The 72,089-nt window shown below is 41.3% G+C and overlaps 2 protein-coding genes across 2 annotated transcripts in view; both read right to left on the reverse strand.

The window, feature by feature from the left end:
- The window catches only part of LOC131196971 (extracellular calcium-sensing receptor-like), an 11,687-nt gene extending 5,881 nt beyond the window's left edge, over nt 1-5,806 (reverse strand). The window contains exons 1-3 of the mRNA XM_058180500.1: nt 5,565-5,806; nt 3,883-4,174; nt 868-1,707 (exon numbers count right to left, since the gene is read on the reverse strand). Coding sequence (XP_058036483.1) covers nt 868-1,707; nt 3,883-4,174; nt 5,565-5,806 — 1,374 coding nt within the window. The remainder of the gene's footprint in view (nt 1-867; nt 1,708-3,882; nt 4,175-5,564) is intronic.
- A 6,492-nt stretch (nt 5,807-12,298) lies between these two features.
- Nucleotides 12,299-27,210, reverse strand: LOC131196972 (vomeronasal type-2 receptor 26-like). The gene is made up of 5 exons (XM_058180501.1): nt 26,890-27,210; nt 22,909-23,769; nt 21,003-21,230; nt 17,813-17,939; nt 12,299-13,200 (listed from the first exon to the last, which is right to left on the reverse strand). The coding sequence occupies exons 1-5, from the start codon at nt 27,208-27,210 to the stop codon at nt 12,299-12,301; spliced, it is 2,439 nt and encodes an 812-aa protein (XP_058036484.1).
- Nucleotides 27,211-72,089: the final 44,879 nt, after the last annotated feature.

Genomic DNA, 72,089 nt, shown 5'->3' on the forward strand with positions numbered 1-72,089 from the left:
ATATATATATATATATATATATATATATATATCTATATATATATATATATATATATATATATATATATATATATATATATATATATATATATATTCTTTCAAACATAGAGTTGTTTCAAAGGGTTGAGGCCATAGATGAAAAGGACTGACATTTGGTTGATTCCTCTTGAACATTGATAGAGAAAGAATGCTCTGCATCCCAACTCTGAAAGGTTCATGATCCAAGGAGAAGTAGATCAGAGAACTGGTTGAGGATAAGTTTGGATAGCAACAGCACTTAGACTTATATACTACTTTACAGTGCTTTGCAACCACCTCTAAGTGGTTTACAGAGCCACCAACAATCTGGCTCCTCATTTTACCAACCACAGAAGGATGGAAGATGGAGTCAAACCTTGAGCCACTGGGCATCAAACTACCAAACTGCTGGCAACCGGCAGCCAGAACAAGTAGCCTGCAGTACTGCTTTCTAACCACTGCGCCACCATGGCTCTGGTGAAAATCAGAAAACTGTCTACATTTCAGACATTTTCTGGGGTGGGCACAAAAAGAAGAAAGACCACCTTCAGATAAAGTACAATTGAATTTTCCTTGGAACTAGGTTGGATAAATCCACACGATAGGCGAATTCAATGTGGAGGTGAAAAGTAGTTTATACAATGAAAATTGATGCATACAGTAAATCCCATTGACTATATTGAAATTAGTAAAGGCACAGTTTGTGTTTATCCTCTTATTTTATAAAACTAATAGCTTTGTTGCCTCATTGAGTTGTAGCCACAGACCAGGGAAAATAAGTTATATTAGATTGTGGATGATTGTGGATAATCATTGAAATACACAATAGGTTTGGCATGGAAAGATTACCTGCCAAGGAAGCAGATTTAGAAATTTAACCCTTTGAATCTCTCTTGGTTGGGATTTTGATCTCATGCAAGAATGTGCCACTGCATAAACAGCATTGTAGATGCTGTAGCTTTCGCCAGTCATCTGAAATTCAAAAACAGGTGCAGGCAGGTCCTCCAAATTCTCTTCGCCACTGCAAATTTCATTGATCGTGGAAGATAATTCAGTATCTGAAAATGAACAATCGAACAATTGCTCCCAAACATCTTGATGAAATTTGTCTTTGTGGGTTGAAGGTTTGATGACTTGAAGAAATTCTTTAAAGCCCTGAATGTCTCTTGAATGCGCAGAAAAGGAAAGAGCCCCATGGAACATGTGGAGATCCCAATTCCTTTGACCTCCCACTAGGATGAAATCAATCGGATTCATCAGGATCCAAACCTTCCTAAATGATCCACTCTCTTTATTTTCAGGATCACGTAGAAACATGACAGTTCTGAGCCACACCATTGAGAATGTTTCTCCATAGACAAGAAAAACATTTGCTTTCTGATCTAACAGTTTCTCATCAATAATTGAGAATGAATTAGACAATTTTGACACATCTTCCAAGTGGAGATGTTCTGGAATGTTTTGTGTGAAACCTAAACAGATCCCATTCTGTGAAAGCAACGGCTGCAGTTTCTGCAAAAAACGTTCTTCCTTATTTTCAGAAGCGAAGAGTCCAATCCATGTCCATCCAAAATGCAGAAGAAGTTGTATAAGCCCAGGGAACTGATGCTCCTCTTTTGGGACCATGCAATAAAGTGGAAATAACTCAGTAATCTGAAAGTCTTCTTGGGCAAAGGAACCATAAGTCAACTAAATAAATGAAAAAGAGAAATTTGTTATTCATGAAAATCATGGGAGAAATGTGAAGAAGACTGCTTGTTAGAAACTTAATGAAGGTCTTCTGAACATTGAACATTTGTCCAATTCTACATAGATTATGACAATTCTGATGAAAAAGAGAAGCAATTAAAATCCCATGAGGAAATAGTTTCTCATCTGAAATATAACTAGATTACAACCACTCAGTTCCCTAATATAGAGTTCCAGTATGTTCATTTTATTAGAATGAGTTTTATCTGAAAACTTGCTAACTAGCTGAGAGCTATTGTGAGCTCTTCTTAGCCTAAGGAAAACATTCTTAAGAGCTAGACTTACTGGATTACCTTCTTTCCTTATTTGTAGCAGATACAATAAAATACTTATACATGAAAGACTATTCCCATGAGATTCTGAAGGAATAGAAAGGATTAATCATGTCTTCCTTTACTACAATTATTATAGAGATATTCAAAAGAGTTCAGTTACAGGAATTGGATATGTCTAGTCTGATGAAAAGAAGTATTGACAGCAATATTGCAATATTGCAGTAGAAAGCTCTACAAAGAAGAGCTAAATTTACTGGACTACCTTCTTCCCTTATCTGTAGCAGATAAAATAAAATACTTATACATGAAAGACTCTGCCCATGAGATTCTGGGTGAATCATGCCTTCATTTACTACAATTATTTTAGAGATCTCCAAAAGTACCACATAGCCCCAATCCTTCAACAATTTCCAAGCAAATCAGTTGTGTTTTAAATTCGTTATTATTATAAGACCCAGTAGTGAAATCCAAATTTTTTTTACTACCAGTTCTGTGGGTGTGGCTTGGTGGGCGGGGCAGGGGAAGGATACTGCAAAATCTCCATTCCCATCCCATTCCAGGGCAAGGATACTGTAAAATCTCCATTCCCTCCCCACTCCTGGGGGAAGGATATTCCAAAATCTCCATTCCCACCCAACTCTGGGCCAGAGGTGGTACTTGCTGGTTCTCCAAACTATTCAAAATTTCCATTACCGGTTTTCCGAACTGCTCAAAGTTTCCGCTACCAGTTCTTCAGAACCTGCTGGATTTCACCCCTGTTCAGACCCAACCAAGACATACCAAAGAGAGTTGTGGCCTATTATCGGGTGGCTTGGTGGAATCTGGAGCTGAGTTTAGGGCAGCAGTGAAAATGCTGATAGCTTTGATTTCAGGAAGTGGCTGAAATGAGATCTTTCCTAAAACCAGGAGACACAGTAGCAGTGTTCCAATATTTGAGGGGCTCCTACAAAGACAAGGGTGTCAAACTGTCTTCCAAAGCACCAGAAGGCAAGATAAGAAACACTGGATGAAAATTACATCCTATAACATCTTGAGTCTCCAAAGACCTATGCAAGGTCTTTGTGAAAACAATTAACCAAATGGAACAACTTGCCTTCAGAAGTTGTGGTTGCTCCATCACCGGAGGCTTTCAAAAAGAGACTGGACAGTTATTTATATGAAATAGTATAGGATCTCCTACTCAAAGAGGGGGTTGGACTAGAATACCCCCAAGAAACCTTCCCGTTCTATTATTCTATGTTCTATGTTTTGTGTTAAACAGTCTTTTCTATCCTCCTCTTGACATAGCTCCAGATTTCAACACAGATAGTGGTCAAATCATCAGGTTATCCTCTCCAATAAAATAAATTTTGTACTGTAATTTGTGATTTAAATTTAAATTTGCTAATCTATGATTGTAATAAAAATTTAGATTTTCTTGACTGATTATTTTGAGCCAATATATTGAGTTGTGGGAACAATTGCAGAAGGGAGAGAAAAGAGAGCAAAAGTGAAGTCCTGTAGAAAGGCATGGCAAAATACTGACTAACCCTACAGCATCAAACCTTCAATAATTGCTAAGAAAAACAGTGGAGTTTTATACTAAACTACTTTTACTATACGCCAAGCATGATTAAGTAAGAAGAGTTGTAACTTATTGCTGGTTGGCTGTCAAAACACCTGTATTAATAAGATTTTGATTTAATTGGATTACCTTGAGCCAGTCTATTAAGTTGTGGGAAAAACAGATGAGGAGTGATAAAAGTGTATTTAATTGAATTCCTGGAGAAAGGTATAGAAAACAACCAGTATCTACTATCAATTACAAAATAATTTTCTTTCTTACTCCACCCCAAACTACCTGTGGAATTTTGTAGACATTTATAGTCTCTGCCATAAAGGATGATGTATCAGGACCTAACCCTCCAATGACGGCCATGAGATTCTTCTGGCTATCACATTTGTAGTTTGGGACAAATTCCTTGGATTTGAAAAGCAGGTCCAGTGTGGTACAATAGGTCATCCTTGGGTTGTTGTAACTGTCATAGAGGTGGAACCCAAGAGTGACGTTAGGTAAGATCTGGGAGTCCTCATTGATCTCCTTCACAGCAAAGGCCAAGGCGAGGGCATGTTGGTAGAATTTGGTTATTACACTGCAAATAGTTTAAACAAAATTGAAGAAAATAAGTTGACAATTCCTCTGGTGAAACCATTAATATATGAGTAATAACCACTTCTGTCTCTTTTATAAGGGAGAAGATTTGTAAAAACACTCAATAATTTGTATAGTTTCTATTAAAACCATTAATGTAAATCCGAAAGCAGCCAATTAGCATCCTTTCTTGAAGCGGTCGTGCAATCACACCAACCTGTCAAACTACATAAGAATAGCCCTGAAATCACAAAGATTATTCAATTCTTACAGTCTTCCTCTGCCTCCAAAAAATATTATTCCATACAGTTGCAAATCATAAATGACAGTACTACTTTAAAATTTCAAATTATAAAAAACAACTTTCTTCTTAAGAGTTATTCTGTAATTTATCACTTATTTAGAATTATACTCATGTAAGAATTTAAGCGATAACGTTAAGAATTAAGAAGCTAAATTTAAATAAAGGGACTAGATGTCATTTAAATTTTAATGGTATGGAATACAATATATATTAGAGACGTGTAAAAATTATTAATTTGAATGAAGAAGAAGGAAATACATTGTATGGAATATAACGAGGGATGAAATTTGAAATTGTTTTTTTTTTTAATTAATTTTTTTAACATTACGAACAAAAAAAAAAAGAAAATACATTTTCCACCCTTGTGCTATACATTAAAAAAAGGAAGAATCATCCGCATACAAATTTATCTTATAAGATAAATTTGAAATTGTTTTAAACATGTACCTGACCGACAATCTGTTCACAATGATGATTTTTACTATGTTTATAAAAAAATAAAAAATGTGTAAAAAAGAATAATAGTAATTTGTATAGTTTCAACTATCTACAGTGTTTCCATGATTTGCCACAAATAAGTATTGAATAAAGTCATGAATTTTTTCCCCCAAGCTATCACATTCATTTCGATCAGTCTGGCACAAAATAGAATGCAACCAGCAAGTATCCCTCTTTTAATACCTGTAAGTTATGCTAGGAGTGACTGCATAGACTAGATAATTTTAATTATCTTACACTCCCTAAATGTTCTCCAAAAGGCTTCTTGTTAGACTTAATACAGTGAAAAGAAAATGATTATTAATATATGTAAGTTATGCAAGGAGTGAGTGCATAGACTAGATAATTATACTCACTAAATATTCTCCAAAAGACTTCCTGCAGGAAAGGAATGCAGTGAAAAGAATAGTTTCATACATTTTATGAGTAAAATTTTAACACAATGAAAATGATTTGTTTTCCCACAAGTTTGAAGGACAAGTAAGCAAGAGTCTGTTTATATAAAAAAACCATGCATTTATTCTCAAAGAGCTATTAGTCATATAAACAATAAAATTAGAAAATGAATGGAAAGTTAAAAAATCCTTACAGTGGTAAATCATAAGGTATTAGAGAAGGATGTTCTTTAAATTCAATTTCAAAAAAGGAGTGAATTATCTGAGACACCATCCCACCCACAATGAGATCACCAGGCTGGTACCACTCATGGGGAATCGGGAAAGCATCACTCACAGGGCAGCTCAGAGTAACTGCTTTCTGCACCAAGAGCATCAGAAGGGATAAGATCTTCAGGCATTTGTCATAGTGAAAATATTTGTGTCTCCTGTCCATAAGGAAATTTGTATTTCAGTGGTTCATTCAATGATTCAGCCAAGCTTTATATCTGACAATGCACCTAATCAGCAATCCCATCATTTTCTATTTGAGGTTCCTTGTGTGTGCAAATTTGCATACTGACTATCACTAGGATTGAACAGATGTTCTGGAAAAGAAGAAAGGAGGAAGGAAACTTGTAGCAGTGAATCTTGTAGAGCTGTTATTATCACTTTGGACTAAACTCCCCGGGGTTCAAGAGTTACTTTATAATCAAACTGATAATTATTGCTGAATTTAAATACCTTTATGCACAGTCTTGATGTTTTGGCCTAGCTAAAAACAATATGGTGATTCCTGTAGGAGATAATTGTTTTGGGGTTTTTTGAGAGAATAAGGAGTTCAACTGATGGTTCAACTTTGTTTAAATGAGCAAATGCTAATAAAAGTAACTGAAGGGACATTAGCAATTGAAAAGAGTCTTAAGTGTTGAAGCTTGGGGAACCGGAAGCGTTGCGGCGATACTGGCTGGAAAATAGTGAAGCTCCACGAGACAAACCACTGTTGGGGCTGTTCAGACCGAAACCATCTTGGAGGGATGGGAAAGAACGAGAAGCACCTCGGAAGACCAAGAGGAACAGACAAGTTCCTTGAAGGGTCAGAGGCAGCAGGGGTGAGAGCCATTGAAATGACTGCCACAAGCTGGGGCAACCGGACTAAGATTTGTGCAGGAGCAGTGATTGAATGGAGTATTGTTACCTAGTGAGTGACTGGCCAACTCACAGGTAAGAAGAAAAACTCTCTAAAGTTTAAATGGGGTCCCAACCTGAAATAAGCAGCTAATTGGCACTTGGGAATTCAAAGTGAAGGGGAAAAAACAAAGATAAACTTTAAAATTAAAGCCCTAAAAGGAAAATCTTCTACCTGGATTTAAAATTGGATTTGGAAGGAATTAAAAACAATATAAGAAAAAGAAAACTGAGGGAAAGCATTCTTTAACAACAAAAGGAATTAATAGAAGAAGAGAAAATACCGTCTTTGTGGATCTACAATTGATATTTTGTTGCCTGGGGATTTGTGGATTGGAGAGAGACATCTGCTGGTGGAAAAGTATTGCAAGAAATGTTTTAAAGACTGAAAGAACAAGGATTCAGACTATTGTGAGAAGTTTTTTAAGGAATATTTATTTAAACAACTGGAGCACGACTTCAAAAAGAAGTGGAAAGAATAAAGTCTTAAACTGGAATGGTCTAAATGAATATCTGAATTGGATACTACTTGGAAATAAAAAAGAAAAAAGAGATTTTATATGGACTTGAATTTGAACCATACATAAGTTAAAATAACAATAAACTAAAAAAATCTTTTCTTCTTGAATTGACAACATGGAAAATTGTGAGTGTGAGTATGAGGAACTAAAGGAGATGTTTCAAAAGTTGCAAGAAGCATTTAAGGGAAACCAAGAAGCAGAGGACTGGTTAGAATACAAAAAAAAAAAGGGAAAAAGAAAAAACAAGTGAGAGGCAAGAAAACAATGTTGGAAAGAAAATAATTGAAGATAAAAAATAGATGATTACACTGGGATTGACAGTGACAAAATAAAATTGGAGAGGGAGGAATATTTCTCAAAAAAGAAGAGAAAAGAAAGAAATGGGAAAAGATCGAGGGGGAGAAGTAAAAGAGTAACAATCTTAAAAACTAGAGAAAGGATGCAGGAGAGAAGATACAGTAAACGCAAAAAGAAAAAGAAGGAAATAAGAGAATGGGAGAAACGAAGGAAAATATTAAGAAATAAAATTCTAGAGACACCAAAAGATAATGGGTAAAAGGGGAAGAATAAAGGATAGTAGAAAGGGAATTAAAGCATTAATATGTTGATATAAGGGAATGGTATTAGTAGTAGAAATTGTAGGTAAGAAGTAAAAGAGAAGAAATATACAGATTACTGTAAAATGGAATAATTAATTGAAATTAAGATACAATATTGAAATGTTAGTAAATGATTTAAGTAAGGATGAAATGAAATGTATGTAAGAAGCAAAAAAGAAAAAGTATATTATTTAATGTAAAATAGATCAGCAGATGCAATGTGAAAGATAGAATGGTTTATATGTGAAAATAATTGAAATTGAGATATAGAATTGAAATGCTAGTAAAAGAGGGAAAATTCATTGATGTGGGAATAAGAAATTAGGAACTAAAAAAAATAAGAGGTGGAAGGTTAATTAAGCTAAAAGGTTTTAAGGTAAAAATGGAATAAATTGAAATACATTGTTAATAATTAAAAAATATGTGGATTCTGAGACATATATTCAATAAATGGAGAAAAAAATCAGGGTTGCCTGGACACCATAGTGGAAAATACTGAATTGAAAATGAATATAGCAATAGAGAGAGAGAGAGTGGAAGAGCAGGGAGATGGAAGGAAGGGAGAAGAGAGGAAGGAGAGAGAGGAATAGAAGAGGAGAGGAAGAAAGGGAGGGGAAATAAGCGTAGGAGAGATGGTTAGACAGGGAGGAAAAAAGGAGGACGGGGAGAAAGGAAGGGGAAGTAGAGAAGGAGTAGGAGAGGAGGAAAGAAGAAAGTAGGAAGGATAAAAGAAGGGAGGGAGAGGAAAGAGAGGAGAGAGAGAAGAAAGATTGCTGTAAAACAAAAAGATGAAATGGAAGAAAGGTAACCCTGAACACATTTAAACCTGTCAGGATAAAGAATGAATCAGTATGAAAGTTAAAAGAAAATATATATGATTAAAAAAGGAGAAATTAGAGGGTAGAATAAGATGTTGTTTATATAATAAGCATAGAAATGTTAAGATATTATTAAAAATATGGGAAAAGAATATTTTGGCAGAAATTGTAATTATGTAAAATGTATTTGGATATACATGACAAGTTGTAAATGATTGTTGTGACCCAGGCCCAAGTAGGTAGTAGGAAACTCAGTCAGTTTAAAAGCCAACAAACTTTATTAGAACAGCTGAGAATTAACTCATTCTCAGCGTAGTCCAAACTAAATCAAAGCAAATTCCTCCCAACACAATTCCTCAGTCTTATCACCAACCTTGGTCTAATTATGCAAACTGCCAAAGGCCTTTCTTGGCAAAAGTTCAGAAGATGCCGATATGAAACAAATGCAACAAGACAAAGCTATCAATGTTGTTTTCCAGCAAAGAGCCCAAACACCATTGCTGGTCTTTTAAGCCTTATGGAAGGGGCCAATCATCTCTTGGCTCTACTCCTGAGTTGTCCTCTTTGCTTTAGCTGCTCTTGCCTTCTGGCAGCTCTTCTCATGCGTGCATTAGGAACAGACTCCTCCTCTTCTTCTGCCTCATTACTGTCAGCTTCTGGAGGCTCTGGAGTCCGCATATCACTCCCCGATGGCCCTGGCTCCACCTCTGCCTCCGACACAGTACTCTGTAAATACTCTGTACATAAAATATGTGGGTGGGTGTGAAGGGGAAAAAAATCAATAAAACTTGGTTCAAAATAAAAAAAGTGTTTAAGTTAATTCCTTATAGTGGAACATAGTTTCCAATTTCCGTATAAAATTCAATAGAGAAGAGGAAATATTTTTTACATGTTAAGGTCTGATGAATAAGCCAATAATTTTTTTTGGAGAAATTATAATATAATAATATTCAGTCAAAGAATGTTGAAGAATGAAATGATAACAACATTTGTGCTGGTATTTGGAAAGTAGCATTAGCCATTGGCTTGAGTTTAATAATCTACCCCTCCAAATCTTTAGCTATTTATTTTATTAGTGTCCTGACTTGTATTATTTTTACAAATAACTCAAAGCAGAGAAGATATCTAACAGACTGTCAGCCTCCGCTTTAATTAAGTGTATTTCTCCTACTAGACTGTTTTACTGTTTTATTACCTTGTTAAAAGTTTGCTCTACTGAGTGTCTTACATGATTAATGGAGGAGGGGGGGAGGTTTTTACTGTTCCCAGCGTTCGGCTGACATTGCATGTGTGGGGGAGGGAGATAGCCTTTTTAAACAGACGTTTGAACTGTTTTGGCGCATGAATGTAACAGCAGCTGCTTGGTTCACATTCCATCCAGAAGACTGTCAGAGGGAGAATATCGGAAGTGAAACTAGACGTGGCCAAGGAGGAAGACGACATTGGATTATTACTGTATGACCTCTAGTAGGGGGAGGGTTCAGGAGAGGATATGTCTCTGTGGTTTTAATTTATTTCCAGTTCTGGCTTTGCCTGTACAGCATTCAGACTTGCTTGGTATAAATTACCAATTTCTTCAAAATGATGGAGTTGGGTCTTCATTTTCTCAAACACTGATCTGAGGCTAGTTGACAGACCTTCCTCCTCCTATTTAGCATATGATAGAAACGATATGATATAGTATATGATATGCTATAATACGATGTGACGTGATATGATAGATATCATACAATAGAATGGGATAGGATAGGATAGATATGATAGCAATATCTAAGGAGTTGCCACAAAGAAGAGGCGGTCAACCTATTCTCCAAAGCATTTGAAGGTAGGACACGAAGCAACGGATGGAAACTAATCAAGGAGAGAACCAACCTAGAACTAAGGAAAAATTTCCTGACAGCAAAAATAATTAATCAGTGGGATGACTTGTCTCCAGAAGTTGTGAGTGCTCCATCCCTGGAAGTTTTTAAGAAGAGATTAGACAACCGTTTGTCTGGAATGGTATAGGATTTTATCCTTGAGCAGGATGTGCGACTGACTATAAGACCTCCAAGGTCCCTTCCAACTCTGTTATTCTGTTATTCCTATTTTCCCCACAAAAGCAAGAAGGTTGGTTTGGCTGAGAGAGAGTGACTGGCTCACAATTACCCATTATGCTTTCATGGCTAAGGAGAGATTTGAACTCATAACCTCCCACTTTCTAACCTGGTGCATAAATCACTAGACCAAACTGACTCTCAATTCTGAATCTGACTTTCAAGTCAAATATTTCACTTATGAGTGAAATCTTTTTTGAGCGGGGAAGTCCAAAGCCACAAACCAGAGTAGGAGATATGGAACTGATACTCAAAGAAAAGAAAAATTGTGGTTGCTGGGTGTGACTTTCACAATTTCCATGGCTCTGTTTCAGTAGATTGTGTGTTCCTGAGGGAATCCTTATCTTATATATAAGAAGAAGAAAAAGAAAAACAATAGGACAGGAACGGTAGGCACGTTTGTGCTCTTATGCACGCCCCTTATGGTCCTCTTAGGAATGGGGTGAGGTCAATAGTAGAAAGTTTTTGGTTAAAGCTTTTGGGATTATTGGAAGAGACCACAGAGTCAGGTAAAGTGTTCCAAGCACTGGGAGGGGAAGGGCAGGGCGGGCGGGGCCAGTCAGGAGTGGGATTTGGGGGGTTTTCCAAACTGTACAGAATCTTAGCTAGACCCCAAACCCCTGAGAACCCCCAGCAGACCACCCCTTCATATATAGCATGTATATTTCTGTTTCTGTTGTGACTTGTCCTCCCTCCTCTCCTCAGCTGGGCCCCTCCCGTCTCCAACCAAGCCTTTTATCAGACTCCGAGTCTGATAATGAAGATGAATGGCCTGTCATGACTCCAGCCCCCGGCCCTGGCCCCATACCACCAGCAGTGGTAAAGCAAAACGGATGGTCTGCCTGATGCCAAGGAGACAAGACCGAGGTCGTGTTTGCGAGGAAAGGAGAAGCCCGATAAACCTCACTCATACAGCGTGTGTTCCTTTGGCTCAGCCTTCAGAGCAGGAAGCCAGCCAGGTGGTAGAATTACTGGGGCCTACTCCCTCTGACCCCTCCCTTTCCCAGACGCTGACAGCAGATCCAGCTGAAGACAGTTCAGTGTGGGTGGACCCTCGCTTCCGGAGATCTGAGAGGCGACGCCAGCAGAAGGCAGGATGGGGCAGGCCTGGATAAATGCTGAGTCATGGAGCCACACCCCACAGCCTATATAAAGGACCTGCTTTTGGCATTCCAACCTTGAGTCAAGCAAAGTCTTATCTAGTTTGCTGATATCAGACCCTATCACTGAAGTCACAACTTGGGCTCCTACCCACCCTGATAAACCTGGAGGAACTTGGCAAGCTGCAGAGGCTTCTTTGCCAAGTTTGCTACGGACTTCCTTGACTCGTTCGTCAGAGTGGGGGTGGGACACGATAGTTTCTTTTTTAGTTTTATTTTGTTTTTATAATTCTGTCATCTCAAAATGCCTGTGGACACTTAGAAAATGATCATTTTTCTCCTGGTTTAACTAAAAAAAACAACACCATGCTTTGATGTTTATGGGGAAAAAATAACTTTAAGTTCCCATAAATCCAAATTTCAGAGCTACAGGTAAATCATGATGGTAAATCATGATGTTGATGGTGATGAAGAAGAAGATGATGGTGATGGTAAATCATGATGTTAAACTTTCCCTTTTAGAAAATATAAAAAAACTATATAATATAATTATTTCAATTTTTTATTCTTTCTCATACCAACCTAAAAGCTTATGTATAAAAACAGGAAATAAAACTTAAAAGGTATTTAAACATGTCTTCTTATCAGCTGTTCCCTGTTGTTTAAATCAGGCCTCAAAACAATAATGTAACACTTGGGGAAAAAGATGCATCCTAGAAGTCCAGCACTGGAAGACAAGATAGAGAAGATCTCCACAGCCACCATAGCTTTTCCTTTTGTGCTCAGGTAAGTTGGCACAAAGGAGACCCACACACTGCAGAAAGCCAACATGCTGAAGGTTATGAACTTGGCTTCATTAAAGCTATCGGGCAGATTACGAGCCTGGAAAGCCACAATGAAGCTGGCAAATGAAAGGAGGGCCATATAGCTCATGACACAATAAAACATAGCAACTGACCCTTCGTTGCATTGTAGAACCATTTCTTCAGTTGTTGAATGCATGTCTAATTCTGGGAATGGGGGAGAGGTAGATAACCAAACAGTACAGATGCCTGCTTGGAAGAGAGTGCAGAGAAGGACAATAGAAACAGCCAGTCTTTTTCCCACCCATATTCTCATCCGAGATCCTGGTTTGGTGGCTTTGAAAGCAAGAGAAACAAGGATGGTTTTGGCCAATACACAAGAGACGGCCAATGAGAAGATGACACCAAATGCAGACTGTCTGAGGAGACAGGTGACTCTCCCAGGTTGTCCAAGAAAGAGGAAAGGGCATAGGAAGCAGAACAGAAGGGAGATGAGGAGGGTGTAGGTGAGATCTCGATTATTGGCTTTGACGATGGGACTGTCTTTGTGCTTAATAAATGTTCCCAATATCCATATCGTGGTGAGGAAGAGTAAAGTAGCAACAGTGATTAAACTGAGTCCTAAAACGTCTTTATAAAACAAGAAGTTAATTGTTTTCATGACACATCCATCTTTCTTATGGTTTGCATATTGATCACCAGGACATTGAAAGCAAGCAACAGTGTCTAAAAGGGGAAAAAAGATTATATCAACACAGATTCATAAGAATTATAATTGTTAATTTTCATTTTTATCCACACCCTGATATTTATATGTTTGGTACAAAATATACAATCTGTATTAGGAAAATATAAGGTAAAGGTAAAGGTTCCCCTCGCACATCTCTTTCCATTTATGATCTCTTTCCATTTCCATTTCCATACAATCTCTTTCCATTTATGACTGTATGACTATAACTTGTTGCTGGCAATCCTTATGATTTATATTGATATATTGACCATCAATTGTGTTGTAAATATTGTACCTTAATGAATGTATCTTTTCTTTTATGTACACTGAGAGCATATGCACCAAGACAAATTCCTTGTGTGTCCAATCACACTTGGCCAATAAAAATTCTATTCTATTCTATTCACATATGTGCTAGTTCTTCCTGACTCTAGGGGGCGGTGCTCATCTCTGTTTCAAAGCCGAAGGCCCAGCGCTGTCCAAAGATGTCTCCGTGGTCATGTGGTTGGCATGACTCAATGCCAAAGGCGCACGGAACGCTGTTACCTTCCCACCAAAGGTGGTCCCTATTTTTCTACTTGCGTTTTTTACATGCTTTCAAACTGCTAGGTTGGCAGAAGCTGGGACAAGTAACGGGGGCTCACCCTGTTATGCGGTACTAGGGATTTGAACCGCTGAACTGCCAACCTTTCGATTAACAAGCTCAGTGTCTTACCCACTAAGCCACCGCATCCCTGTAGGAAAATACATTTGAACATTTTCCTATGTATGTTGGAGTGTTGTTGGAATTAAGTCAAGTATTACTTCAAAAATGTACAAAAGTAAAGCAAACCCCAGGAAAATCTCCATCCATGTTTAACTATGTTGTTTTTATGATAGTCCCTCTGAAAGTTCATGAAACCATTATTTTCATATTTAAAACCATATTGACTTCAAGATCACAGTTCAAAATATGGGACATAAATGAATGTTTTTGCCAAATTTCAAGTGAAGCTGAAAGATAATATGTCAAGGAAAAAATTCAAAACATACCAATATATTTACACATATTTCAGATAAAAACTATATATGAAACATAATTTTCTGATCCTGCGGGAGAGGTCTGTCTCTCCTTTTCATTTCATATTTCTATTTTATTTATTTATTTATTATTTAGATTTTTATACCTCCCTTCTCCCGAAGGACTCTGGGCGGTGTACAGCCAGAATAAAAACAGTACAATATACAAATTAAGACAAAAGTTAAAATAACATATTCTATAAATGGCCAAAAATTTAAAACCATCAAATTTGACCCATAAAATTCATAAAAATACCCCAATTAAAATTATTAAAATTCAAAAAGTTTAAAAATTAAGCCAGTCCCACTTGGATAAACAAGTGCGTTTTCAATTCACGGCGAAAGGTCCGAAGGTCAGGTAATTGACACAAACCAGGGGGAAGTTCGTTCCAGAGGGTAAGTGCTCTGACAGAGAAGGCCCTTCCCCTGGGGGCCGCCAGTCGACATTGCTTGGCGGACGGCACCCTGAGAAGACCCTCTCTGTGTGAACGTACGGGTCGGTGGGAGGCATAAGGTAACAGCAGGTGGTCCCGTAAGTACCCGGGCCCTAAGCCATGGAGCGCTTTAAAGGTGGTAACCAACACCTTGAAGCGCACCCGAAAGACCACAGGTAGCCAGTGCAGACTGTGCAGGAGCAGTGTTACACGGGAGCAACATGTGGCTCCCTCAATCACCCGCGCAGCTGCATTCTGAACTAACTGGAGTCTCCGAGTGCACCTCAGGGGTAGCCCCATGTAGAGAGCATTGCAATAATGCAGACGAGAAGTGACAAGAGTGTGAGTGACCGTGCATAAGGCATCCCGGTCAAGGAAGGGGCGCAACTGGAGAACCAGGCGGACCTGGTAAAAAGCTCTCCTGGAGACAGCCGCCAAATGGTCTTCAAACGACAGCCGTCCATCCAGGAGAACGCCCAAGTTGCGCTTGCTATGTTTCTTTTGCTATTTGTGCTTGCTATGTTTCTTTTAAAACTTCCTTTCTTTTGTTTACCCCATAAGGAGAATATGACTGGAAATAAAAAAGAATTGATTTAAAATAGGGAATAATTTAGTTATATTCTTCCTAACATCCACAGTATAATGTTTGCATTATTGCTACAATAAATGCTTCATTAGTTTGTCCTGTGTCCCCGACAGAGATGGTATTTAGCCGGTTGTTCTGTCTTCCTCCACCTCCGTCCGAATGATGGCTTAATTAGCCGGCACTATCAGCTCTGGCGGCAAAAGAGCCAGCGTATGCCAAGAGCCGTTGTTATCTTCCACGATGCTGGTGAGTCACAAACTTCAGCTCTAGTCAATCAGTGGATTTGCCCGTTACAAAGAGACACACCAGCTCTCGCTGCCTTTTATATCCTATGGGGTGTGGCTCCATGACTCAGCACTTCCTAGGCCTCATTATTTCTTCCACCTGGCCTGCTTCTGGCTCCTGGAGCTGAGCCAGGGAAGCCAGTGCTCCTGAGGTAAGTCCTGACGGCCCTTCCCCCTCACTGTCCAAGTCACTTTCTGGCAGCAGGCCCGGCTCCAAGTCACTTCTGGGCATGGGGCCAGTTTTGGGGGCTGGAGTCACAACACCAGTTCAGACCGGTTCATCAGAACCGGTAGCAGAAATCGCCCACCCACCCTAGCTCTATGCCATTTGATTTAGGCATGTTTTTGAGGCCGGGTGCATGCGCAGAAGGCACACGCACCAGCAAAATGCATGTGCGGAAGGCCGGGCACATGCATGGATGGGGTTAGGGTGTGTGCATACATTTGTAAACCAATAGGGAAAGTAAGTGTATACCACCCCTGGTCTCCAAAAAGTAATTATTTACTTCTATAAATTTCATTTTGATATTTTGAGACTATTTTTATATAATTGGGCACATTGTACTGTACGTTGCTGGATTTCTCATCAATAAGAATTGTTTTCACCAAAAAAACAATTCTTCCTCCTTCCTCCTGCCTTCCTGCTTGCCTGCCAGCTGTTTAAGTCCTTATAATAGCAATAGCACTTTGATGTATCTACCACTTCCTAGTGCTTTACACAGAGGTGGGTTTCACATAATTTTACCACCAGTTCGCCGCGCACTGAAAATGTGAGCTCTTTGCTCGCACGTGTAGCTTGTATACATGCGCATAGCTTAGAAAACTTGCCTAAATAGGATGGCATAGAGCCAGAGTGGGCAGGTGATTTCTGCTATTGGTTATGGTCTGAACCAATTGAATACCACTTTTGTTGGCTGCCATCCCCATCTGCATGTCGCCACTACCGGTTCACCTGAACCGGTCCGAACTGGCTGAATACCACCACTGGCTATACAGCTCTCTCTAAGTCCATGATGGTGAACCTGTGGCATGTGTAGCCATATCAGTGGGCAAGTCAGCTCAGCTCCGGCGCGCACACCAGCCAGCTGATATTTGGGCCTTCTGGGCCCACCAGAAGTAGGAAACAGGCTGTTTCCTGCCTCCGGAGGGCCTGTGGTGGGTGGGGAAGGACCATTTTTCTTTCTCACCTGGCTCCAGATCCTCTCTATGCAGCTGGGGAGGGCGTAAACAGCCTTCCCCAGACCCTCTGGAGGCTCAAAACGGCCCATTTCCCAACTTCCGGTTGGACAGGAAGTGACTTTTTTTGCTGTCCCCAGTCTCCAGAGACTCCTAGAGAGGCTCTGGAGGCTGGGGACAGCAAAAAACGTTTTAGTGTTTTAGTTTTAGTTTTAGTGTTGGAGCAGCCATCTGACAGCCCGGGTATATAAGAGCTGTCAGATGGCTGTTCCGTCGTCTTTGCTTCAATTCGTTGCAGTTGTTTTAGCGCTTGTTGTGTTGTTGAATAAAAGGTTTAAACGTTGCCGCCTTTCTCACCTCAGTTTGCTGTCCACCCACTCAGTATTAAACATTTTTTGCTCTGCTCTCTTCATTGTTATTATTTTTCAAATCGCTGTTAGGATGGTTGCTTGATTATAGAAAGTTTAAACCATTCCTGGACATTTTATTTAATTAATTAAAACATTTTTGTAATCATTGTTATGTTGTCGTCATCACCACTTGAAAATTCCATGGTTAGAACCTGTCATTTCTAATCTTATGAATTTAACTGCATTTCCCCATTTAATTTCTGAATACAATCTCATGAATGCATAACTGGAAAATTTAATGAGCTGATTTAATTTAATTTAATTTAATTTAATTTAATTTAATATTTAATTTAATTTAATTTAATTTAATTTAATTCTCCAAAACACCTGAGGGTAGAACAAGAAGCAATGGGTGGAAACTGATCAACGAAAGAAGCAACTTAGAACTAAGGAGAAATTTCCTGATGGTTAGAACAATCAATAAGTGGAACAACTTGCCAGCAGAAGTTGTGAATGCTCCAACACTGGAAATTTTTAAGAAAATGTTGGATAACCATCTGTCTGAGATGGTGTAGGGTTTCCTGCCTGGGCAGGGGGTTGGACTAGAAGGCCTCCAAGGTCCCTTCCAACTCTGTTATTATATTATATTATTAAGTGATCTAATCAGCCCCACAAACTGTACAACAACAAAACCAGAAGTTTGTTTTTTTTTAACTTACCCATTTCTTTGGCTATTTTCCCTTCTGGACATGGAACACAATCGTAACAGCAGAATTTCCCCCCTTCATTCTTTCTTTTTTGATAACCAGGGTGACAACGTTCATTGCACAGAGAAATGGGAAGCACCTAGTTATTAATAATAAAATGTTGGCAGAAGATTTATTGTTTTGAAGAAAAATAATTTCACTCAATAAAGGGAGAGCCAGAACAATTCTTATTAGGGATCCCAACAGAAAACCACACAAATGATACACAATACTTAATACTACACATATAAACGGTGGCACGTATAGCATACACGCAAAATTGGAAAAAAAGAGAACCCACCAACAGAGGAAGATTTAATTAAGAAAATAATTTCACGATTGAAGGCCAATATATGTGTCCCAGGATAATGTTGCAGGATTCAATCATGCTGGGGAGCCCATCTTCAGGGAACTTCTCTCTAGCTTAGAGGGATGTGCTTCCTGAGTCCGAAAGCTCAGAAAACAAAACCCCTAGTCCTGATGACAGACCCAGATTGAATCCTGCAAAAATAATTTCTTACACCGAAAATGAAATGCTCTCTTATGTTGAAAAGAAAAGTCCCATTTAAGACTGTAGACGTAGTCCTCAATTTACAGTTTGTTTAGTAGAATAGAGTAACAGAGTTGGAAGGGACCTTGGAGGTCTTCCAGCCCAACACCCTGCTTAGGCAGGAAACCCTACGCCATTTCAGGCAAATGGTTATCCAACCTCTTCTTAAAAACTTTCAGTGTTGGAGCATTCGCAACTTCTGCAGGCAAGTTGTTCCGCGATTAATTGTTCTAACTGTCAGGAAATTTCTCCTTAGTTCTAAGTTGCTTCTCTCCTTGATCAGTTTCCACCTATTGTTTCTTGTTCTACCCTCAGGTGCTTTGGAGTATAGTTTGACTCCCTCTTCTTTGTGGCAACTCCTGAGATATTGGAACACTGCACATATTATGCGTGCATAAGAGCACAAGCGTGCCTACCGTTCCTGTCCTATTGTTTCTTTTGTTATATCCAATTAATATAGTTATTACATACTCATACTCATATATATGCTTATATATTGTACAATTATTTCATACTTATGCTTATTTATACTGTGTGAAAAAATAAATAAATAAAAAAATAAAAAAAGCAATGGATGGAAACTAATCAAGGAGAGAAGCAACTTAGAACTAAGGAAGAATTTCCTGACAGTTAGAACAATTAATCAGTGGAACAACTTGCCTGCAGAAGTTGTGAATGCTCCACCACTGGAAATTTTAAGAAGATGTGGATAACCATTTGTCTGAAGTGATGTAGGGTTTCCTGCCTGAGCAGCGGGTTGGACTAGAAGATCTCCAAGGTCCCTTCCAACTCTGTTATTCTATTCTATTCTAAGTAAAAATCAAAGAACCTGAAAGCAGAACAAGAAGCACTGGATGGAAACTAATCAAAGAGAGAACCTTAAACACAAACACACACACATATATTATTTTTTTCAAAGCATGTTTTTAATGTTTTGACTAATTTTGTCTGTTTTGGGGAAATTTTTTTTTTTTAAATTTTCTGAATAAAATAAAAAATAACAATGACCTAGAAAATAAGGAGAAATGTCTTGACAGTTAGAACAATTTGCCTTCAGTAATTTCGGATGCTCTCACTGGAGGTTTTTTAAGAAGAGATTAGACAACCATTTGTCTGAAATGGTATAAGGTCTCCTTCTAGAGCAGGGGGATGGTCTAGAACAGTGGTCACCAATTGATGGTCCGTGGACCACTGGTGGTCCGTGAGAAAATTTTGGTCGTCCCCAGAAAAATTATTTGCATTTTTTATATTGCACTAAATTAGGGGTCCTCAAAGTAAGGCCCCTGGGCCGGATATGTGCAATGAATGTTTTTGTTGCTGCAGCGAGTCTCCCCCTTTGGGGTCTTTTTGTGTGGGTTGGAGAGAAATTCTGACTCAGGGTGTGCTTCAGCCTCCTGGTATGGGGCTTTGGGCGAAGGCTGGAGGGAAGCGCTGCTGGTGGCAAGGAGCCGGAAGGCCTTGTTTCAGTGGGACAGCATCATGGCCTGGAAGTGGCTGACCATCTCAGTCCGCTGAGCCTCCAGGCACCGGTACCTGACCTTGCACTCCCACAGGTCTTCCCTCTGCTTGGAAAGCCTATTGTCGTGTCCCCCTCCCCCTCCGACGACCGGGTCTAGGAAGTCCGTATCAAACGGGGCAACGAAACCTCTGCAGCTTTACCAAATTCCTTCCAGGTTTCTCAGGGCAGGCAGGAGTCCAAGTTTTGACTTCAGCAAACTAGATGAGACTTTGCTTGACTCCAGGTTGGAATGCCACAAGCAGGTCCTTTATATAGGCTGTGGGGTGTGGCTCCATGACTCAGCATTTATCCAGGCCTGCCCCTCCCTTCCTTCTGCTGGCATCGCCTCTAGGATCTCCAGAAGTGAGGATCCTCCCACTGTGAATTCCCTTCAGTTGGATCTGCTGTCGGTAATTCCAGCACGTGGCTGGCTCCCTGCTCAAACGCTGTAGGAGTGAGGTTTGTTTGTTCATTCCTGACCTCCTGTCCGGGCATGGGGCCAGGGCCGGGGGCTGGAGGCATGACAGGCCATTCATCTTCATTATCAGACTCCAAGTGTGATAATAGGCCCAGGTGTAGATGGGAGGGGCCCGGCTGAGGAGAGGAGGGAGGATGAGGCACAACACCTATGCTTGTGGTCCTCAGTGAGGTGCTTCTGCTGAGCCTCCTTCTCAATCAGATCCAATTTGAACTGAGGTATTTTGCCAAATCTTTCTCATGGTGGCTGCTTAGCTCCAGCAACTGCTTCCTGTTGGGGCCCTAAGGAGCCCAGGCGGGCAGGCAAGGAGTGGCAAGTAGAGGCTGGCAAGGCGCCCTTCAACATGAGTGACATTGAGTTGGCCACGCCTACCCAGTCACATGACCATCTAACCATGCCCACCCAGCCGGTCATTAGGCAAATCATATCAGTGATCCACGGGATTTAAAATTATGAATTTAGTTGTCCCTGAGGTCCAAAAGGTTGGTGGTCTATGGAGTAGAAGACCTCCAAGGTCCCTTCTAACTCTGTTATATCATTTCTTAATCCTGTTAATCTTCATGAATTGCCCAGAAGGATAAAAGTAGATATGAACCCATCTGAGAAATGGTCATACAAACAGTCCTTGAAACAATACCTGGTTAAATGATCTATGCCAGATTATCATGTCTTCATTTATGTCTAATTCCTTTCCATTCAGAGCATCTGGATCCACTTTTCCAACCTTTCGTCTCTGGAAGGTGGAATTGGGAAAGGTGACTATGTTGATGATATCAAATACACCTTCCATCTTCTTTTGATCATAAAAAACCAAGGCCTCTCCAAGCGAATTGTTGAACTTCATGTCTTTAAGAAATTGGTGGAGCTATATTATTGGGATTTTAAAAAAATATAGAAAAATGAAGAATAGAAAGGTATGAGTAATTTAGTCTTAGTTGTAATATACCTTTCAGGGAGAGATTCTAAAAACATGGAAAGTCCACTTCTGAGAACCTGTATACGACCGTCTGCATATGCAGATAATAAGAAGGATCAGATAGTTTGAGCAATTTTGAGGAATAGGTTACTTTCTTTTTTTTCTTTTAAGAATATGTAAGGGATCTAAAATGATTAGTGATAAAACTTCCAAGGGAACAATTGAATACAATAAGGGAACTATTGGGAGAAACAAGAAGTACCTACCCCTTTTGATTTTAAGTTGTTGGTTTTATTTTTTATTGAGAATTGATAATATGGAAACTTTTCGGGCATATGTTTTTAGAGGCAGAGGAAGTTGATAAGAGGGAATAGTCTTTGTGATTTCAGGACTATTCCTAAGTAAGATGGAAATGTCTATGTGATTGCTGGGCAGCTTTAAGAAAGAGTTTTTAGATGGTCTGACCTCTGATTAAAAGCAATATAGAAATAAGTTTAAATTCAAGAAGTTAACAGAAGAATTATTAATGATGTTTTGGGGAATTAAAATATGGGGACTAGACCTCATTTAAATATTAATTTCAGAATGGGATGGAATAGAACTTTTTTTTTATTATATATGTGCAAACAATTATTAATTTTAAGAAGGAGAAGGAAATATACTGTATAAAATACAACGGGGAGTGAAATTTGAAATATGTTTAAGGATGTACCTGACTGATAACCTGTTCACAATGATTTTTTATTATTATTATGGTTATAAAAAATAAAAAACTTTTTGCAAAAAAAAAAAGATAGTTTGAGCAATTGACAAATGAGGGATAAAATGGATTCTATGCCAGCAATTTAACAATCAGTTTTCCCAAACCGGCCCGAATCCCACTACTGGTGATATGTCTAAAATGCTACAGGGTTTGAAAACCAGGCCCTGGATCTTAGTTCATTTAAGCCATCCTTGCATCCTGAAGATGCCCAGGGAATGAAATAGAAGACATAGCAAAGTGATGGAAATAAAATTATACACCTAAATATTACCAAAGGGCAGATATCCATTTTAATAACGGCTTCTTCCTTGTTGGAAACACATCACCCTAACTTTGAACTTTACCTTTATCTAGCACAGTGGTTCTCAACCTTTATAGTGCTGTGACCCCTTTAATACAATTCCCCACGATGTGGCGACCCTAACTGTAAAACTATTTTCGTTTTGAATTTATCACACCTGAAGCCGTATTGGCTAGCGATCTGAACTGCTTGCGATTGCCTTGAGGACGGAGGCATTAAAGCGGAGACTCCTCCCCTATTAAGTTTATCGCGCCTGAAGCCAGATTAGGCTAGCAATTGGGAGTGATTGCAGCTGGCTTGAGAGGGAGACATCAGAGCAAAGATTTCTCTCTTTTTTAATTCATCGCGCCTGAAGCCGAATTCGGCTAGCGATTTGAAGAGCCTGCAGCTGGCTTGTGGAGTCAACCATTGAAGCGTGATTCTTCGACTCGCAAGTATACTTCCCATATTTCCGATGGTCTTAGGCGACCCCTCGCAAATCGTCATTCGACCCCCAATGGGGTCGCGACCCACAGGTTGAGAACCGCTGATCTAGCATAAAGTAGTTGTAGCACACAATTCACCTGCCAGGATTGCGCATCTTCATATCCTGATAATTGGCGCCTCACCAAATTCCTGGCATTAGATCGAAGTAAGGAGAGAGCATGTAAAGCTAGAGCCAATACATGGACAGCATTATAAATACTATAGCTGTGCCCAGTCAACTGCACCTCAAAAAGTGCCCCGGGAATGTTCTCCAACCTCTCCTCTCCAGTACAAGTGTCATCATCCAGAAAGGTCACAGGAGGAGATGGCAATGAACAATCAAATACTTGTTCCCAGAAAAGTGAGAAAAATCCATCTTGCTGAATCCAAGGAGGTTTCATGAACTTCAGGAATTCCTTGAACCCTGGAATGTCTCGGGAGTGAATGGTTAAAAAAATGGCCCCGTCAAAGAACTGCCGATCCCATTTTCTCTGCATTCCTGTTAATATGTAATCCATCTGGGCAGTCATGATCCACACTTTCCCCAAAGAACTCTGCCCAAGTCCGGGATCGATCCAAAAAATGATACTCGTCATCCATATAACCGACAAAGATTCTCCGCAGATGATAAAGGTGTTGACCTGTTCAGTACTGATCTGGTCGTAAATGTTTCTCCCTTTCTCCAGCATCTCAAATAATTTATCCCAATAAGTTAAAAAGGGAATTCTTTGCGTACAAGCAGAGCAGATTCCGTGTTGGGAAAAGAGAGACTCCATGGTCTGCAGAAAATAATCTCCGTGCCTATTGTCAATAGCAAGGAGACCAACCCACCTCCACCCAAAATGTTGAAGCAGTCGGATAATCCCAATATATTGGGTGGACTCATTTGGGACCATGGAGTAATAGAAGGGAATCTCAGCGCTGTGTATATCCTGCGGAGTAAATGACCCATATGTGAGCTAAAAGAAAATAAACACATATTATAGTGTCAATACCAGCATCTACTTCTTTATCATAACCGGAGAGTTATGATTAACAGAAATTAACAGATTACCAGAGTTGGAAGGAACTTTATAGGTCATCTAGTCCAACCCCCCACCCAAGCAGGAAACACTACACCATTTCTGACATCTCATGGTAAACCGATCCGAACTAGAAAGCAGAAAATACGACTTCAGTAACGGAGTTGTCAACACTTGGAATGCACTACCTGACTCTGTGGTTTCTTCCCCAAACCCCCAAAACTTCAACCTTAGACTGTCTACTGTAGATTTTACCCCAAGTGGCAGTCCAATCTTTTCTTGAAAGTCTCAAGTGATGAAGCTCCCACAACTTCTGAAGGTAACTTCTGTTCCATTGGTTGATTGTTGTCACTGTCAGAAAAATTCTCCTTATTTTTAGGTTGAATCTCTCCTTGGTCAGTTTCCATCCATTATTCCTTGTCTGGCCTTCGGGTGCTTTGGAAAATAGCTTGACCCCCTCCTCTCTGTGGCAGCCCCTCAACTATTGGAAGGCTGCTATCATGTCTCCCCTGGTCCTTCTCTTCACTAGACTAGACAGGCCTAGTTCCTGTATTTATTTATTTATTTATTTATTTATTCATATTTATATACTGCCCTATCTCCCTAAGGACTCCCTATCTCCCTAAGGACTGTAAAGGGACTACATACTTAGTTTTGCATGTACAACGATTGGCAAAACATTGGAAAAATGAGAACACTCCATCAGATGAGGAAGCAATTCAGAAAATGTTAGATTGTGCTGAGATGGACAGACTGACTTTAAAAATAAAAGACAAAGAAGACACAGAATGTTACTTGATATGGAATAGAGCAGTGGTGGGATTCAACCAGTTCGCACCACTTCAGAAGAACCGGTTGTTAACTTTCTGAGCAGTTTGGCAAACAGGTTGTTGGAAGAAATCAGGGCAGAGAACTGGTTGTTAAATTACTTGAATCCCGCCACTGGAATAGAGTCTATGAGTAGGTTAGAGACAAGAGGTAGAAATTAGATGACAAAAGATTATTGCTATGTATGAATTAAATATAAAGATGATTTATAATTTATAAACATGCCAATATAATTAACAAAATTATAAATAACCCAATATAAAGACAAATTTAGCCAAAACTATTCTGTTACATTATTGCTATTGCTACTGGTCTATGTGTTACCAGTGTTTTTGTCTTTTCCTTGTTTTTTCTTTTCTTTTTTCTTTTAATTTTGTTTTATTGAAAAGACAGTGCTGTGTGAGGATTACAATGCAAATAAAGCACAACCAGAGAGAGATCAATGATAAATAACATACATGTTAATTATAACTGTAACAGTAATTGCAACAATACAAAAAAAATGACAATAAAAGAAAACTTCAGCTAAGTTTCTACTTACATTAGCTTATTTACATTTTTTCCATATTATATCCATAGTTTTATACATCTTTGTTGTACTGACATTCAGAAACTTCCCTCACATTTTTACCTCTTGTCTCTATCCATTCGTAAAATTTATTCCATGTCCTGTAATATTCCGAGTCTTCTTTATCTCAATAACAACAACAACAGCAGCAGCAGCAGCAGCAGCAACAACAACAGAGTTGGAAGGGACCTTGGAAATCTTCTAGTTCAACCCCCTGCCCAGGCAGGAAACCCTACACCACTTCAGACAAATGGTTACCCGACATCTTCTTAAAAATGTCCAGTGTTGCAGCATTCACTACTTCTCCAGGCAAGTTGTTCCACTGATTCATTGTTCTGTCAGGAAATTTCTCCTTAGTTCTAGGTTGCTTCTCTTCTTGATTAGTTTCCACCCATTGCTTCTTGTTCTACCCTCAGGTGCTTTGGAGAATAGTTTGACTCCCTCTTCTTTGTGGCAGCTCCTGAGATATTGGAACACTGCTATCATGTCTCCCCTAGTCCTTATTTTCATTAAATTAGACATACCCAGTTCCTGCAACCATTCTTCATAGGTTTTAGTCTCCGGTCCCCTCATCCTCTTTGTTGCTCTTCTCTGCGCTCTTGCTAGAGTCTCAACATCTCTTTTACATCGTGGAGACCAAGACTGAATGCAAATATTCCAAGTGTGGCCTTACCAAGGCATTATTTTTAAAATTAATCTATCCATTTCTACAAAATCCCAAATTTTCCTGATTACACTATGTCATCATCTGGCGTGGTGTCTTGTTTTTCCTTTTGTAAATGATACTGTCAGCTTTGGAAGCCATACTAGGCCGGAAGCTTCCGTGCTGCCACTTTCTCATGGATGGGAAAGTAGGAGAGGGGATTTAGTAGAGGGGTTGTCTTTAGACATAATAGCATTCTTCCTGCTGGTCAAGGTCAGGCTGATCTGCATCTGAAGAAGGAGTGGTTGGAGTGCTGTCTCGAGATGGGATGGTTGGCGATCGGAGCATGTGATTGACTGCTGAGTCAGGGGGTGGTTTGGGTTTTTTTTGATTTCCTGAGGGAAAACTCAGATTTCTCAGATAGAATAGAATAGAATAGAATAGAATAGAATAGAATAGAATAGAATAGAATAGAATAGAATAGAATAGAATTTTTTATTGACCAAGTGTGATTGGGCACACAAGGAGTTTGTCTTGGTGCATAGGCTCTCAGTGTACATAAAAGAAAAGATACCTTCATCAAGGTACAACACTTACCACACTTAATGATGGTCATAGGGTACAAATTTAACACTTAATGATACAACACTTAATGATAATCATAGGGATTTTCCCAGATTCGGATTTACCCAGATGTGCCAGTTTACCTATCCTAGTAAAAGAACTTTGAAAGATGCCTACTTCGGAGTTTTTACTTGGCGAGGGGTTTCTCTGGAACACTGACAGATACACCCTGGTGATACACTGTATTCAAAATGTTTATGAAATACATACATACATACATACATAAAGGCATCTATTTCTCTTTTACTATTTGTAAAACTAATACTGGTCAATAGGTTTGGTCGCATTGTTGAGGTGTGTGGGCATCATTCAGAGACAATCGATTTTTGATCACCTCGGTTGCGAAGAAGAAAGGAGGACGGAATTTACCTGCCTCTGTTCTCAAAGATCCTACCTGTGGAATCTTGTAAAACCGTAAAAGGTCAGCAATATAGGAGGAAGTTTCAAAGCTGAGCCCCCCAATGATGGAAATGAGATTTTTCCTGGTGTCACACTTGAAGTTGGGGACAAATTTCTGTGACCTGAACAGGAGGTCTAGAGTGGTCCGATAGGTCATCATTGCGCTGTGGTAACTGTCATGGATATGGAAGCCAAGAGTGACATTGGACAAGATTTCTGGATTCTCATTGATCTCCTTCACAGCAAAGACCAAAGAAAGGACATGCTGGTAGAATTTTGTCAGCGCTCTGAAAATAGGATAATTTATAGGTATCATCAACGACTTCTAAATTATTATCACAAGTGCTTCACTCCGTATGCATGTGTATATATAATGGCTGATCCATTTCTTTTTTTTTAATAAACGTTTTTATTGTTATTTCTCATAAACATCCATAAAAGTACAATCTTTTAGTCATTATCAATCATATATATTATCTTTTAACTTTCTTATTGGTTCATTCTTTATCCTAAGAATTTAAGATACATTCGGAGTTGCTCTTCTACCATTCCATATCTTCCTTATTTCACAGCAACCCTTCCTCTCCTTCTTCCCACCTTCCCTTTTCCTCCCTTCTTTCTTTTCTACTTTCTTTTTTCCTCCTCTTCTTCCCCAGCTGATCAATTTCTATTGCCTAATCTATGACAACTATTTAACACCACCAACAATACTTCTACCTTCAAAAAGACCTTGACTTTGTATCCGATTGGCCTAAAACTTGGCAACTCCAAATCTCAACCAGCAAATGCTCAGTCTTACATATTGGGAAAAAGAACCCTAACACTAAGTACAAACTTGATGGACATTACCTTACAGATGACCCCCACCCTGTTAAAGACCTTGAATTTTTCATATCAAATGACCTAAGTGCCAAAGCCCACTGCAACTACATAGCAAAAAAAGCTCTAAGAGTTGTAAACCTAATTTTACGCTGCTTCTTTTCCAAAAACTCTACACTACTAACCAGAGCATACAAAACATTTGCTAGACCTATTCTTGAATACAGCTCACCTGTCTGGAACCCATACCATATCTCTGACATCAATACAATTGAACGTGTCCAGAAATATTTTACAAGAAGAGTTCTCTGCTCCTCTGAAAACAACAAAATACCTTATACCACCAGACTTGAAATCCTGGGATTAGAAAACTTAGAACTCTGCCGACTCCAACAAGACCTGTGTTTAACACACAGAATCCTCTATTGCAATGTCCTTCCTGTTAAAGACTACTTCAGCTTCAATTGCAATAATACAAGAGCAAACAATAGACTTAAACTTAATGTTAACCACTTCAATCTTGATTGCAGAAAATATGTCTTCTGTAACAGAGTTGTTAACGCTTGGAACACACTACCTGACTCTGTGGTCTCTTCCCAAAATCCCAAAAATTTCAACCAAAAACTGTCTACTATTGACCTCACCCCATTCCTAAGAGGACTATAAGGGGCATGCATAAGAGCACAAAAGTGCCTACCGTTCCTGTCCTATTGTTCCCTTTCATTATATCAAATTAATATAGTTGTTGCATATTTTTGCTTATAGAATAGAATAGAATAGAATAGAATAGAATAGAATAGAATAGAATAGAATAGAATAGAATAGAATAGAATTTTTTTATTGGCCAAGTGTGATTGGACACACAAGGAATTTGTCTTGATGCATATGCTCTCAGTGTACATAAAAGAAAAGATACGTTCATCAAGGTACAACATTTACAACACAAATGATGGTCAATATATCAATATAAATCATAAGGATTGCCAGCAACAAAGTTACAGTCATACAGTCATAAGTGGAAAGAGATTGGTGATGGGAACTATGAGAAGATTAATAGTAGTGCAGACTTAGTAAATAGTTTGACAGTGTTGAGGGAATTATTTGTTTAGCAGAGTGATGGCCTTCAGGAAGAAACTGTTCTTGTGTCTAGTTGTTCTGGTGTGCAACTAGACACAAGAACAATTTTTTCGCGAAGGCCATCACTCTGCTAAACAAATAATTCCATCAACACTGTCAAACTATTTACTGAATCTGCACTACTATCAATCTTCTCATCGTTCCCATCACCAATCTCTTTCAACTTATGACTGTATGACTGTAACTTTGTTGCTGGCAATCCTTATGATTTATATTGATATATTGACCATCAATTGTGTTGTAAATGTTGCACCTTGATGAACGTATCTTTTCTTTTATGCACACTGAGAGCATATGCACCAAGACAAATTCCTTGTGTGTCCAATCACACTTGGCCAATAAAAAAATTCTATTCTATTCTATTCTATTCTATTCTATTCTATTCTATTCTATTCTATTCTATTCTATTCTATTCTATTCTATTCTATTCTATTCGTGTAGACCAGGTTGCCCTGATAGACCAGTCTCACTGGAAAAAAACTTACACTTTAATATATATATATATATTTCCCTAAGTATTCTCCTTTTGACATAAAGAAGGCTTCCTAATCTATTGTTTCATCTTTCCAAACATAGAATTTTGTTGCATCATAAACCAACAGTAGCTTTACTATACTCCATATTCCATCATGCAGCATCTTTAATCAGAAAGGGTTCACATTAGGGAAGAAAATGTACTTTTTGTACCACTACTCCAGCATGGCTCTTGCTTACCATGTCATAGTATCCAATTATTGTAGAGTCATGTTAGTCTAAGTTCAGTCAAATGAAACAAGAATTCAACAAACACATGGAAATAGAATAGAATAGAATAGAATAGAATAGAATAGAATAGAATAGAATAGAATAGAATAGAATAGAATAGAATAGAATAGAATAGAATAGAATAGAATAGAATTCTTTATTGGCCAAGTGTGATTGGACACACAAGGAATTTGTCTTTGGTGCATACGCTCTCAGTGTACATAAAAGAAAAGATACGTTTGTCAAGAATCATAAGGTATAACACTTACTGATAGTCATGGAAACTCAGAAAGCTCAAACTGCCCAAGGAGCTGCTGATCCAGTTCTACAAAGGAATTATTGAATCTGTCATCTGCACCTCCATACCTGTCTGGTTTGGTTCTGCAATCCAACAAGACAGACACAGACTTCAGAGGATAATTAGAACTGCAGAAAAAACAGTTACTACCAACCTGCCTTCCATTGAGGACCTGTATACTACACAAGTCAAAAAGAAGGCTGTAGAAATATCTACAGACCCCTCACATCCTGGATATAAATTGTTTCAAGTCCTACCCTCAAAACGACGCTACAGAGCACTGCACACCAGAACAATTAGACACAAGGACAGTTTCTTCCCGAGCACCATCACTCTGCTAAACAAATAATTCCCTCAACACTGTCAAACTATTACTAAATCTGCCCTACTATTAATCTTCTCATCGTTCCCACCACCCATCTCCTTCCACTTATGACTGTAACTTTGTTGCTTGTATTCTTATGATTTATACTGATATTGATTGTTTCCTGATTGCTTATTTGTACCCTATGACTATCATTAAGTGTTGTACCTTACGATTCTTGATGAAGGTATCTTTTCTTTTATGTACGCTGAGAGCATATGCACCAAGACTAATTCCTTGTGTGTCCAATCACACTTGGCCAATTTAAAAAATCTCTTCTCTTCTCTTCTCTTCTCTTCTCTTCTCTTCTCTTCTCTTCTCTTCTCTTCTCTTCTCTTCTCTTCTCTTCCGTTCCGTTCCGTTCCGTTCCATTCCATTCCATTCCATTCTACTTTCCCCTTATTTATTACAATCCCTCCATCTAGAGATGCTGCAAAGTTGAAAGATAAGAATTCCTTACTCTGGATTGCCAAAGTATTCCTGGGAGGGATGTTGCTGAAATGAAAGTTCATTAAAATGGTAGTTCGCCATAGATACCATCTCACCAATGACAAGGTCCCCTTCCTGGTACCATTCATTTGGAACAATTATGGGGTCCCCTGGATCACAGGGCAAAGATTTCACTCTGAAAAGTGGAAATAAGAGAAGAAAGAACATTCTGGGCGGCAAACGCTCTCTAAAAATAGAAGTTCCACTACCAGCAACTTCCAATGTTAGTGTGTCTTCATCAGCCTCAAAATTCAGCAAGCAACTCAGCAAGGCTGAAGACTAAGTTTTAGCCCTGATTCTTCTTGCGTATAGTGCATATATTCAAAAGTTCCGAATGGCAAAAGTTCCGAATGGCACTGAACACAACTGAATTTTGGGGCAGCTGAAATCACTGGACTTGTGTGTCATTTTCTTCTGCTACCCAGTCTCCATGGGACAGACTTTGCTTTGATGTTTTGCTTTTCCATTTCTCTAAAGTCTTACTCCAGTGTTTACAGATTTTACGAAGAGAACAAATTATTATCTTTAGAATAATTCTAGTGGGGAAATAATTATGCCTTCAGAATTTTCTCTTCCACTGTTGGATATATGGTTTTGTTTTGTTTTTTAAAAAGGATATTGAATGTAATATGTCCTAATTTCTTTTCTCTTTTTGGCATGATGAGCCACGGTGGCGCAGTGGTTAGAATGCAGTACTGCAGGCTACTTCTGCTGACTGCCAGCTGCCTGCAATTTGGGAGTTCAAATCTCACCAGGCTCAAGGTTGACTCAGCCTTCCAACCCCCCGAGGTGGGTAAAATGAGGAGCCAAATTGTTGAAGGTAATAGACTAACTCTGTAAACCACTTAGAGAGGGCTGGTAAAGCATTGTAAAGTGGTATATAAGTCCAAGTGCTATGGCTATTACTATGATAACTGGAAAAATTCAGAGGGGTACTTCAAAATAAGAGGACGAGAGGATAGATGGGGAACTCATCAAATTTGCAGATGACACGAAGCTGGCAGGAATAGCCAACACTCCAGAAGATAGGCTCAAGTTACAGAAGGATCTTGACAGACTTGAACATTGGGCACTATCTAACAAAATGAAATTCAACAGTGAAAAAAGTAAGATTCTACATTTAGGCCAAAAAAACAAAATGCACAGGTACCGTATATGTGGTACCTTGCTCAATAGTAGTAATTGTGAGAGGGATCTTGGAATCCTAGTGGACAACCATTTAGATAGGAGCCAGCAGTGTGCAGCAGCTGCCAAAAAAGCCAACACTGTTCTGGGCTGCATAAATAGAGGGATAGAATCAAGAGCACGTGAAGTGTTAATACCACTTTATAATGCCTTGGTAAGGCCACACTAAGGGACGCGGTGGCTCAGGAGCTAGGACGTTGAGCTTGTTGATCGAAAGGTCGGCAGCTCAGTGGTTTGAATCCCTAGTGCTGCTGCGTAATGGGTGAGCTCCCGTTATTTGTCCCAGCTTCTGCCAACCTAGCAGTTTTGAAAGCATGTAAAAATGCAAGTAGAAAAAATAGGGACCACCTTTGGTGGGAAGGTAACAGCGTTCTGTGCACCTTTGGCGTTGAGTCATGCCGTCTTCGGACAGCGCTGGCTCTTTGGCTTTGAAACGGAGATGAGCACCGCCCCCTAGAGTCGGCAATGACTAGCACATATGTGCGAGGGGAACCTTCACCTTTACCTAAGGCCACACTTGGAATATTGCATTCAGTTTTGGTCGCCACGATGTAAAAAAGATGTAGAGACTCTAGAAAGAGTGCAGAGAAGAGCAACAAAGTTGATTAGGGGACCGGAGGCTAAAACATATGAAGAAAAGTTGCAGGAACTTGGTACGTCTAGTTTAATGAAAAGAAGGACTAGGGGAGACATGATAGTAGTGTTACAATATCTCAGGGGTTGCCACAAAAAAGAGGGAGTCAAACTATTCTCCAAAGCACCTGAGGATAGAACAAGAAGCAATGGGTGGAAACTAATCAAGGAGAGAAGCAACCTGGAACTAAGGAGAAATTTCCTGACAGTTAGAACAATTAATCAGTGGAACAACTTGCCTGCAGAAGTTGTGAATGCTCCAACACTGGAAATTTTTAAGAAAATGTAGGATAACCATTTGTCTGAGATGGTGTAGGATTTCCGGCCTGGGTGGTGGGTTGGACTAGAAGGCCTCCAAGGTCCCTTCCAACTCTGTTGTTGTTGTTGTTGTTGTTATGCCATTCTTTGACTATTAAAACTTGGATGATTTTCTACTTTGGAAAAGAAGAAAGAAAGGAGGAAAAAAATAACCAAATAACAGAAAATGTGGGTAAAAGCCAGGATTTAAACTTTGCATCACTTAATACCTGAAAATATGCAAGTGTACCGGGGTGGCTGCTCTTCCAGTTTCCAGCACTCCCATGCATGTGAAGACCAGCTGGCCGGTGCGTCAGAACCTGTAAGAGCAATGGGTGACGGCTCACATGCCTAGAGAGATGGCTCTGCATGCCACTTCCAGGAAGCCGCTATTCCACTTTCTGGTGCTTCCACACACAGCTGGATGCACCAGAACCCAGAAGAGCAATGAGGAATGGCTCATGTGTTGTGCCTCGCCTGTCCCCCTCTCCACAGCCAGGCCCCTCTCATCTCCTGTTATCTCAGCCAGAGACAGATAATGAAGACGAACGGCCTGGCATGCCTCCAGCCCCCAGTCCTGGCACCATGCCCGGACAGACCGAGCAAGATGAATGGCCTGGCATGCCTTCAACCCCCAGTCCTGGCACCATGCCCGGACAAACTGACAAACAAACCCCTCCCCCACAGCATGTGAACATGAGGAACCTGAAGCCAGTCACGAGCTGGAATTGCCGGCAGCTGGAGGGTGGACAGATCCATGCTTCCGGAGAATGGAGAGGCGACATCAGCAAAAGGAAGGGAGGGGCAGGCCTGGATAAGTGCTGAGTCATGGAGCCACACCCCATGGCCTATATAAAGGATCTGCTTTCTGGCATTCTTTGAGTCAGGCAAAGTCTAATTTGGATTGCTGAAGTCACATCTTGGACCACTGCCTGCCCTGAGAACTCTGACAGAACTTTGGCAAAGCTGCAGAGGCTTCGTGGCCACGCTTGATACAGACTTCCCCGACCCGGCCATCAGAGGAGGAGTGGGACACGACATCATGTGCCCAAAGATGCGGCAAGGGGATACCAGTGGTCATTTCCTAGCGGAGCAGAGCTGTTGGCCAGGACAGGTGGACTGGGGCTTCCCTCCCTCCCTGCCCGAGTAGGCTTCTTGTGCAGCCCCAGCCCTCCACCCCATGGCAACGATATATGTTCGTAAACCGGAGCACCTAGCCAGCTCGGGTACCCAGGCCAGCTGAGCGGCATTTGCTGGCTGAGTGGCTGCCCACCCCGCCCGCTACTACTGCTGCCACTGGGGGCAAGGGCGAGGGGGTGGTGGCGATTCCCGCGCTGACACTTCTGGCCGGGATGCTGGAGCAGCTAGGAGGAGGAACTGCCATCAGGGAGGTGAGCTGCCCTAGGAGGGCTGGAGTAGAGCGCAGCTCCTCACCACCAAGGGCTCAGATCGCCAACTGGGGAGTGGCTGTGGGGGCCAGTCGGGTGCTCCTGCCACTCGCCCTGCAGCTGCCGTGCTGCAGCTGCTCTTCTGGGGTGGCATGGCTGCTCAGGAGCTGAGTCCATGCAGGAAGTACATCTGTCCAGCACCTGGGTAAGAGGCGCACTGGCTGGGAAGCAGTCACGCTCCTTGGCAGAAGTGGCCGGGGGTGGGGGGGGACTGCGCTGGCTTGTTCTCAGTGGCAGTCTGGGGTGAGTGCTTCATTGATACTCTTCCGGTTTCCAGTGCATGCATGTGCACTGGCCAGCTAGTCTTTGCACTCACATGCACACCAGAAACCATAAGACAGGTGCACCGGGCAGCTGTTCTTCTGGTTTTGGGCACATGGGGAGGTTGTACGTACACATTCAGAGCTGAAAAGGTTCACCAACACTGGTCTATGCTTTAAGAAAGGATGTAACTGGCACCCAAAACAAAGCTGTACATGGCTACCACCTGTTCTCTGAGCAGGACTTGTAAATCCAGGAAGACCCCCCCCCACACACACACACCCAGATTGCACACCTGGTCTGTCTGAGGCAGTGCCATCCAATCTGACACGAAAATGTTAAGAGTCCCTGAACCAGTGGTAGGAGTCAAATTTTTTTACTACTGGTTCTGTAGGCATGGCTTGGTGGGCATGGCCAGGAGGTGTGACAGGCAGCACTCAGGTTCCTGAACTCTCATCCCCAGGAGCAAAAATAGGCTATGGGGGAATCTCACCATGTCGACCAACCAGGAGGAATGCAGAGCTCGGTGGATGGAACAATTGCAGCTGGAAGGAATAATGAGGCTGCCAGACCCCGAAGAGCCTCCCTCTGGAGTGACTACAAGGAGAAAGAAAAAGGGCAGGCTTTCAATTAGAAACAGGAGCAGGAAATCAGAGACAGACTCCAGTTGGACGAGGCACTGCGTCTTTACTGTGAGGTGAGGTAAGGCAAGCAGCTCGCCAAAGGTATGAATCCCCTATGCAGTCCTCCAGGGGGGAGGGAGAAGAGGATGGAGGGACTGCCGGGTGAAGCTGGTGCCGGGCACGGGCCTCTCCAACCACACTGTACGGCTGGTATACCCTGGCAGCGGAGATGGAAATCGAGCTGGCGAAGGATCGTAGTCGAGCAGAGCGCGCTGGAAGGCAAAACCCCACCCGGTTCCCTAGAGGCCCTTCAAAGGCTCACGTTCCCAATATATAGCTTTGCTCCACTCCAAGCTGGTCCATCACAGAGCGTGCATCCCCCCCACATCCCATTTTGGGCCTAGGCAGCCTCCCTGAAGCCTCCTGGTAGCAAAAATGGGCCGTGAGGGGAATGTGCACCCCCTGTGCTCCATTTTGGGCCTAGGAGGCCTCCCTACACTTACCTGGCAGCCAAAATGAGGTGTGTTGCGACTCCTGGAAGGGGCAGGACAAACCGGCCGAAACTGGCTGAATCTCACCACTGCCTTGAACCAGTAGTCCTTAAAATGCTGAACCACTCAGTTTTGACACAGTTGAGATATTTTAGTTCCGTTTCCTTATTAAAACGTGTGTTTGCTTATAAAAAGGGCAACATAATCAGCAAAACGAACAAATTCGGAACAAAAAAAAGAGGAAGTTATATTATTACTCCATGGTTATAAAAGAAATTCATTTATTGATATTCCACGATCTTGTTGACACTAGAGTTCACATTCTCAGATTCTCACTTAAAAAAAACTTTCTAATCGAAAATTTGTGATTATATTTAAATTTGATACTTCTTTCAATGTAATTGTGTCACGTCAGTCCATTTAGCCTATTTTTTATTTAATATAATTCTAATAGACATAAGGTTGATGTGGACATGCTAAAGACTGAAGGATCATTGATTCAATTAAATAGGATTCCTCTATTATCTTCAAAAATAGGTGAAAAGCCTAAAATGTTTGGTTAGTAGGGGTTTTTAAGGTGTAACAAAGTTATAAATATGGATTTTTAAAATCACTATGTAAGAAGTGTCATACTGAAAGCTTTATTCCAATATTCCAACTCTTAACATTATTTTATTCCTTAGCAAGACTCATTATTTCCAGATTATTAGTACCACTTTATAAAGCCCTAGTAAGACCACACCTGGAATACTGCAATCAGTTTTGGTCACCATACTACAAAAACGACGTTGAGACTTTGGAAAACGTTCAGAGAAAAGCAGCTAAGATGATCAAAGGCCTGGAGACTAATACGTATGAAGAACAGCTGCAGGATTTGGGTTTGGCTAATCTAGAGAAAAGAAGAATTAGGGGTGACATGATAGTACTATTCCAGTATTTGAGAGGCTGCAGCAAAGAAGGGTGGGGTCAAATTATTCACCAAAGCAGCAGAGGACAGGACAAGAAACAATGGTTGGAAACGAATCAAAGAGAGAAGCAACCTGGAATTAAGGAGAAACTTCCTAACAGTCAGGACAATTAACCAGTGGAACAGCTTGCCACCAGAAGTGGTGGGAGTTCATCACTGGATGTTTTTAAGAAGAGATTGGAGAGTCACTCGTCTGAAATGGTATAGGGTCTCCTGCTTGAGCAGGGAGTTTGGACTAGAACAGGGGTCTAGAACAGATTCTTCCCCAAAAACACTGCACTATTAACCAGAGCATATAAAACATTTGCTAGGCCAATTCTTGAATACAGCTCGACTGTTTGGAACCCATACCACATTTCTGACATCAATACAATTGAACGTGTCCAGAAATATTTTACAAGAAGAGTTCTCCACTCCTCCGAATACAACAAAATACCTTATGCCACCAGACTTGAAATCCTGGGTTTAGAAAATTTAGAACTACGCCACCTTCGACATGACCTGAGTTTAACTCATAGAATCATCTATTGCAATGTCCTTCCTGTCAAAGACTACTTCAGCTTCAATCACAACAATACACGAGGACACAATAGATTTAAGCTTAATGTTAACCCCTCCAATCTTGATTGCAGAAAATATGACTTCAGTAACAGAGTTGTTAATGCTTGGAATACACTACCTGACTCTGTGGTCTCTTCCCAAAATCTCCAAAGCTTCAACCAAAAACTGTCTACTATTGACCTCACCCCATTCCTAAGAGGTCTGTAAGGGGTGTGCATGAGAGCACAAAAGTGCCTACCGTTCCTGTCCTATTGTTTCCTTTCGTTATATCCAATTAATATAGTTATTACATACTCATACTCATATATATGCTTATATATTGTACAATTATTTCATGCTTATGCTTATATATACTGTGTGACAAAATAAATAAATAAATAGATAAATAAATAAATAAACAAACAAACAAACAAACAAACAAACTTTTCAAACCTCAGGAACCACTAAATTCATAATTTTAAATCCCACGGACCACTAATATGATTTGCCTAATGATCAGCTGTGTGGGCATCAAGACTGGGTGGGTGTGGCCAACTTGATGTCACTCATTTTGAGGGGCACCTTGCCAGCCTCTACTCGCTACTCCTCGCCTGCCTGCCCAGGTTCTTTAGGGCCCAACAGGAAGCAGTTGCTGGAGCTAAACAGCCACCATGAGAAAGAGTTTGCAAAACATCTCAGTTCAGATTGGATCTGACCGAGAAGGAGGCTCAGCAGAAACACCTCACTGAGGACTAGGAGCATAGGCTTTCCAAGCAGAGGGAAGACCTGCGGGAGTGCAAGGCCAGGTACTGGTGCCTGGAGGCTCAGCGGACTGAGATGGTCAGCCAGTTCCAGGCCATGATGCAGGCCCACTGGAATGAGGCCCTCCGGCTCTTCATCACCAGCAGCTCTTCCCCCTAGCCTTCTCCCAAAGCCCTGCAAGAGGAGGTTGAAGCAGACCCCAAGTTGGAATTTCTGCCCCCCTCTGGCCTGCACCAAAAGACCACAAAGGGGGAGACTCTCTGCAGCAACAAAAACGTTCATTGCACATATCTGGCCCAGGGTCCATAGTTTGAGGATCCCTGATTTAGTCCAATATAAAAAATGCAAATAATTTTTCTGGGGACCACCAAAATTTTCTTGCGGACCACCAGTGGTCCACAGACCACCAGTTGGTGACTGCTGGACTAGAAGATCTCCAAGCTCTATCTTCTCTCCTCTCCTCTCCTCTCCTCTCCTCTCCCCTCCCATCCCATCCCATCCCACTCCATTCCATTCCATATTTTCTATTCTATTCTATTCTATTCTATTCTATTCTATTCTATTCTATTCTATTCTATTCTATTCTATTCTATTCTATTCTATTCCATTCCATTCTATTCTTTAATCAACAGGCTGCAAAATATAATTTCAAGTCAGCTAATCTTGTCTTCCAATGTCTTCTGCATCTTGCAGAATTTTAAGTTTGACTCTTGGTTTCTTGACCCGCCATAAAAATCTAAATAAATCTTTTCTTTGTTATCTTTTCCTTTTATTGTTTAAAAGGTGTATTATTATTATTATTAAAAGGTGTATTATTATTTGAAAGGGACTCCTCTGATGTCTTACGTTTGCTCTATGCTCTACGTTAATCTTATGCATTTTGGTGGGGTTTTTTTTAAACATTATATTATTATTATTATTGTTATTGTTATTGTTATTGTTATTGTTATTGTTATTGTTATTGTTATTGTTATTGTTATTGTTATTATTATTATTATTTTATTTTATTTTATTTTATTTTATTTTATTTTATTTTATTTTATTTTATTTTATTTTATTTTATTTTATTTTATTTTATTTTATTTTATTTTATTTTATTTTATTTGCATTTATATCCCGCCCTTCTCCGAAGACTCAGGGCAGATTACACTATGTTACCTATGTTACCTATGTTACCTAAACTTAAGCAGCTACGACATTCCAAAGAGGAAGCCTACAGAAAAGGTGATAAAATGCTGTACAATCAGGCCAGAAATGCACTAACAAGGGAGATAAGAGCAGCAAAAAGAAGCTACTCTGAAAAGCTAAAGAATCAATTTTCAGCAAATGAACCAGCAAACATGTGGAAAACTCTTAAAAATATCACCGGCTATGGCAAACCTCCTTCCCAGGCTGAAGGTAATCAACAACTGGCAGATGACCTGAATGAGTTTTACTGCAGGTTTGAAAGGAAACTACAGCCACCTATCTCCACAACCCCCATCTCAGACACACCAACAACAGCCAAGCCTCCTACAACTGACCCCATTTCATTGGGTTCACAACCCCTAGTGATCACAGAAAAGGAAGTGCAGGATCTATTTCACAGACAAAAGCCAGGAAAAGCTCCAGGCCCAGACAAGATAACTCCTTCTTGCTTAAAAGTCTGTGCTGACCAATTGGCCCCCATCTTCACCCATATTTTCAATAAATCACTAGAGATGTGCTATGTTCCTTCTTGCTTCAAACGCTCTACCATCATCCCAGTGCCGAAGAAGCCTACCATCAAGGAACTGAATGACTACAGACCAGTTGATCTAACATCTGTAGTCATGAAAACCTTTGAAAGGCTAGTGCTTTCCTACCTGAAAACCATCACGAATCCGCTCTTAGACCCCTTGCAATTTGCATACCGAGCAAATAGATCAACAGATGATGCTGTTAATATGGCTCTGCACTACATCCTACAACATCTTGAGTCTCCAAAGACCTATGCAAGGGTCCTTTTTGTAGACTTTAGTTCAGCATTCAATACCATCATTCCAGACATTCTTCTAACTAAGCTAAACCAGCTACAGGTACCGGAACAGACTTGTAAATGGATCACAAGCTTCCTAACAAACAGGAAGCAGCAGGTGAAGCTAAGCAAGATCACATCGAATACCTGTACAATTAGCACAGGGGCGCCCCAACGCTGTGTGCTCTCCCCACTTCTCTTCTCTCTGTATACCAATGACTGCATCTCCAATGATCCATTTGTTAAGCTACTGAAGTTCGCAGATGACACAACAGTGATTGGTCTCATTCGAGACAATGACGAATCCGCATATAGACGAGAGGTCGAACGACTAGCCTTGTGGTGCAACCAAAACAATCTGGAACTGAACACACTCAAAACCGTAGAAATGGTGGTAGACTTTAGGAAAAACCCTTCCATACTTCCACCTCTCACAATACTTGACAACACAGTATCAACAGTAGAAACCTTCAAATTTCTGGCTTCTATCATATCGCAAGATCTCAAATGGACAGCTAACATCAAAAACATCATTAAAAAAGGACAACAAAGAATGTTCTTTCTGCGCCAACTCAGTAAGCTCAAACTGCCCAAGGAGCTGCTGATCCAATTCTACAGAGGAATGATTGAGTCTGTCATTTGCACCTCTATAACTGTCTGGTTCGGTTCTGCAACCCAACAAGAAAAACACAGACTTCAGAGGATAATTAGAACTGCAGAAAAAATAATTGCTACCAACTTGCCTTCCATTGAGGACCTGTATACTGCACGAATCAAGAAGAGGGCCGTGAAAATATTTGCAGATCCCTCGCATCCTGGACATAAACTGTTTCAACTCCTACCCTCAAAACGACGCTATAGAGCACTGCACACCAGAACAACTAGACACAAGAACAGTTTTTTCCCGAAGGCCATCACTCTGCTAAACAAATAATTCCCTCAACACTGTCAGACTATTTACTGAATCTGCACTACTATTAATCGTTTCATAGTTCCCATCACCAATCTCTTTCCACTTATGACTGTATGACTATAACTTGTTGCTGGCAATCCTTATGATTTATATTGATATATTGATCATCAATTGTGTTGTAAATGTTGTACCTTGATGAACGTATCTTTTCTTTTATGTACACTGAGAGCATATGCACCAAGACAAATTCCTTGTGTGTCCAATCACACTTGGCCAATAAAATTCTATTCTATTCTATTCTATGTTAAGCAATATCGCTCTTTGGGAGCACGTGTTCGATGTTTAAAAGCGATCACGTGCTCCGGCCCCCCAGTCCTCACTCGTTCCCCGGATGGTCAAGACCCTCAGAGCTTGGGTCTTAGGCTGATGCTTTGCAATGCCCGGTCCGTGGTTAACAAGGCTCCCCTGATTTGTGATCTTATTCAGAGGAGTCCATGGACCTTATGGGCATTACGGAGACCTGGTTGGGCACAGAAGGGGGTGTACCCCTGGTCGAACTGTGCCCTCCGGGTTTCCGTGCATTCCATCAGCCGAGGACCCAAGGTAGGGGTGGGGGGGTGGCGGTTGTGATTAAAGAAAGTCTGGAGCCGAGGGAGTCCACTGTTCCTCAGATAGCTGGCTGTGAATCCTCCTTGTGAAGTGGGGCCACCGAATCAGATGGGGCTGTTGATCACGTACCTGGCTCCTTGCTGCGTGACTACAGCCCTACCTGAACTGCTAGAGGTGCTTGCTGGCGTGGCGGTGGAGATCCCCAGACTACTGGTCTTGGGGGATTTCAACCTGCCATCTGCCGGCTTGTCGTCGATGGTGGTTCAGGAGTTCCAGGCCTCCATGACGGCCTTGGACCTGATTCAAGTAACTGATGGCCCTACACACATTGGGGGAGGCCCGCTAGACTTGATTTTTATCTCTGGTCAGTGGGTAAATGATCTGGATTTAGGAGATTTAGTGAAAGAACCGGTGTCATGGTCAGATCATTTTCTTCTTCGCCTAGACTTTCAGACCGCCGCTCACCACCGCAGGGAGACGGAGCCAATGCGTTGGTTCCGTCCCAGGTGCCTGATGGACCCGGAGAGGTTCCTGACGGAGCTTGGGCCGCTTCCTGAGGATCTTACCCACGGCACGACTGAAGAACTGGTTGCGGCCTGGGAACGGGCCGCGGCTGGGGCTTTGGACCGTGTCGCGCCTTTGCGGCCTCTGACCCGGCGTAGATCTCAATTGGCTCCCTGGTTTTCCGAGGAGCTGAGAGAGATGAAACGCCGGAGAAGACGTCTGGAGAGTGTTTGGAGGTCTAGCCGTTCCGAGGCTGATCGGACACTAGTGAGGTCCTTTACTAGGACCTACCTAGTGGCAATGAGGGAGGCGAAGCGTCTCTACGTTTCCACCCTCATTGCATCGGCAGATAACCGTCCGGCCGCCCTGTTTCGGGTGACCCGTTCCCTCCTCCATCAAGAGGGACGGGATGACCCCTTACAGGGACGAGCTGAGGAGTTTAACGGTTATCTATACGATAAAATCGTTCAGCTTCGGGATAGTTTGGACCAAGATTGCGATGATCCAGCCGGGACGACAGAGACACGTCTTGTTGAGGTTATTTGGGATGAGTTTGATTCTGTGGCTCCCGAGGACATGGACAGGTTGCTGGGGAGGTTACATGCAACTACATGTTTACTGGACCCGTGCCCTTCCTGGTTAGTGCTGGCTGCTCAGGAAGTGACACGAGGCTGGCTCCAGGGGATTATAAATGCTTCTTTGATGGAAGGGGTTTTCCCCGCCGCCTTGAAGGAGGCGGTGGTGAGACCTCTCCTCAAGAAGCCTTCCCTGGACCCAGCTATTTTGAATAATTATCGTCCAGTCTCCAACCTTCGCTTTGTGGCGAAGGTTGTTGAGAGTGTGGTTGCATGGCAGCTCCCCCGGCACCTGGAGGAAACTGTCTATCTGGACCCGTTCCAGTCCGGCTTCCGACCCGGTTATAGCACGGAGACGGCTTTGGTCGCGTTGGTGGATGACCTCTGGAGGGCCAGGGACAGGGGTTGCTCCTCTGCCTTGGTCCTATTAGATCTCTCAGCAGCTTTCGATACCATCGACCATGGTATCCTGCTGCGCCGGTTGGAGGGATTGGGAGTGGGGGGCACCGTTTATCGGTGGTTCTCCTCCTATCTCTCAGACCGGTCACAGACGGTGTTGACAGGGGGGCAGAGGTCGTCCTCGAGGCGCCTCACTTGTGGGGTGCCTCAGGGGTCGATTCTCTCGCCCACCCTGTTCAACATCTATATGAAGCCGCTGGGTGAGGTCATCAGTGGTTTCGGGGTGAGTTATCATCTGTACGCTGATGATACTCAGCTGTACTTTTCCACCCCGGACCACCCCAATGAAGCGGTCGAAGTGCTGTGCCTGGAAGCTGTACGGGTCTGGATGGGGAGAAACAGACTCAAGCTCAATCCCCCCAAGACGGAGTGGCTGTGGATGCCGGCATCCCGGTACAGTCAGCTGCATCCGCAGCTGACTGTTGGGGGCGAGTTAGTGGCCCCAAAGGAGGCGGTTCGCAACTTGGGTGTCCTCCTGGACGGACGGCTGTCTTTTGATGAACACCTGGCGGCCATCGCCAGGAGAGCCTTTTACCAGGTTCGCCTGGTTCGCCAGTTGCGTCCCTTCCTTGATCGGGATGCCTTATGCACGGTCACTCACGCTCTGGTTACGTCTAGGCTGGATTATTGCAATGCTCTCTACATGGGGCTGCCCTTGAGGTGCACCCGGAGGCTGCAGCTAGTCCAGAATGCGGCTGCGCGAGTAGTAACGAGGAGCTCGTGGCTCCCACGTGACATCGCTGCTCCGTAGCTTGCACTGGCTTCCTGTGGTCTTCGGGTGCGCTTCAAGATTTTGGTAACTATCTTTAAAGCGCCCATGGCTTAGGACCCGGTACTTACGAGACCGCCTGCTGTTACCTTTTGCCTCCCACCGACCCGTACGCTCGCACAGAGAGGGTCTCCTCAGGGTGCCGTCCGCCAAACAGTGTCGGCTGGCGGCCCCCAGGAGTAGGGCCTTCTCTGTGGGGGCAGTGACGCTCTGGAACGAACTTCCCCCCGGCCTGCGTCAAGTGCCCGATCTTCGGACCTTCCGTCGTGAGCTCAAAACATATTTATTCATTAAAGCGGGACTGGCATAATTAGTGATGTATTTTAATTGGGTTTAATATTTTTTAACTTTTTAATTTAAATTTTAATAATCGGCCTTTAAAATTTGCTCTTTTTAATTGTTGTTTTAAACTGTATATATCTTTGTTTTTACTTTGGCTGTACACCGCCCTGAGTCCTTCGGGAGAAGGCGGTATAAAAATTTAATAAAATAAATAAATAAATAAATAGTCTTCATCCATTTGTATATTATATACAAAGTCAACTTATTGCCCCCAACAATCTGGGTCCTCATTTTATCTACCTTATAAAGGATGGAAGGCTGAGTCAACCTTGGGCCTGGTGGGACTAGAACCTGCAGTAATTGCAAGCAGCTGTGTTAATAACAGACTGTCTTAGCAGTCTGAGCCACCAGAGGCCCTGGTGTGATTATTGTGAGTTACCCAGAGTCATTGGGAGTTTATTGTTGCGAGTCACTCAAAGTAAATTAGAGTTTGATGGCATCCAAACTGAATCAAATATATGTTTAAGAAAAAATATTAAAAGATGGAAAGGGGTAGGTGGCATGACACGCACAATATACTATACGTACACTTTTATAGTTTTCTGCAAGCCCCTGTCCCAGTGGTGGGATTCATCCAGTTCGCACCACTTCGGGAGAACCGGTTGTTAACTTCCTGAGCAGTTTGGCAAACTGGTTGTTGGAAGAAATCATTACGGCAAAGAGCTGGTTGTTAAGATCACTGCAATCCCATCACTGCCCTGTCCCCTTATTTTGTACTCTGAATTAGGATAGATAAAAACCAATATTTCATCTTTTATTTGGTCTGTGTCCATGTGTGTATTATCACAAAAATCACTAGATTTTTAGAATTACTTTTATACAGTAGTAGCCAAAATTGTGGAAGCCCTTTTGGGAAAAGTGTATTTTTGAGGTTCCTTAGCTAATAACATCACTTTTTTTTTTTTTGAATTTCAAGACAATCCTTTGCCACTGCTGGAATGGCCTGGGAATAGCCCAGACCTTCACCCGATTGAAAAACTATGGAGCCGACTAAAGAAACTTGTTAATCAGAAGCGACCCAGCAATAAAACCCAGTTAATAGAAGCCATCATTCAATCTTGGTTTCACATCATAACAGCTACAGAATTAAAAGACTTGGTTCACTCCATGGGAAGACGTTTGTAAGGCTGTAATTCATGCTAAAGGTTACCCAACTAAGTATTAACTGACATGGTGATAATTTTTGTATATCTCATTTTTTCTATCGTGATAATTTTTGTATATCTCGTTTTTTTCTACGTTTTCCATTTTTCTTCTTTATACTGTAACTGCTATTCTAATAACAAATCCGTCATAAAAGTTATTGCATTACATACTTGCTTAAATTATTTTTCCATTGATATATAATTTTATGGTCCTACTCCCCCCCCCCCAAAATTAGATAGTTTTAGAAAATACACTCTCCCCAAAAGGTTTCCACAACTTTGGCCATTACTGTGTGTTCTATGTGTTAGCAATATATTAGAGATCAAAGATACAAATGTATATAGAGTATTCATCATTTGGAGAGAATGGTGTTCGTTAACCTTTGGGGTACAAGCTATCACAATACTTTCTCACATTGACAATTAACATAAGTTTTTTGGGTTTTTTTCATTTTTTAAGGCCATTTATGGGAAAAAAAACTTTTATTTGTTTGTTTGTTTGTTTGTTTGTTTGTTTGTTTGTTTGTTTGTTTATTTATTTATTTATTTATTTATTTATTTATTTATTTATTTATTTATTTATTTATTTATTATTTTAATTTCTATACCGCCCTTCTCCCAAAGGACTCAGGGGGGTTTACAGCCAGATAAAATAACAGATACAAAAATTAAAAACAAATATTAAAAGACTAATTCAAATTTGGCTAAGAACTGTAAAAATCCAGTAAAAACCCCATTAAAAAACTATTAGGCCAGTCCTGCGCAATGGAACAAAAACGTCTTCAACTCGCGACGGAAGGTCCGGAAGTCAGGGAATTGGCGTATCCCTGGAGTAGCTCATTCCAGAGGGCTGGAGCCCCCACCGAGAAGGCCCTCCCCCTGGGGGTCGCTAGCCGACATTGTCTGGCTGACGGCACCCTGAGGAGACCCTCCCTATGGGAGCGCACTGGTCGATGGGAGGCCACCGGTAGCAGCAATGGCAGGTAACTCTTCCTGGAATTGGTTCCAATTACTGTCATTTGCTCTAAAGCTCCAGAGACTTTCCAGAAAACAGTGAAAAATAGAAAGAAAGGTTCATAGAGGTTATAAACTAACCCCAGTTCCATTGAGAGCTTGGGGTAGTTAGAAGACTCCAACCAGATTATTGGGTTCAGTTTCCTCCAGCGTCTGTTCTTTCTTTGAGCAGACCAATTTTAGATTTGAGTGGGAAAAACCTCAGTCATTATTCAAGCACGTCTGCATCTCCACTGCAGTTAAAGGTTTAGATCGATGCTTTTTTTCTTAGAGGGTGTGTTCAGAAAAATCTAGTATGCTAAGTCAGATCCACTGGTATGGGTTGATACATTGGAGACCTTTTTTAGATGTTTTGGCTGCTGATGTGTTATTTATTCTGATGTTTCCAGTGATCAAAGTGAATGCCCCCAAGTGCCCAGAGGCTCATCCTATCCCAGTTCTACATGAGTGGTACCAGCCAGGTGATTTTCTTGTTGGAGAGATGGCCTCACAGCATCTTTATGCCTTCAATGAACATAAGTTTGATGAACACCCATCTCGGGAGCTATATGGACTTTCAGAGTAAGCAAATCGTACACTTTTCTTTACCTAATCATAGAATAGAACAGAATAACAGAGTTGGAAGGGATCTTGGAGGTCTTCTAGTCCAACCCCCTGCTTAGGCAGGAAACCCTACACCATCTCAATCAGATGGTTATCCAACATTTTCTTAAAAATTTCCAGTGTTGGAGCATTCACAACTTCTGGAGCCAAGTTGTTCCACTGATTAATTGTTCTAAGTGTCAGGAAATTTCTCCTTAGTTCTAAGTTGCTTCTCTCCTTGATTAGTTCCCATCCATTACTTCCTGTCCAGTGTTCTAATATCTCAGGGGCTGCCATGAAGAAGAGGGAGTCGAGCTATTCTCCAAAGCACCTGAGGGCAGGACAAGGACAGGCATGCATAAGAGCACCAGCGTGCCTACCGTCCCTGTCCTAATGTTCCCTTTAATTGTATTCATTTTGTGTATTCCATTCATGCTTATACTTATATATATTATTTAATACGTATTCAACAAAATAAAATAAATAAATAAATAAATAAATTTAAACCTCTTGTGAGCCTCTTGTGGCTCAGACTGTTAAGTCTGTTCTTAACACAGCTGCTTGCAATTACTGCAGGTTCTAGTCCCACCAGGCCCAAGGTTGACTCAGCCTTCCATCCTTTATAAGGTAGGTAAAATGAGGACCCGGATTGTTGGGGGCAATAAGTTGACTTTGTATACAAATATACAAATAGACTATTGCTAACATAATGTAAGCCGCCCTGAGTCTTCGGAGAAGGGCGGGATATAAATGTAAATAAATAAAAAAAAATGAGTGCTCGAAGAATATCTATCTAAAATTTGAAATGTTCTATCTCAAACAGTTGTAGGCTGCATTAATATAGGAATAGCATTATATCCTGTGAAGTGTTAATGCCACTTTATAATGCCTTGGTAAGGCCACACTTAGAATACTGCATTCATTTATTTATTTTATTTTTATTTATTTATTTTGTCAAAAACAACAGTATATGTAAGTATAAGCATGAAATAACCATACGAATTGGATACAATCAAAGGACAGGAACGGTAGGCATACTGGTGCTCTTGTGCATGCCCCTTACTCTTACTCCCCATGCCTCTTAGGAATGGGGTGAGGTCAATAGTAGATAGTCTTTGGTTAAAGCTTTGGGGATTTTGGGAAGAGACCACAGAGTCAGGTAGTGCATTCCAGGCATTAACAACTCTGTTATTGAAGTCATATTTTCTACAGTCAAGATTGGACTGGTTCACATTAAGTTTAAATCTATTGTGTGCTCATGTATTGTTGCGATTGAAGCTGAAGTAGCCTTCGACAGGAAGGACATTGTAGCAAATGATTTTATGAGTTATGCTCAGGTCATGCTGAAGGCGGCAGAGTTCTAAATTTTCTAAACCCAGGATTTTAAGTCTGGTGGCATAAGGTATTTTGTTGTGATCAGAGGAATGGAGAACTCTTCTTGTAAAATATTTCTGGACATGCTCAATTGTATTAATGTCCAAAATGAGGTGTGGGTTCTAGACAGCGTGCTGTATTCGAGAATTGGTCTAGCAAATGTTTTGTATGCTCTGGTTAGTAGTGTAATCTTTCTGGAGAAGAAGCTACGCGAGATTAAGTTTACAACTCTTAATGCTTTTTTGGCGATGTAGTTGCAGTGGGCTTTGGCACTTAGATCGTTTGATATGAAAACTCCAAGATCTTTTACAGGGTGAGGGTCATTCAGTTTCGGGCATGGGGGCCAGGGGGCAGGGATTTTTGCTACCGGTTCTCCAAACTATCTGCCGCCGTCGCTACCGGATCGGGTGATCTGGTCCGAACTGGGAGCATTTCACCCCTGCCCTATGCCATTTCAGATCGGTTGCTTTCCAGTTACTTACTTATTTATTTATTTATTTATTTATTTATTTATTTTTCGTATTTTTATACTGCCCTTCTCCAAAGACTCAGGGCGCTGTACAGCAGAAATAAAACATAAATATCAAAAAAAGTTAAAATACAATAAACGATTAAAAATCTGATTCAATAAGCAGAAAAAAATTAAAATTAATAAGTAAAAATTTATAAAATAGATTAATCCCCTTAAAACCCCACTAAAACCCTCAATTAAAACTTTATCATTAGGCCAGCCCAGCTTGGTGAAAGTTGGTGAAAGAAGAAAGTTTTGAGCTCGTGCTTAAAGGTCCGAAGATCAGGGAGAAGACGTAGCCCCACAGGTAGTTCATTCCACAGGGCCAGAGCCCCCACAGAGAACGCTCTTCCAGGGGTCACCAGCTGACATTGTCTGGCCAACGGCACCCTGAGGAGGCCCTCTCTGTGGGAGTGCACAGGTCGATGGGGGGTTACTGGCAGCAGTAGGCGGTCCCGTAAATATCCCGGTCCCATGCCATGGAGCACTGTAAAGGTGATAACCAGAACCTTGAATTGCACCCGGAAGACCACTGGCAACCAATGCAGCCTGCGCAGGAGAGGTGTTACATGGGAGCTACGAGAAGCTCCCTCAATCCCCCGCGCGGCCGCATTCTGTACCAGTTGGAGCCTCCTGGTGCTCTTCAAGGTTTTCTTAAAAAACCTCCAGTGGTGAAGCACCTACAACTTCTGAGGGCAAGCTGTTCCAAAGGTTAATAGCCTCCACTGTGAGGAAGTTTTTCCTTAATTCCAGGTTGCTTCTCTCCTTGATCAGTTTCCATCTGCTGTTTTTTGTCACACCTTCTACTGCTTTGGAAAGTAAGTGGATACCCTCTTCTTTGTAGCAGCCCTCCAATACTGGAATACTGCTATCATATCACCCCTAGTCCCTTTCTCTAGACTGGCCATACCCAATTCCGGTGAAAATTTGTTTAGGAGAGGAAAAGAGAAAAGTGGAATACATTTAGTACATATCTACAGACAGTTCTTGCCATTGAACATTGCATTAAAATCCTAAAACTTTATTATTAGTATTTGTCACTAGTAGCAACATTCTGTGAATGAAATTTGTAATCATCCATAAATATTATGTAGACTGTAGACAAAAGTGTTTAATAAATTAGAAACATTTATTTCATTTTTATTTTATTTATTTTGTCAAGAATGTACTAGGTAATAAGTATAAGCATAGATTGGATAAATATTATAGATACAAATAGAAGAAACATTAGGACAGGAACGGTAGGCATGCAGGTGCTCTTATGCACAGCTGTTACAGACCTCTTAGGAATGGGATGAGGTCAGTAGTGGGATTCAGCCAGTTCGCACCTATTCGGGAGAACCAGTTGTTAACTTTCGAAGCGGTTTGGAGAACCGGTTTTTGGAAGAAATTTTGTTTTGTTTTTTTCCACTTTACAGAGCTAATCCTGTAAGGAAGGAAACATTCTGGTGGTGTTTCTAGCCTAATCTTTATTGCCCTGCTTACAGAAACTGCCTCTCTGGTTAACCCTTATTACACTGTAACAGCTAAGGCGAAGCACCCATCGATGTGAGTGATGTTGAATTGGCCATGCCCATACAGTCACATGACCACCATGCCACGCCTACCCAGCTGGTCATTAGGACAGAGAACTGATTGTTAAATTATTTGAATCCCACCACTGGATGAGGTCAACAGTAGACAGTCTTAGATTAAAATTTTGGGGGTTTTGGGATGAAACCAGAGTGTCAGGTAGTGAATTCCAGGCATTGACCACTCTGTTGTTGCAGTCATATTTTCTGCAATTGAGTTTGATGCGGTTTACTTTAAGTTTGTATCTATTGTGGGCTCATGTATTGTTGTGGTTGAAGCTGAAGTAGTCATTGAAAGGTAGGACATTGTAGCAGATAATTATATGAGCTACACATGGGTCATACCGAAGGTGGCGTAGTTCTAAGTTTGCTAAGCCCAGAATTTCAAATCTGGTGGCATAAGATATTTTGTTGCGAGCAGAGGAGTGGAGGACTCTTCTTGTGAAAAATTATGGACACGTTCAATTGTATTAATGTGAGATATGCAGTGCAGGTTCCAGACAGATGAGCTGTATTTGAGAACTGGTCTAGCAAATGTTTTGTATGCTCCGGTTAGTAGTGTAATATTACTGGAGAAGAAGCTATGCAAGATTACGTTTACAACTCTTAATGCCTTTTTGGCGATGTTGTTACAGTGAGCTTTGGCACTTAGATCTTTAGATATGAGTACTCTAAGATCCTTGACAGAGTGAAGGTCATCTACAAAGTCATGTCCACTCAGTTTGTATTTTGTGTTCTGATTCTTTTTGCCAATGTGTAAAACAGAGCATTTGTTGGTTGAGATTTGGAGTTGCCAAATGTTTGACCATTTTGACACAAAGTCAAGGACTTTTTGAAGGGTAGCAGCATGGTCGGTGGTGTTAACTATCTTTACGTCATTGTAAATTCATCATTGGCACTATATTATAAAAATCTAATTCCAATCTCAGGCAGATACTACTATTTTTTTTTTCAATACTGTCCTACGCATTGTAGCTTTGTTTTCTGAAGAGTTTCTTTATTTGCAGTCTCATCACAAAATTTTACCAGCATGTCCTTTCCTTAGTTTTTGCTGTGAAGGAGATCAACGAGGATCCACAAATCTTGCCCAATGTTACCTTTGGCTTTCACATCTATGACAGCTACAATAATCCAAAGATGACTTTTCGGACCACGCTGGACCTGGTCTTCAAATCCCATACATTTGCCCCCAACTACAGATGTGGCATCAGGAAGAATCTCATGGCCATCATTGGAGGACTTGGATCAGATACTTCATCCCATATAGCAGACGTGGTAGATTTTTACAAGATTCCACAGGTGGGTCTAGGCTTCGGGAGTCCTTCGGGAGATAGGGCGGTATAAAAATTTGATTAAATAAATAAATAAGTGTTCGTTCTCACAAATTTCCTCTTAAGATTTAAGTGATTCAGAATCAAAATTAGATTCCATGGTGAATACATAACAGAATAACAGAGATGGAAGGAACCTTGGAGGTCTTCTACTTCTACTTTTGCACAAGCAAAAGACCCTATGGCATTCCTGACAAGCGGTTGTCCAGTCTCTTCTTAAAAGCCTCCAGTGATGGAGCACCCACAGCTTCTGGAGGCAAGTCATTCCACTGGTTGATTGTTCTCACTGTCAGGAAATTTCTCCTTAGTTCTAAGGTTGCTTCTCTCCTTGATTAGCTTCCATCCATTGCTTCTAGTCCTACCCTCAGGTGCTTTTGGAGAATAGGTTGACGCCCTGTTGTGTTGTGTTAAAATGCTGCTGGCATTTTAACACATTTCCTGTTGGGTTGAATGAAACAATGATTCTCCAGAAATGTAGCTACATTTTCAAAAATTTGAGAAGTTACGGATGAGGAGCAAATTCTGATCTATCTATCTATCTATCTATCTATCTATCTATCTATCTATCTATCTATCTATCTATCTATCTATCTATTCTGTTTCCCTCCCCCAATACTCCCAACAAAGATTCAGTCAAAGGCCTGCTTTTCTAATTTATTTAAATAGATAAATGTTCTGGCCACATCTACCCACGGGTCTGCCAAGTCTCTGGAGATAACGAGGAAATTATAGATAAGGCCAGAATTACTCACGAATATATTCTTCCCTCCACTGATACAGTTTGCCCACGCAAATTCACTGCTTTGTCCAAGACAAAAAACCAGGAAGTTCCACCTCCTTTTTATAGTCTCTGCAGATGTCACTGCATGACCATCATTCTTTGGCTTTGTCCCAACGCTTCCTCTGCTGCGTGCACCGGTCATGTCTGCGCAGTCTTGCATCACTCCAAAACTGTTCTTGGGGCGTTGCCAAATCAGAAGAAGGCCCAGGAGAATCAGGCCTTGCCGGCCCCTCCTCCTCCCTTTGGGTGGGTGCCAGGGAGGGAGAGGGCCCAAGAGTAGCAGGCCTTGCCAGGTCTTCTCCCTCACTTTCTGAATCATCCGAGTCCAGGAGTCTGGGTCCAGGAACCTGGGTCACAACACTATCTATCTATCCATCCATCCATCCATCCATCTATCCATCCATCCATCCATCCATCCATCCATCCATCCATCCATCCATCCATCCATCCATCCATCCATTTAAATATCTAAATATCTAAATATCTAAATATCTAAATAGCTAAATAGCTAAATATCTATCTAAGAAAATGAAGTTCAATGTAGAGAAAAGTAAAGTTCTACACTCAGGTAAGAAAAACCAAAATTACATTTATAAACTGGGTGAAACCGGGCTTAATAGCAATGACTGTGAGAGGGATCTTGGAGTCTTAGTGGACAACCAGCTAAATATGAGCCAGGAGTGTGCAGCGGCAGCTGAAAAAGCCAATGCAATCCTAAATTGCATTAACAGAGGGATACAATCAAGATCAAATGAGGTACTGATATTACTCTATAAATCCTTAGTAAGACCACACCTAGAATACTGCATTCAGTTTTGGGCACCACACTATAAAAAAGATGTTGAGATTCTAGAAAAAGTGCAGAGAAGAGCAACCAGGATGATTAGGGGCCTGCAGGCTAAAACATATGAAGAACGATTATAGGAACTGGACATGGAAAGTCTAGTGAAGAGAAGGACCAGGGGATAGCAGTCTTCTAATATCTGAGGGGCTGCCCAAGAGAGGAGGGAGTCAAGCTGTTTTCCAAAGCACCTGAAGGCCAGACAAGGAATAATGGATAGAAATTGACCAAGGAGAGATTCAACCTAGAAATGAGGAGGAACTTTCTGACAGTCAGAACAATCCACCAATGGAACAGAAGTTGCCTTCGGAAGTTGTGGGAACTTCATCACTTGAGACTTTCAAGAAAAGATTGGACTGTCAGAAATGGTGTAGGGTCTCCTGCTTGAGCGGGGGGTTGGACTAGATGACCTGTAAGGTCCCTTCCAACTCTGCTAATCTGTTAATCTATCCAATTTTTGAAATGATCCCTAAAAATGTATAAGCAAAACAAAACCTCTCCTTAACTTCATGGCTCGGTGTTTTCTTGTAGCTCACATATGGGTCATTTCCTATGGGAGAAATTGATAGCGGCATATCATCTTCACTTTATTTTATGGCCCCAAATGAGGTTCCCCAATATATTGGGATTATCCGATTGCTTCAGCGTTTTGGATGGAAATGGATCGGGCTCTTTGTTGCAGACATGGAGAGTGGAGAACATTTTTTGCAGAAACTGGAGCTCTTGTTTTTCCATCAGGACATCTGTTTATCTTTCGTACAAAGATTTCCAAAACTCTTGCGTTTGGATGACCTGGGCGAATTTAGCGATATCATGTTTGATTTTTATACCCATTTCAGAGACGATAAAACGAGAATCTTTGACCTTAGCCTGGCTGACGGCTCTCAAATCTGTATGGGAAGCTGCCAATCCGGGAAATGCATCTTTAAGCAAGGTGTGGATCGCCACCAGTCAAATCGATTTCACGTTAACAGGAACCCAAAGGGAATGGAACCTCCAATTTTATGACGGGGCCATCGCCTTTCAAATCCATTCAAGTCAAAATCTGGAATTCGAGGAATTTCTCCGGTCCATAAAACCCTATTCAGGGCAAAGAGATGGATTTCGAAATCATTTTTGGGAGCAAGCATTTGATTGTTACTTTCCTAATTTGGAATCGTCATCATTGGGAAGTCAAGAATGCACCGGGGAAGAAGGACTGGGAAGTCTTCCGGAATCTCTGTTTCAGTTACAGATATCAGGACACAGCTACAGCATCTACAATGGCGTTTATGCTGTGGCTCATTCTTTGCATAGCATGCTATCCAAGAGATCCCATTTGAGAAAAATCTTGGCGGATAAAGTGGCTGAATCTCCAGAACTACAATCTTTTAAGGTGACATTTTTTTTAAATTTGCATTTATATCCCGCCCTTCTCCGAAGACTTAGGGCGGCTTACACTATGTTAAGCAATAGCCTTCATCCATTTGTATATTATATACAAAGTCAACTTATTGCCCCCAACAATCTGGGTCCTCATTTTACCTACCTTATAAAGGATGGAAGGCTGAGTCAACCTTGGGCCTGGTGGGACTTGAACATGCAGTAATTGCAAGCAGCTGTGTTTTAAAACAGACTGTCTTAACAGTCTGAGCCACCAGAGGCCCTTGACATTTCTCTGCCAAACTTACTTTCCTTTCAGTGAAGAATTTCATTAAGAATAAGTTAGCACATTTTTTTATTATAAATATTTTTTATTATAAATATTGTTATTTATGATTTGCGATTATATTAGATAGTGATCTCTAGAGACAGAGGAAGCTAGCAGGAACTGAATAGTTTTTATTTCAGGATTATTCCCATGTAGATGGATAGGTTGATGTGATTGCACGACCACTCTAAGAAAGGATGTTAAAAGGCTGTCTTTAGATCTACATTAAAAGTTTTAAAGGTAAATTGCATTTATGCAAAATATAAATGGTAACTACAGAATGGTTAAGGATACTTTGGGGAAAGAGGGAAAGATTAGAGAAAATTATTTTTGGATGTGAAATTTTAAAAAGAAATACTGTTACTCATGACTTCCAGTGATACTAGACAGTGATTTTAGAGGCAGAGGAGGATAGCAGGAACTGAATAGTTTTTGTTTGTTTGTTTGTTTTAAATTTTTTATTTGCATTTATATCCCGCCCTTCTCCTAAGACTCAGGGCGGCTTACACTATGTCAAGCAATAGTCTTCATCCATTTGTATATTATATACAAAGTCAACTTATTGCCCCCAACAATCTGGGTCCTCATTTTACCTACCTTATAAAGGATGGAAGGCTGAGTCAACCTTGGGCCTGGTGGGACTTGAACCTGCAATAATTGCAAGCAGCTGCTGTTAATAACAGACTGCATTAGTCTGTTGAGCCACCAGTGGCCCTTTCTATCTACAATGGGGGTAATTACTTGGAACGTTGACATATGATTTTTTTTTTTAAAAATGTAATGATCTTAATATAATATAATAACAGAGTTGGAAGGGACCTTGGAGGTCTTCTAGTCCAACCACCTGCCCAGGCAGGAAACCCTACACTATTTCAGACAAATGGTTATCCAACATTTTCTTAAAAATTTCCAGTGTTGGAGCATTCACAACTTCTGCAGGCAAGTTGTTCCACTGATTGATTATTCTCATTGTCAGGAAATTTCTCCTTAGTTCTAAGTTGCTTGATTAGTTTCCACCCATTGCTTCTTGTCCTGCCTTCTCTGCCCCAATGAAATTGTGGTTAACTTTCTCCACAAGGAAGATTGCATCACCTAATCCTGTATATGTTGTATGTCAGAGTCTGTAGCTATCCAGCCAGCACACAAGTAAATAATTCAGCAGGATCCATTTATAGAAGAAACGTCTTCATGTACAATAACATAAAACATGATCCATGTATACAATACCCATGCAGGTCTTGCAACGTGGTAGGAGACGAAGTAGCAAGAACAAGAACAAGTAGTAGAAGAAGAAGCAAGGATTAGAACAAGAAGCAAGGAGTAAGGACAAACAAACTCTTATATACACAGAACAGTTAAGCTAAGCCACGCCCAAGCTCCGAGCTGTCTGACATGGCTGACAACAAATCCTGTGTCTCAGTCACCAAACAGTTCCCATTGGCTGACTTGTTGTTATGGCTATTCCAGTTCATAAATTCTTACACACTGACATATTTATTCATTCACAATATTTTGTGGATTGATTTCTTCTTCTGTTGAACAAAACTGGATATTTACAAATGAAGGTAGACATACATATGAATGTCCACATCTGAATACAACAAAATACCTTATGCCACCAGACATGAAATCCTGGGCTTAGAAAACTTAGAACTCTGCCGCCTTCAACAGGACCTGTGTTTAACTCATAGAATCATCTTTTGCAATGTCCTTCCTGTTAAAGACTACTTCAGCTTCAATCACAATAATACAAGAGCAAACAATAGATAGAATAGACTAAAGTCCATTCTAACTCTGTTAATATAGGTACACAAACAACGAATGACAGAATCAATATCAATCTTCAAGCAATAGCATAAAATATTCATTCAAATGTGGTAAATAGAATAGAATTTGGCATAGGACCGGGATATCTTCAGGACCGCCTTCTGTTACCACATGCCTCCCACCGGCCGGTACGCTCCCATAGAGAGAGTCTTCTCAGGGTGCCATCAGCCAAACAGTGTAGGCTGGCGACCCCCAGGGAGAGAGCCTTCTCTGTGGGGGCACCTACCCTCTGGAATGAGCTTCCCCAGGACTTCGAGAACTTCCTGCCTCCCGACCTTTCGCCGCGAGCTGAAGACATATCTATTCTTCCGAGGAGGACTGGCTTAAATAGGGTTTTTAAATATGGATTTTATTGGGGTTTATTTTATATTTTGTATTGTATTTTAAATTTAGGCTATATTGAATAAGTTTTTTAAATAGTGTTTTTATTGTAATATATTGTATTATTTTATCTGCCTGTTCACTGCCCTGAGTCCTTCGGGAGAAGGGCGGTATAAAAATTAATTATTATTATTATTATTATTATTATTATTATTATTATTATTATTATTATTATTATTATTATTATTATTATTATTATTATTATTATTATTATTATTATTATTATTATAGAATAGAATTCTTTATTGGCCAAGTGTGATTGTACAGACAAGGAATTTGTCTTGGTGCATATGCTCTCAGTGTACATAAAAGAAAAGATACATTCATCAAAAATCATAAGCTACAACACTTAATGATAGTCATAGGGTACAAATAAGCAATCAAATCATATTAGGAAACAGTCAATATAACTCGTAAGGATACCAGCAACAAGGTTACAGTCATACGGTCATAAGTGGGAGGAGATGGGTGATAGGAACGATGAGAAGATTAATAGTAGTGCAGCCTTAGTGAAAAGTTTCACAGTGTTGAGGAAATTATTTGTTTAGCAGAGTGATGGCGTTCGTGGGAAAAAAACTGTTCTTGTGTCTAGTTGTTCTGGTGTGCAGTGCTCTATAGTGTCATTTTGAGGGTAGGAGTTTATGTCCAGGATGCGAGGGGTCTGTAGATATTTTCACAGCCCTCTTTTTGACTCGTGCAGTATACAGGTCCTCAATGGAAGGCAAATTGGTAGCAATTGTTTTTTCTGCCGTTCTAATTATCCTCTGAAGTCTGTGTCTGTCTTGTCGGGTTGCAGAACCAAACCAGACAGTTATAGAGGTGCAGATTGCAGCCTCATCTGCACCTCAAGTAGGACACCAATAAGTTTCCATCTGATTTTTTTATTATTATTATCCAGACACAGAAGATTGTTTCAAATGTCCTGAGGATCAGTATCCAAGCATGGAGCAAGATCGATGTCTTAACAAAACAATGAGTTTCCTGTCCTTTGAAGAACCTTTAGGACTAAGTCTGGCTTCAGCTGCTGTTTTCTTCTCCCTCATGACAACCAGTGTGCTTGGAATTTTCCTTAAGCGTAGAGATACCCCCATCGTCAAGGCCAATAACCGGGGCCTCACTTACACTCTTCTTATCGCCCTTCTGCTCTGCTTTCTTTCTTCCTTGTTATTCCTTGGTCAGCCAGGGAAAGTAACCTGCATTCTCCGTCAACCGGCATTCAGCATCATCTTCTCAGTTGCTGTTTCTTGTGTGTTAGCTAAAACTATTACCGTGGTTGTCGCTTTCATGGCTACTAAGCCAGGTTCTTCAATGAGAAAATGGGTGGGGAAAGGATTGCCTCTTTCCATTGTCCTTTCTTGTTCTTCTCTTCAAGCAGGTCTTTGCATTCTGTGGCTGGCAACATCTCCTCCATTCCCTGAGTTAGACATGAATTCCCTTCCAGAAGCCATGATTTTGCAATGCAATGAAGGCTCCATCTTCATGTTCTATTGTGTCCTGGGCTATCTGGGCTTCTTGGCTATTGCCAGCTTCATTGTGGCTTTCCTTGCCCGTAATTTACCTGACAGTTTTAATGAAGCCAAGTTCATCACCTTCAGCATGTTGGCCTTTTGCAGTGTGTGGATCTCCTTTGTTCCAACCTATTTGAGCACCAGAGGAAAAGCCATGGTGGCTGTGGAGATCTTCTCTATCTTGTCTTCCAGTGCTGGTTTATTGGGATGTATCTTTTTCCCCAAATGCTTCATCATTGTGTTGAGGCCAGAACTAAATAGCAGGGACCAACTGATCAAACGAAACAATTAAGTTATGTTTGCATTATTTTTATGAATAAAAAGGGAAGGATGTTAGCCAAGAAAAATTAAAGACTAGCCTTTTTCAATGTTCCTTCCAATTTTCCAAGCCAACATTGTATTATGTAGTTTCTACTCCATTTCATCCATTTCTTGAATTAGATTTATTCTCAGTTACTGAAGAAGTGATTCAACAATGTAATGAAGGTCATCCCAAAGGTGCTTTTTCAAGAGGCAGCTGGACTGGACTTTCTGGCTTTTCTTTGAAGATGTTTTGCTTCTCATTCAAGAAGCTTCTTCAGCTCTGGAGAGAAGTTTTTCAAGAAAAACCAGAAAGTCCAGTTGCCTTTTGAAGAAACATCTTTGGGACAACAATGGCATGAATGATTGAGTTCTCTTGAATAAACAGTAAAGGAAAGAGCTTCATGGTACAACTGGAAATCCCAAACCCTTTGAATTCCTGTCAGTATGAAATCAGTTGGGAACATCAGGATCCAAACCAGGGATGAAATGCTCCCGGTTCAGACCGGATCACGTGATCTGGTAGCGATGGGGGCAGGTAGTTTGGAGACCTGGTAGCAAAAATCCTTGCCCTCCCCACTGCCCATGCCTCACTGTTCCTCTTCTCTGTCCTTGAAACTCTCGGTGGTGATATAGCTGCAGACGGCCTTAAATGACTGCCGCGGCACTTCAAAGGGCCACACTACAGCTGATCAGCACTGTAGGCAGCGAGTAGACCGATGCCTCTATTTTTAAAGAAGGTAGACCGGTGCCTGCCAAAAAAAGGCACTTGGTAGACCGGTGCCTCTCAGTAAAAGGCAATTGGTAGACCGGGGCCTCTATTTTTAAAGAAGGTAGACCGGTGCCTCTCAGTAAAAAGCAATTGGTAGACCAGGGCCTCTATTTATAAAGAAGGTAGACCGATGCCTCTCAGTAAAACACAATTGGTAGACTGGGGCCTCTATTTTTAAAGAAGGTAGACCGGTGCCTCCCAAGTTTTGTATACTTTATTATTTATTATTATTGACCATGCCCATTCAGTCACCTGACCAGCAAGCCACACCCACCAATTAAGCCATGCCCACAGAACCTGTAGGGAAATTTTTTAGATTTCACCCCTGATCCAAACCTTCCTAAATGACGCACTCGCTTTGTTTTCATAATCACGTAAAAATGCAACACTTCTGAGCCACAGAATCATGAATGATTCGCCATAGACAAGAAAAGAGTTGGCTTTCTGATCTACCAGCTTGTCAGAAATAATTGAGATTACATCAAGAAATTCTGAAATTTCTTCTAATTGGGCTCGTTGCAGAATTTTTTGTGTGAAAGCCAAGCAGATCCCATTTTGAAAAAGCAACGGATGTAGTTTCTGCAAGAAATGTTCTCCCTTATTCATATCAAAAGTAAAGACTCCAATCCATGTCCATCCAAAATGGAGAAGAAGCTGTATAACTCCATTGTATTGTTGCTCCTGTATTGGGACCATGAAATAAAGGGAAGCTTACTTAGTAGCTTCAAAGTCTTCTTTGGCAAAGGCGCCATAGGTCAACTACGCACAAAAAAGGAGAGTCTCTATTCATGACAATGAAGGGAAAAATATGGAGACTGAATGAACTCTAACATTGAACTCTAATATTTGTTACTAAAGAAAACAACTTTTACTTTTACACCTCCACTCACTGTCAGGGTTTTAGCAGAGGTTCTAGCATGACCCTCGAGCCACGCTTCAAAAGAAATCAAGTTATTTATTAGGAGCTTCATGCCAGCACATTCCCAAGTAAAGCCAGCTCTGACCCACATAATTTAATGCCCAATTATCTCCTCCCAGGGTGTGTCATATATCACATTCTCCAACAGAGGACTTTCGCAGGCTGTAGAGATTACGCCCCACCAGCTGTTGCAAATAACCTGCTATACAGCCTTGAGAAAGTTATGCATGGAATGTGCTTCCGGTTGTGGCTGGCGTGCTGCTCCATCAATTTCCCCCCCTCCTGCCTATAGCAACTCGAGAGTAAGGGATGCTTTGCGAGTTGACACCCAATTTACCTGTGGAACCTTGAAGACATCTATACTCTCTGCCATATAGGATGTAGTATCAGACACAAGCGCTCCAATTTTTTTTATTTTTATTTTTTTTATTTGAATTTATATCCCGCCCTTCTCCGAAGACTCAGGGTGGCTTACAATGTGTTAAGCAATAGTCTTCATCCATTTGTATATTATATACGAAGTCAACTTTTATTGCCCCCAACAATCTGGGTCCTCATTTTACCTACCTTATAAAGGATGGAAGGCTGAGTCAACCTTGGGTCTGGTGGGACTTGAACTTGCAGTAATTGCAAGCAGCTGTGTTAATAACAGACAGACTTAGTCTGCTGAGCCACCAGAGGCCACCAATGATGGCCTTGAGATTCTACTGGTTATCACATTTGTAGATAAGAAAAAAATCTCTGAGATTTGAAAAGCATATCCAGAGTGGTGCGGTAGGTCATCCTAGGATTGTAGTAACTGTCATAGATGCGGAACCCAAGAGTGATGTTAGGTAAGATCTGGGAGTCCTCATTGATCTCCTTCACAGCAAAAGCCAAGGCAAGGACGTCCTGATAGAATTTTGTTATTATTCTGTCAATAAATTAAATCCCGCCATTGAAGAAGTCATTTTAAAATCCTTACAATGTGACATCATTTTTTAAATATATAACAAAGACTTCTATCTCTGATGGAAAGAGGAAGATGATAACTACAAACATGCTAATTCACTGTAATATTTTCCACAGAGTGTTCTCAATGTATTTCCATGAGTTGCAATAAATAAACAGAGACAATAGTAATTTTTATTCCAAGCTACCATATTTGCTTTCTATCAGCTTAGCACAAAACAAAATAGGAACAGATGAAGCAAATATCAATCATTTACTGTCTGCCCATTTTCAGAGGGATGATAATTCAGCCCTTTTAAAAAAAATTACCTTCAATGTAATTAAATGTTCTACAAAATTTTAATATATTCTACAAAATTTCAATATGTTTTTTTGAATGACATTTAGGATACAAATAAAAAAAGCATACATTTGATGAGAAAGACTTTTAAGTTAATAAAGAAAATATGCAGCAGCTGCCTAAAAAAGCCAACACATTTCTAGCTGCATAAACAGAGGGATAGAATCAAGATCACATGAAGTGTTAGTGCCACTTTATAATGCCTTGGTAAGGCCACACTTGGAATATTGCATTCAGTTTTGGTCGCCACGACATAAAAACAATGTTGAGACTTTAGAAAGAGTGCAGAGAAGAGCAACAAAGATGATTAGAGGACTGGAGGCTAAAACATATGAAGAACGGTTGCAGGAACTGAGTATGTCTAGTTTAATGAAAAGAAGGACCAGGGGAGACATGATAGCAGTATTTCAATATCTCAGGGGCTGCCACAAAGAAGAGGGAATCAAACTATTCTCTAAAGCACCTGAGAGTAGAACAAGAAGCAATGGGTGGAAACTAATCCAGGAGAGAAGCAACTTAGAACTAAGGAGAAAGAGCCGGGCCTCCTGCCAGAAAATGACTTGGAAAGTGAGGGGGAAGGGCCATCAGGACTTACCTCGGGAGCACTGGCTTCCCTGGCTCAGCTCCAGGAGCCAAAGGCAGGCCAGGTGGAGGAGATAATGAGGCCTCCGTCCCCTGACTCTTCCCCCCCCAGGCCACACCTCTAGACCCGGCTGATGGCAATCAGGCCTGGCTGGACCCTAGGTTTCATAGGCAGGAGAGGCGGGAACAACAGAAGCAGGGGTGGGGCAGGCCTAGGAAGTGCTGAGTCATGGAGCCACACCCCACAGGATATAAAACCAGCGAGGGCTGCTATGCCTCTTCGTAGCAGGCAAATCAACTACTTAACTAGAGCTGAAGTACTGTTTGTTCCTGGGTGACTCATCGGCATCAAGGGAGATAACAGAGTCACTTGGCAGACGCTCGCTATTTTGCTACCAGAGCTCATAGTGCCGGCTAATTAAGCCATCGCTCGGACGGAGGTGAGGGGGGACAGAACAGATGGGATGGGAATGAGGCCTAAGTCCTGGGAGGCGCCAGTGGAAGTGAGAAAAGGTCTGTTGGCACCCAAGGTGTACGAATTGGAACATGGGGTTTCTTAGGGGTAGGAGAGGCATTGGAGGGCCAGGGCAGGCAGGACTGGGCCTATACTATGCCTCCAATGGCCTCTTCCAACTAGGAGGCATCACATGCTCCACTTCACAACTCGCATGTTTGTTTTACATTTCATTCAGAAGAGATGGGATGGGACGGTCATTAGTCTCATCACACGTTTCACCTAATGACCATAGAGAGCAGGCTACATTACAGTCATCATGGTGATCAAAACTGCATCCAGTTTTGGTCACCATGGTGTAAAAAAGATGTTGAGACTCTCGAAAGAAGGCAGAGAAGAGCAAAAAAGAAGCGGCTAAACATATAAAGAACGGTTGCTGGAACTGGGTATGTCTAGTTTAATGAAAAGGAGGACTAGGGGAGACATTATAGCAGTCTTCCAATATCTCAGGGGTTGCCACAAGGAAGACGGAGTCAAGCTATTCTCCAAGGCACCTGATGGCAGGATAAGAGGCAATGGATGAAAACTAACCAAGGAGAGAAGCAACCTAGAACTAAGGAGAAATTTCCTGACAGTTAAAACAATGAATCAGTGGAACAACTTGCCTCCAGAGGTTGCGAATGCTGGAGGTTTTTAAGAAGTGATTGGACAACCATTTGTCTGAAATGGTACAGGGTTTCCTGCCTGTGCAGGAGGTTGATAAGAAGACCTTCAAGGTCTCTTTCAGCTCTCCTATCCTATCCTATCCTATCCTATCCTATCCTATCCTATCCTATCCTATCCTATCCTATCCTATCCTATCCCATCCCATCCCATCCCATCCCATCCCATCCCATCCTATTCCATTCTATTCCATATTTTCTATTCTATTCTGTTCTGTTTTGTTCTGTTCCATTCCGTTCCATTCTGTTCAATTCCATTCCATTCTGTTCAATTCCACATTTTCTATTCTATTCTATTCTATTCTATTCTATTCTATTCTATTCTATTCTATTCTATTCTATTCTATTCCATTCTATTTTATTTTCTATTCTTTTCTTTTCTGTTCTGTTTTGTTCCATTCCATATTTTCTATTCTATTCTATTCTATTCTATTCTATGCTATTCTATGCTATGCTATGCTATGCTATGCTATGCTATGCTATGCTATGCTATGCTATGCTATGCTATGCTATGCTATTCCATTCCATTCCATTCCATTTCATTTCATTTCATTCCATTCCATATTTTCTGTTCTGTTCCTTTCCATTCCATATTTTCTATTCTATTCTATTCTATTCTATTCTATTCTGTTCTGTTCTGTTCTGTTCCGTTCCGTTCCGTTCCGTTCCATTCTATTTTGTATTCTGTTCTGTTCCGTTCCATTCCATTCCATTCCATTCCATTGCATTCTGTTCCATTTCATATTTTCTATTCTATTCTATTCTATTCTATTCTATTCTATTCTATTCTATTCTATTCTATTCTATTCTATTCTATTGTGTCTGGGAACATTCTGACAAGAAAGTCCACCATCAAACTATAGAGGAACATAAGTCCTAGTTAGCTCAAAACTATGTAAAACACAATGGAAGTGTAAAACACATTGGACTATGAACACCATGCAAAATCAGATTTTTCACTGTCTTGGTAAATTTAAGGACCTTATGGGCTACATATGCAACATCACAATGCCTATTGGAGAAGGTCTCAGCCTTTACCACACCAGCCTGAGTCTCTCTTCCACTTTAACAAAAAGTTATTATTTTTCTATGGAGACAAGCTTACTCTATATTTAGAGGAAACATCATCATTAGTTCAACCTGGAAAAGGGAATATTTATTTATTTATTTATTTTATTAAATTTTTATACCGCCCTTCTCCCGAAGGACTCAGGGCGGTGTACAGCCAAGATAAAACTCAATATATATACAATTAAAACCAGAATTTAAAACGAAGCAAATTACAAAAAAAGGCCGCATTAAAATTTAAAAATTTAAAAACCCAAGACAATAAAACCCACTTTAAAATAGTAAAAAACTATTATGCCAGTCCCGCTTGAATAAATAAATATGTTTTTAGTTCACGGCGAAAGGTCCGAAGATCAGGCACTTGGCGTAAGCCAGGGGGAAGTTCATTCCAGAGCGTCGGAGCTCCAACAGAGAAGGCCCTACTCCTGGGGGCCGCCCGCCGACACTGTTTGGCGGACGGCACCCTGAGAAGACCCTCTCTGTGGGAGCGTACGGTTCAGTGGGAGGCATAGGGTAACAGCAGGCGGTCTCATAAGTACCCGGGTCCTAAGCCATGGAGCGCTTTAAAGGTGGTAACCAAAATCTTGAAGCGCACCCGAAAGACCACAGGAAGCCAGTGCAGACTACGCAGCAGTGATGTTACATGGGAGCCGCGAGCGGCTCCCGTTACTACTCACACAGCCGCATTCTGGACCAACTGTAGCCTCCGGGTGCATCTCAAGGGCAGCCCCATGTAGAGAGCATTGCAGTAATCCAACCGAGACGTGACCAGGGCATGAGTGAGCGTGCATAAGGCATCCCGGTCAAGGAAGGGACGCAACTGGCGAACCAGGCGGACCTGGTAAAAGGCCCTCCTGAAGACGACCGCCAGATGTTCATCAAAGGACAGCCGTCCATCCAGGAGGACACCCAAGTTGTGTACCACCTCCTTCGGGGCTAATAACTCACCCCCAACAGTCAGCTGTGGGTGCAGCTGACTGTACTGGGGTGCCGGCATCCACAGCCACTCCGTCTTGGAGGGATTGAGCTTGAGTCTGTTTCTCCCCATCCAGACCCGTATGGCTTCCAGGCACCGGGACAGCACTTCGATAGCTTCGTTGGGATGGTCCGGGGTGGAAAAGTACAGCTGAGTATCATCAGCGTACAGATGATAACTCACCCCAAAACCACTGATGACCTCCCCTAGCGGCTTCATATAGATGTTGAACAGGAGAGGCGAGAGAATTGACCCCTGAGGCACCCCACAAGTGAGGCGCCTCGCGGACGACCTCTGCCCCCCTGTCAACACCGTCTGCGACCGGTCGGAGAGATAGGAGGAGAACCACCGATAAACGGTGCCTCCCACTCCCAATCCCTCCAACCGGCGCAGCAGGATACCATGGTCGATGGTATCAAAAGCCGCTGAGAGATCTAATAGGACCAAGGCAGAGGAACAACCTCTATCCCTGGCCCTCCAGAGGTCATCCACCAACGCGACCAAAGCCGTCTCCGTACTATAACCAGGTCGGAAGCCGGACTGGAACAGGTCTAGATAGACAGCTTCATCCAGGTACTGGGGAAGCTGCCATGCAACCACACTCTCTACAACCTTCGCCACAAAGCGAAGGTTGGAGACTGGACAATAATTCCCCAAAATAGCTGGGTCCAGGGAAGGCTTCTTGAGGAGGGGCCTCACCACCGCCTCTTTCAAGGTGGCGGGGAATACCCCTTCCAACAGAGAAGCATTTATAATCCCCTGGAGCCAGCCTCGTGTCACTTCCTGAGTAGCCAGCACTAACCAGGAAGGACACGGGTCCAGTAAACATGTAGTTGCATGCAATCTCCCCAGCAACCTGTCCACGTCCTCGAGAGCCACAGAATCAAACTCATCCCAAATAACCTCAACAAGACGTGTCTCCGTCATCTCCGTTGGATCATCGCAATTTTGGTCCAGACTATCCCGAAGCTGAACGATTTTATCGTATAGATAACAGTTAAACTCCTCAGCTCGTCCTTGTAAGGGGTCATCCCGTCCCTCCTGTTGAAGGAGGGAACGGGTCACCCGAAACAAGGTGGCCGGGCGGTTATCTGCCGATGCAATGAGGGTGGAAAAGTAAGAACGTTTCACCTCCCTCATTGCCACTAGGTAGGTCTTAGTAAAAGACCTCACTAGTGTCCGATCAGCCTCGGAACGGCTAGACCTCCAAGTGCTCTCTAGGCGTCTTCTCCGGTGTTTCATCTCCCTCAGCTCCTCAGAGAACCAGGGAGCCAATTGAGATCTACGCCGGGTCAGAGGCCGCAAAGGCACGACACGGTCCAAAGCCCCAGCCGCGGCCCATTCCCAGGCCGCAACTAGTTCTTCAGTCGTGCCGTGGGCAAGATCCTCAGGGAATGGCCCAAGCTCCGTCCGGAACCTCTCCGGGTCCATCAGGCGCCTGGGACAGAACCAACACATTGGCTCCGTCTCCCTGCGGTGGTGGGCAGCGGTCCGAAAGTCTAGGCGAAGAAGAAAATGATCTGACCATGACACCAGTTTCATCACTATATCTCCTAATTCCAGATCATTAACCCACTGTCCAGAGATAAAAATCAAGTCTAGTGCGCCTCCCCCAATGTGTGTAGGGCCATCAGTTACTTGAATCAGGTCCAAGGCCGTCATGGAGGCCTGGAACTCCTGAACCACCATCGACGACAAGCCGGCCGATGGCAGGTTGAAATCCCCCAAGACCAGAAGTCTGGGGATCTCAACCGCCACCCCAGCAAGCACCTCTAGTAGCTCAGGTAGGGCTGTAGTCACACAGCAAGGAGCCAGGTACGTGATCAACAGCCCCATCTGATTCCGGTGGCCCCACTTCACAAGGAGGGATTCACAACCAGCTATCTGAGGTACAGTGGACTCCCTCGGCTCCAGACTCTCTTTAATCACAACCGCTACCCCCCCCTACCTTGGGCCCTCGGCTGATGGAATGCACGGAAACCCGGAGGGCACAGTTCAACCAGGGGTACACCCCCCTCTGTGCCCAGCCAGGTCTCCGGAATATGGGTGGCACTGGAGAATGTGTTTACAAGCAAAGCCGTTACTCTCACCTGACCTTGGCTGATGCAGTTATCTTTCCTGCAATTACTGGAAACCATTTATTTTTCTTGGCCATATTCAGATGGCTTTAAAAGACCTCGATAAAACAATGACTCCATGTGCAGGGCAATTTAGAGAAGAACCCTTCAGCATTGGCACTGGAGATTGGAGCAGAAGTCCTACTCAGATAAATTAGTCAGCCTCCTGTCGTTTCCATAGTTGACTCTTTGCAAATCTCCCCTGCATTCTGCTCCCTGCTGATGAGAGGAACAAGAAGATTATTTTCTACATTTCCTAAGATGATCTCTACTTAAAGTAAAAGAATAGCAGAGTTGGCAGGGAGGTTAATATTCGGGTAATCCAACCCGCTTCATAGGGAAGGGTCTTTTGCATCTTCTGGTAGATCACCATCCATCTTGAGACCTCTAGTGAAGGAGAATTACATGACTTTCTGCAGAAGCCTTTTTAAGAGCACAACACACACTGTAGGGATTCCAGAAATGTATCTAAAGAGAGGAAGGAATGTTCAGATGCTGCAGCACATGATATTCCTACTCATGTTGCCTCACTTAGCATGCAAAGTAACGTATAGGAGTGAGCTGCTTTCTCTTCTGCACGAGTCCTTTCAGCCTGGAGATTATGTCATTGGTGGGATCACATCTCAGGTTGTTCACATCTGTCCCTTGCATAGTTTCAAGTTTTCTCCTTCATCAGAAAATACGATGAACAGGTAAGGAAATTCCTCTAAATTACTATGTAAAACATCCTGGACCGTCTAACATTATTTTTGGAAATCTCCTTCTTTCCATTTTTGTGTACTGCTGTGACTAAATGGGAGATATTTTTCTTTAGTGGCATCTGAATGGAGATACATTGATGGTATGTTATGCAACTTTGAACACACTAAGTCAATTTTCTTGTCAACAATTTAGTGGGAAGATTTTCTCTTCCCCCCCCACCCCGCCATTTTTGAACTCCCTAGTACAAGTTGTAGCTATAAGGTTTCTTGGTTGTACAGTATGTCATCCAAACAGGAACCTTTGAAATACATTAAAATTATCACAATTGCAGCATGATGTTCATGTGGTGCAAGCAGAACTATCTTGAACTAAATACACTCAAAATCGTAGAAATGATGGTGGATTTTAGAAGAAAACCTGCTATACTACCACCTCTTACAATATTAGACAACACAGTATCAACAGTAGAGACCTTCAAGTTTCTAGGTTCTATCATCTCTCAAGACTTAAAATGGACACCTAACATTAAAAAAAAAAAGCACAACAAATGTCCACCCAAAATATTGGAGCAAATGGATGATTCCAGAGTATTGGTGAGCTTCATTTGGGACCATGGAATAAAATGAAGGGGCTTGGATGTAATAAATCTCCTGAAATACCAATGATCCATATGTGAGCTGAATCAGGAGGTATAAGCATATATGTATATAGGAAGAAGAAAAGAAAAACAATAGGACAGGAACGGTATGCATGTTTGTGCTCTTATGCACGCCCCTTATGATCCTCTTAGGAATGGGGTGAGGTCAATAGTAGACAGTTTTTGGTTGAAGATTTTAGGATTATGGGAAGAGACCACAGAGTCAGGTAAAATATTCCAAGCACTGATGATTCTGTTACAGAAGTCATATTTTCTGCAATCTAGATTAAAGCGGTTGACATTAAGTTTCAATCGGTTGCTCTAGTATTATTGCAATTGAAGCTGAAGTAGTCTTTAACAGGAAGGACATTACAATAGATGATTCTGCGCACAAAAGAATCACACTCTGGAAAAGCCGAACTTCCAGGTTCTGGCTTGCATACATATCCAACAATCAGCTGGCCAACGCACATGTGCACACCAGTTTTCGGCACTGCCCCGAAAGGAAAGGGATCATGCTCCAGAAAAGCCGAACCTCTGGGTTCTGGCCCACATGCACACCCGACAATCAGGTGGCTGGCACGCATGTACAGACCAGTTTTTGGCACTGCTGTGTGAGCAAAGGACAGCTGATCATCATGCCAGAAAACCAGAAGACAAACAGACAAGGCCACACATACCAGGCAACATGGATTTGCATGCCACTTTGGGCAGGCGTACCATAGGTTGGCCACCACGGAGCTAGGATGTCCATTACATACAAACTATGTTTCAGTAGAAGGTTGTAGCAGGTATCAGGAAGAAATGTGAACAAAAATACTCAATGTGTCAGAATTGAACGTGGTCATTTTCTGATCAATATCTGGTCTTTTTCTTCCAGATGTGAATGAATGCTTCAGTTGTTCAGAAGATCAATATGCAAATGAAGGCCACACTCAATGCATCCCCAAAGTCATAACTTTCCTCTCCTATGAAGAACCCTTAGGAATCAGCTTAGCTTTTGCTGCTCTGGTTTTCTCCTTGACCACAGTCTTTGTTCTTCGAACATTCATTAAGCACAGAGATACTCCAATTGTCAAAGCCAACAACCAAGAACTCTCCTATACTCTCCTTGTCTCCCTTCTGCTCTGTTTCCTCTGCCCTGGGCTGTTCCTTGGTCAACCAAAGAGAGTCACCTGTCTTCTGAGACAGCCCACTTTTGGCATGACCTTCTCAATGGCCATTTCTTGTGTCTTGGCCAAGACCATCACCGTAGTGGTGGCTTTCATGGCTACTAAGCCAGGATCCAACATGAGAAAATGGGTTGGGAAAAGGCTAGGCAATTCCATTGTGCTCTGCTGTTTCACCATTCAAGCAATTCTTTGTGTTGGGTGGATGACAATCTTTCCCCCTTTCCCAGACCTGGACAAACAGTCATTCACCAAACGTATCATAGCTGAATGCAACGAGGAACCCATGGTGATGTTTTTCCTTGTCTTGGGCTACATGATACTTCTGTCTATCATTAGCTTTGTGGTGGCCTACCTAGCTAGGAACCTTCCAGAGAATTTCAATGAAACCAAGTTCATCACCTTCAGTATGCTGGTGTTCTGCAGCATTTGGTTGGCTTTCCTTCCAGCCTACCTGAGCACCAAAGGGAAAGAGAAGCTAGCCGTGGAGATCTTCTCCATCTTGGCCTCCAGTGCTAGTTTACTCAGTTGCATCTTTGTACCCAAATGTTACGTTATTCTCATCAAACCAGAGCTGAACAGCAAAGAACAACTGACAAAGAGAAAGAATTAAGGGGCTGCTTCATTGATGAATCCTCAGATATTTGCTGTCCTTTAGTCTTCTGATTCTTAAATAATTAAAATTACATGGTTTATTTACATTAAATGATTTTAATATACATTTAAAATACATTTTAATATATTGATATATTGTTGAATGATCATAGCTTTGCTCTCTCTTATCCTTGTGCTTATTATTTATTTAATGTTACATGGTGTGTTTATATTAAAGGCTGAAAAACATTTACTCTTCTCAGATTAATTGAATATATATAAATATCCATCTGATAGACTTTAAGACAAGCTGCTGCTAGGTTTGGAATATGAGCCTATTAAATCTATGCTTTACTAAATGGAAATTAATTGTGGGTCGATTACAATTGATATGGTTATTGGTAAGACTATTAGAATAGTATATTTTTCTCATCTTCTTTTGCTATATTTTCCTTTTGATATGTATTCCTTATTTTACTTTATTTATTTATACTTGGTGAATCTATAACAGGGTGAAATCTAAAAAAATTTCCCGACTGGTTGTATAGGTGCGGCTTTATTTTATTTTATTTTATTTTATTTTATTTTATTTTATTTTATTTTATTTTATTTTATTTTATTTTATTTTATTTTATTTTATTTTATTTTATTTTATTTTATTTTATTTTATTTTATTTTATTTTATTTTATTTTATTTTATTTTATTTTATTTTATTTATTAAATTTTTACACTGCCCTTCTCCCGAAGGACTCAGGGCGGTGTACAGCCAAAAATAAAAACACAGAAATGTACAATTAAAACGACAATTTAAAACCGAGCATATTTAGAAAAAATTGGTGGGTGTGGCTTGATGGTCAGGTGACTGGGTGGGCATGGTCAATAACAATAAATAATAAAAATCATAAACAAAGTACACAAAACAATAAGAGGTACCAGAAACCAACTTTCGCACTTTATACACAACACATCACAACTGACTCACACACAATGTAAAAGTAGCTGCACCTCACCCAAAATGGCCCCTGCAACAAGCAAGAACCTCACACAGCCACAAAAAGCCCAAAAACCAACTTTCACACTTTACTCACATACAAAACAACACAACTAACT

This window comes from Ahaetulla prasina, chromosome 4 (genome assembly GCF_028640845.1).
Source record: "Ahaetulla prasina isolate Xishuangbanna chromosome 4, ASM2864084v1, whole genome shotgun sequence".
NCBI lineage: Eukaryota > Metazoa > Chordata > Lepidosauria > Squamata > Colubridae > Ahaetulla > Ahaetulla prasina.

What these genes read in the sequence shown, in the direction of transcription:
- LOC131196972 (XM_058180501.1), bottom strand. Translation starts at nt 27,210, where the DNA reads ATGATACCTATAAATTATCCTATTTTCAGAGCGCTGACAAAATTCTAC. An exon ending in GGTTTTACAAGATTCCACAG is followed by an intron (nt 23,770 to 26,889) that starts GTAGGATCTTTG and finishes ATTTTCTTTTAG; the next exon opens with CTCACATATGGGTCATTTAC. An exon ending in GGCATAGATCATTTAACCAG is followed by an intron (nt 17,940 to 21,002) that starts GTATTGTTTCAA and finishes ATTAATAACTAG; the next exon opens with GTGCTTCCCATTTCTCTGTG.